This window comes from Ursus americanus, chromosome 30 (genome assembly GCF_024610735.1).
Source record: "Ursus americanus isolate L20-20 chromosome 30, mUrsAme1.1.p, whole genome shotgun sequence".
NCBI lineage: Eukaryota > Metazoa > Chordata > Mammalia > Carnivora > Ursidae > Ursus > Ursus americanus.
This window is the reverse complement of record NC_142156.1, coordinates 10,382,144-10,442,697: the sequence shown is the minus strand read 5'-3', so window position 1 is coordinate 10,442,697 and position 60,554 is coordinate 10,382,144. Positions and strand designations below refer to the sequence as shown.

General features: G+C 44.2%; 1 protein-coding gene across 3 annotated transcripts; it reads left to right on the top strand.

Moving 5' to 3' along the window:
- Positions 1-15,110: 15,110 nt before the first annotated feature.
- On the top strand, positions 15,111-57,598 carry TMEM233 (transmembrane protein 233). Of its 3 annotated transcripts, none has more exons than XM_087857293.1 (3): positions 15,111-15,405; positions 47,934-48,070; positions 48,471-49,648. In XM_087857293.1, exons 1-3 carry the CDS (start codon positions 15,145-15,147, stop codon positions 48,490-48,492), a joined length of 420 nt encoding a protein of 139 aa, XP_087713419.1. In that variant the 5' UTR covers positions 15,111-15,144; the 3' UTR covers positions 48,493-49,648. The 3 variants fall into 3 exon arrangements, with proteins under 3 accessions (XP_087713419.1, XP_087713420.1, XP_045647552.2); XM_045791596.2 differs by lacking the exon at positions 48,471-49,648 and adding an exon at positions 55,551-57,598 and having other exon boundaries at positions 15,113-15,405; XM_087857294.1 differs by lacking the exon at positions 48,471-49,648 and having other exon boundaries at positions 15,112-15,405; positions 47,934-48,074.
- Positions 57,599-60,554: the final 2,956 nt, after the last annotated feature.

Below are 60,554 nucleotides of genomic sequence, written 5' to 3'. Positions count from 1 at the left end.
GGACACTTAACTGACTGAGCTACCCAGGTGCCCTGAAATGGGATGTCACTTCTGAGATTGGGTTGCAAAAAAGCTGTCTCCTCCTCCCTCCCCTTTCTCTCTCTCTCTCACTGCCCCCCATCTCTCTCCCTCCCTCCCTTCCTCTCTCTCTCTCTCTCCTTTTCTGGAGAAACAAGCTGCCATGTCAACAGCCAGCAAGGATATGAGGCCAACCAACAGTCCTGTAAGCAACCTTGGAAGTGAATCTCCCCCATGTCAAGCCTTGACATGACTGCAGCCCCAGCTCAGGAGACACCAAGTCAGAGGGATCTATCGAAACTATACCCAGATTCCTGATCCACAGAAACCATGAGCCAATACATACTTGTGAGATAATACATATTTGTTGTTTAAACTGCTAAACTTGGCGATAATTTGTTATGCAGCAATAGAAAACTAATACAGTTACTATGAGGGTTATAGAAGATAATGGCCTTTCATTCACGGAAGTCCCACTGAGGTGGAAGAAATCCACACTAGCTTCTAATATTAGTCAACCAATTCCATTATAAATATAAATGGATGACCAAAGGTCCCCAGACATTTGAGAACGGAGATGAACAAACAGCACAACTGACTTAACAGTAAAAAGAAAGTATTCTTTAAAATCTCTAAAATCATAATTAGTATCTTCATAGAGATTCAAGAAGATATTCATTTTTAAATAATATTAATTAATAATGATAACTGCAGGCTCTAATTATACTGAAGTTTTCAGTAAATAGGAAGGAGCGCTTAGAAAGCAAAACTTTATTGCCTAAAATTTTTGATTTAGTAGACATCCCAGAAAAAAATCTGAGAAAATCTTCCAGAGCATAAAGAGGGAAAAAAAGATGCAAAAAATGGTATGAAAGACATAAAGGTATAACCCAGGAGATTCAAAGTTCATCTAATAAAAGATCCCAGAAATTAGAACAGAAAATGGAAATGAGAAAATAATTTTAAAAAACAGTAGAATCTTTTCAGTTCCAAAGCCCCCTTTCAGAGAGGGAAGTCTCCCGACAGCAGATTTCTAAGGGTTCCAACTTTGCCCTCTGGTGTTATACCACTTTCTAGGTGCCACATCAAAAACTAATGATGTACTATATGCTGGCTAATGAACATAATAAAAAAATAACAGAATCATCATTTTGATCCATATAAGAAAGGCATTCGATAAAATCCAACATCTATTAATGATTTAAAAATTAATACACTAATGAACACTTTCTTAAACCAATAAAGGATATCTAAGAAAAAACAAACCTAGAGTAACTGATTATAAGACATCACTCTGAATTATTGAATTCTATTCCACTCAAACCTGAATGATATGCATGTAAAGTTAAACTTTAAAGTTGTAATAAAACATAACTTTCATAAAAAGAGAACTGATTAACATTTTCTTTAAGTCTACCACAAACAGATTTATGGGTGAAACCTTAGAAGCATTCCCATTAATGTCAGGAATAAAAATATAATACTTGTTAGTTATTGCCAAAATTGTAATTGACATTTTAGCCACTCCAACAAGACAAGAAAAATAAATGATGTTTAAGAGAAGGAAGGTTGACAACCAATATAATTGGCTGAAAACATAAGATAACCTATGGATGAACTATTAGAACCAATAAGAGAGCTCAGCAAGGTTACTGCATAATAACAACATACAGATATCTATAAAGCTCCTATATTTCAACAACTACCAGTTAGAAAATGTAATAGGAAAACTACATATCCTATTCAGATAGCAACAAAAACTATAATATACCTGGGGGAGGGGAGACGAACCATGAGAGACTATGGACTCTGGGAAACAATCTGAGAGTTTCAGAGGGAGAGGGTGGGGGGATGGGTTTGCCTGGTGGTGGGTATTAAGGAGGGCACGTGTTGTAATGAGCACTGGGTGTCATACGCAAATAATGAATCGTGGAACACTACATCAAAAACTAATGATGTACTGTACGGTGACTAACATAACATATTAAAAAATATATATATACCTAGGAAGGGAAGATCTTTCTGAAGAAAATCATAAAACACTGAAATACCTACAAGAAGTTCTAAATAAATATACATAAATTTGGGAAGACCTGAAAATGTTACAAACTTTGTCCCTATCCATGAAATATGTATGTTTCAGAAAAATTACTTAAAGTGAATGTGAATTGGCTATGCCACTTTTGCAAATAAAAGCAATGAGGAAGTTTCACCCTCTCAAATTTTACCATGTCGTACAGAGTCATAGCAATAAAAACCATGAAATACTGACGTAGGAATTGGTTACCAAAAAAATCCATAACTAAATGATTTGGTGAAACTAGCTCATTATTTGGACAAAAATGAAGTTGGATCCCTACCTCAGTCCTTTACAAAGGTGGACACCAAATTCCCTGAGGACCTAATTGTCAAACGTGAAACCAGAAATCTAGCATAAGAAATTGTCAGAGAGGGGTGCCTGGGTGGCACAGCGGTTAAGCGTCTGCCTTCGGCTCAGGGCGTGATCCCGGCGTTATGGGATCGAGCCCCACATCAGGCTCCTCTGCTATGAGCCTGCTTCTTCCTCTCCCACTTCCCCTGCTTGTGCTCCCTCTCTCGCTGGCTGTGTCTATCTCTGTCAAATAAATAAATAAAATCTTAAAAAAAAAAAAAAAGAAATTGCCAGAGAATTTTTGTGGTCTCTAAATGGAGAAGGACCTGTTACATAAAATCCCAAATCTCATACCATAAATGGAAAACTGGTAGTTCCGAGTACATCAAAATTAAGGATTCCCATTTAAAAAACAGATCACATAGTTAACTGGTAGAAGCGCCTGAGAGAGGAGGGTGCTTGCTAACATACAAAACTGACGAGGGATTAACATCTAGAAAATAAAAGAAACTCAAAATCAACAAGAAAATATGTAAACTCCAACAGAAAAATTCAGAAAAGGATAGTGACAATTTGCAAGTGGAGAAAACTGAATGGCTAACAAGGTAAACGAAGAAATGCCCAATCTCACCAGTAATCAAAGAAACACACATTAAAGCAGTAAAATATCACTTTACTCCTATGAGACTGGCAAAATCTGAAAAGTAAGGTCATAACTGGAATCTCCATGCATTGCTGATGGGTTCCATCATTCTCGAGAACAACCTGGCAGTATTTTGTGAAAGTAATATCAGTGTATGCCCTAGGACCTAGCAGCCTCCTCCCCTGAACATATGTTCTTCACGGGAACTCTCACACAGAACCACACAGTGCCAAGTATGAGGACGTGTATTGCAAAACTGTGTAGTAGGGAGCTAAAGATCACTAGAGGTCCGTCACTGGTGGAAATGTAATAGGAAACTGTAACCGATGTGTGCAACAGTCCAAAAGAATCAACTAGAAGTACACACAGCGCATAATACATCTGAAAACACGTGATATTGCTTTTAAGAATTAAGAAGCAATTGTATCTGTTGTCTAATATTGTTTGCATCACTTGTACACATATACACCCAAAATATCAACATCCACTTTACAATGATACACAGGTATTCAGGCACATATATCAAACACATCTGAGTGGGTGCCTATGGCAGGGTCAGGTGGGCAAGATGTGGAAGGGGATAAAGAATAGGAAAATGGGGGGCTCCTGAGTGGCTCAGTCGATTAAGTGACTGACTCTTGGTTTCGGCTCAGGCCGTGATCTTGGGGTCGTGAGATCGAGCCCCATGCTGGCTCCGTGCTCTGCCTGGAGTCTGCTTGAGATTCTCTCTCCCTCTCCCTCTGCCCCTTTCCTGGCTGTCTCTCTCTCTCTCTCTCTCTCAAAAATAAATATTTTTTTTAAAAAAAGAATATGAAAATGAAAGCATCAAAAAATAGAACAAGGGGCGCCTGGGTGGCACAGCGTTAAGCTTAAGCATCTGCCTTTGGCTCAGGGCGTGATCCCGGCGTTGTGGGATCGAGCCCCACATCAGGCTCCTCTGCTATGAGCCTGCCTCTTCCTCTCCCACTCCCCCTGCTTGTGTTCCCTCTCTCACTGGCTGTCTCTCTCTGTCAAATAAATAAATAAAATCTTAAAAAAAAAAAAAAGAACAAGGGCAGAACCTTGAATGGGCCAACGATAACACATTAAATGAACTGAGGAGTATGATTAACTCAGCTCTCTGCACTTGAGATCAAAAAACACTTTTCACAGGTGGGGGAATGGGATAGGCTGGTGATGGGTAGTAAGGAGGGCACGTATTGCATGGTGCACTGGGTGTTATACGCAACTAATGAATCACCGAACTTTATATCAAAAACCAGGGATGTACTGTATGGTGACTAACATAATAAAAAAAAAATTAAAAAAAAAAAAACACGTTTCACAAGGAAGAACAAAGGGCCAAGAACAGCCAAGAGAATTTTGAAGAAGGGAAGCAAGATAGTTGGATTTGTCCTATCAAATATCAAGACTTTTTATAAAAGTATAACAATTAAGGCAGGAGTTGAATAAAAACAAATCCCACGAATCACAGCTGTACAGTGGGCATGAAAACCAATGACCCAAATTATAACAGGAAGTCAGAAAGCTCCAAAAACCAATAGATAAATCATCTAATATATTGACACAGAATCTAGATGAAATCCGATGGCAAATAATAAAATAACAACGGTGATATGGTTACAATATGTTGTATCCTTTTCCCTTTCCACCATCCCTCCTCCCAGGTTTTACTAACTATATCTCCTTTAAAGGATACAACTGTAATGACATCTAAGTCCGGTAAGTCCAATTACACAAATTCATGCTTCAGTAAATGATATTTATGTAACACTTTGAAACTGTCAGTTGATGGTTTCAGTTTAACCTTTGGACAAAGCCCAAAAGAATTAATTTTTCTATATAATAAAGAACAAAATGTAAATGTTATAAACCTTGAGAATGTACAAATAATGACAAAAAGAGATAAAGTCATTTGGGCCTTGCTCTTTAGAAGATCAGAATGACAGGTGCACAACCCCGGGGGCGGGGAGGGGGGAGCTGGTGCTTTAGGGAAAGTGTTCATCATCACTCCAACCAGTGGAATATGATCAAGGAGTTCAGAGGTAAAAGCCAAGAGGGAAGGGAAGAGAGGCTTCAGAGATCCCAAGAGCAAAATCAGCCAGAAACAATGAAAAAGCATGCTCTCCACTGAGGTTACAATGTAGCAGAGACCCAGCCCAAAAGCGTTCCTAGAACTCATGTGACCCTAAGTTTTGCTTCAAAGTATTTCAGAAACCACAAGAATGAATGTGGTAAGAAAAAAAGTTCTGCCCTCTTCAAACTCTGAAGCATTTAAAATCAGTCATGAATGGCACCATTTTTAGAGTTGCTGAGATATGGTGACTCACAAAGCAACTCAAGTACTTTACAGTTAGTCCACTTGAAGCCCTGAAGAAGAGATGCCACAGCCATTCCCTGACATGTTTGTTGAATCATATCCCTTTGGAGGGGGTATGTCCAGTTCACATCAATTCCCCCTTTCTTTAAGGTGTGTGTGTGTGTGTGTGTGTGTGTGTGTGTGTGTGTGTGTGTGTGTCTAAGTACTTTCTCGGGCCCCTGGGTGGCGCAGTCGTTAAGCGTCTGCCTTCGGCTCAGGGCGTGACCCCAGCATTCTGGGATCGAGCCCCACATCAGGCTACTCTGCTGGGAGCCTGCTTCTTCCTCTCCCACTCCCCCTGCTTGTGTTCCCTCTCTCGCTGCTGTCTGTCAAATAAATAAATAAAATCTTTAAAAAAAAATAAGCACTTTCTCATTTCAAGGCCTCTGCTAGTGCTATTCCTTCTACTTAGTGGGCTTATACCCTACTCCTCACATGGCTTCTCCTCATGCTACTCATCTCAACTTACATGCCAACTTCTTAGTGAGGCCTTCCTTGACCTTCCTACCTAAGTAAGTCCCTTGCTATTATCTGTCAATCCATTAATATTTATTAAATCTTTTGTGCCAGGCTCTGTTCATTCTCTGGTCATAGAACTATGACCAGATAAAAGCCCCACCCACAAGGAGCATTTTGAAATAGACTGTTTACCTTTTTTTATCTAGAAGGAGGGGCTCTCTTCCCTTGAAATAAAGGTTCCACGGACAGGTCTGTTTAGCTCATCATTATATGCAACCCCAGCACCTAGGACGGTACAAGGCATACATTTGGCATGATATTTGTGAATGAATCAAGGAATAGATGACTTCTTCATTTCGCCACACTGGCCATCAATTACCTGGAGCCCAAGGGACACTAGGCCTGAGTTAAGCCAGATTCTCTCTCACAAGAGTTTGGAATTTGATCCACAGACACTGATGGGTTGGGAGTCAGATGAGAAGACAGTAACTCCTACAGTCCTCAGATCTGCCCTGGGTCCTGTCTGCCCCAAAGCCACATTGCCTAACTCTTCTTGGAGCTCCTGAAATAAATCTTCCTTTCAATAAATTTCTCAAGGTCAATTTTAGTCACTCTCTGCATCTGGCAACTCACTAATTCAACTGATTAGCATGAAAGAACATTAATGGGCTTACATCAAAATCTGGTTTAAAATGCTTCAGTGGGGGTGCCTGGGTGGCTCAGTCGTTAAGTGTCTGCCTTTGGCTCAGGGCGTGATCCCAGAGTCCTGGGATCGAGCCCCACATCGGGCTCCTTCGCTGGGAAGCCTGCGTCTTCCTCTCCCACTCCCCCTGCTTGTGTTCCCTCTCTCGCTGGCTGTCTCTCTCTGTCAAATAAATAAATAAAATCTTTTAAAAATAAAATAAAATAAAATAAAATAAAATAAAATAAAATAAAATAAAATAAAATAAAATAAAATAAAATAAAATAAAATAAAATAAAATAAAATAAAATAAAATAAAAAATAAAATAATAGGGGCGCCTGGGTAGCGCAGTCGTTAAAGCGTCTGCCTTCGACTCAGGGCGTGATCCCGGCGTTCCGGGATCGAGTCCCACATCGGGCTCCTCTGCTGGGAGCCTGCTTCTTCCTCTCTCACTCGCTTGCTGTGTTCCCTCTCTCGCTGGCTGTCTCTCTGTCACATAAATAAATAAAATCTTAAAAAAAAATAAATAAATAAAATAAAATAAAATAATAAAATAAAATAAAATAAAATAAAACACTTCAGTGGTCCCCATTGTTCTTAGAATAAAACCCAGACTCCTTACCAGTGGTGGAAAGGTCCTGCATGGTCTGGCCCTGCTCACCTCTCCTACCTCATCTCCTACCCTCACTGGCCTTCTTTCTATTTCTTAAGTGTCCTGGGTTCTTTTCCACCTCAGAGCCTTTCCACATGCCATTCCCATTGCCTGGAATGTTCTTTTCTCAGCTCTTCAGATGCCTGGCTTCTCTTTAGCCCTCAGATCTCCACTCAAATGTCACCCCACCCCCCAAGGAGACCTTCTAAGTCAGTCATGGGTCCAGCAGGACTCAACTGGCACATTCCCATTAGAACTTTAGGACTACATACCAAATTCTGGGAGCTACAAGGGATAGAACAGTACCCCAAGAGCAACAGAGGGCCCACTATCACTCCTAGGCCTCAAGGAAAGAGGGTAAGGGGCTCTCTCGAGCCCAAAATGAGAGCTCCTCGGAGAGACTGCCTTGGAGGAGTTGTGACCTTCAATCCAGTGATTTACCAGCCCAAGGAAACTCAACAAGGAGAGAACCAGGGAGGAAAATGGACTGACATCACTCTCCTCCCTCCTTCTGTTCTCCTGCCAGGATTCCCTGTTGGTTAAACCTATTTGAAACCCGAAGGAAAAGAAGCCTATTAAAACAGAAAAGGGTTTGGCAAACATTTTCTGTAAAGGACCGGACCGTAAATATTTTCAGCTTTCTGGACCATACAATCTCTGTCACAATGACTCAACTCTGACATCGTAACATGAGAAAAGCCATAGACAAGACACAAATGAGTGTGGCTGTGTTCCAATAAAACTTTATTTACAAAAACAGGCAGTGGGCCAGACCATGTTGGGCCTGGATGTAGAACATTCAAGATAGTCTGCTGGGTCAGAAGATGGGGTGAAGAAAGGTGGAGAGTGGCTCTCAGGTTCAACACGTTTTAGCTAGCATACCTTCTCCAGCCACCCCATCTAAGTGCCCCACCCCCCAAGTCACTATCGCATTACCCTGGTTTGGTTTTTTTCACCACAAATCATAAGCATCTTATTTGTTTGTCCATAAGAGTAGGGATCATGGCTTTCTTGCTTGCCACCCCATCCCCAGAACCCAAAATAGTGCCTGGCACCTGGCAGCTTCTCAAATATTTTTGAAGGAATGGGAAGACATTAACTAATACAGCATGACACAGGTTGACAAGACCAAAACATCTGGTCTCCTTAACTCTGGCGCACCAAATGATACCCTCCAAACGTAGGAAACCCAGCTCTCCCCTCCAGCCCATCTGTAACTGCAACTCTTGTCTATCCTGTTTCTCAGTCTTCCTAACTCCCTCTCCAGACCAGGCCTGCTCATCAATCACCCAGTACCTCCACCACCATACCTCCAGGTTGCAATTCCACACATCAACGTCCAGGCTTGCAGACCCTAAGTGGTTTGCAGTCCACATTCTTTGGAAATGATTCTGCTTTAGACCTCTCCCCCACCTCCAGCACAGTCAGCTGCTTTGAATCTCCGTTTCATCCTACTTTCCTGGGTAGGGCAGTGAGAGGAGGAAGGACAGGTTTGGGAGCATCTCTAAAATAAATTCCCTTCTTCCTTATTCTTAACACAAAAGATAGCAGAGCTCCAAAATTATCCAACAAGAGAAAAAAGCAACTAAATTATCATAAAATTATGAAAGTCATCAAAGACCATTCAGCAGAGGATCACAGTGTGGGAAGGGTTTAGTACGGGGCATTCGGTTTCAAAAAAATCGAGATACAAAATGGTGCATACACTTTCACTGCAAGTGTGTGGAAATGAATATACACAAGGACTGGGAGGTTGCGTGGGAAACATCAATGGCTAGGATCCTGGGGTGTGGGTGACTTCTTTCTGATTTCTAGGATCACTGTTATAATATTTGCTAATTATTTGGTTCATCCAGGAGTTGCACGGTATAGTCCAAATAACAGCATCATCATTACTATATAGTATCTATTATATATATAATATATAATGATGTAATATATAATGAGAATATATTCTCAATTACATATGTAATAATGGTGTGTGTGTGTATGTGTGTGTGTGTGTGTGTGTGTGTGTGTGTGTGTATACCATTCAACCGGCAAGAAAAATGATAGGATAGATACTGTTCTCTGGTACAACGGAGGACAGGTGAATGGGGGAAAGGATTGCGTTTTAAGCTTGAGAGAGTTTGTGTTTTGTGCCCCTCTATCTGGAAATGGTTTCATTAAAAGGCATGGTTTGAAACAATTAACAGTACAGAATCTGTTTCGCCCTCATACTCCCTCTCTCCAGTTTTGCTCCCCCACCACCACCACCACTTGTGATCCTTGTGAGAATATCAAAATTGTTGGAAACTGGAAAGTAAATGGTTTTCTAATAATATTAGCCAAAAAGACAGTGTTCTTCTGTAGCAAACCCCTGAGACCACAGCAGCTACTTTACGACTGCCAAAGGCTGGTACTTGAGACTAATGCAAAATTTGGCAACAGATGCATTCAACTTTTTACCATTCCTAAAGATCTGGAACCTTACTCTTGTATTTTCACAGATCAGCAGAACCTCTCTCCCCCTCTCCCTCTTCTCTCTCCCCCTCTCCCTCTTCTCTCTCCCCCTCTCTCTCTTCTCTCTCCCTTCCTCCCCCTCCTCTCCTCTCTCTCCCTTTCTCCCACTCTACCCCCTCCTCTCTCTCTCCTCCCTCTCCTCCCTCCCCCTTTCCTCTCTCTCTCTCTCTCCCCCTCTTCTCTCTCTCCCTTTCCTTCCTCTCTCTCTCTTCCCCCTCCTTCTCCTCTCCCTCTCTTCTCCCCACTCCTCTGTCTCTCTCCCTCTCCCCTCTCAATCCTCTCTCTTTCTCTCTCCCTCCCTCCATCTCTCCCTCTCCCCATTCCTACCTCCCTCCTTCTATTTCGGAATCCTAGACATAGCTAAGATCAAAAAGCATAGATTCAGAATCACCCCATTAAATATCATAGATCTGGGGATCCATTTGGCATTGAGAAGCTGTTCTTTGAATCCATCTCATTTCATCTCGTTTGAATCACTTCATTTCTGTAGGCCATTGAATCTATGATTGTTCCCCTTGGCCTACATTTTAATTTTACACTTGGTAGATATGATATAATTTCTCAACCAGCCAATCTGAAGTTTTTTTCTGCCCTTTTCGAAGACAGACATCTCCCCTGTAAGATCACGAGTCACAAAGAAATGATCACAAATGCTGATAATTGGGTACAAAGTCACAGCATTTTTCATGTTTTGTTTAACCATGAAAACCCACCAAAAATAACCTAAACACCTAATGACCAAGGAACGGTTACATGAATAATAATCCATCGAATCAATGGAAAACTATGCAGACCATAAAAATATCTGCAAGGAAGGTTAATGGTGATAGAACACTGAGTGAGAAAAACACAAAACTGTCTATAATCCCACTTTATTGGAGAAAAATATACATATGTAGAAAGGGAACAAGAAGGAAATATTCTCTTATTTTTGTGGTGGTTACCACTGGATGGTGGGATACAGGTGAGCTCTCCTCTTATTTATGCTTTTATTCATTTTCCAACTTCTGCAGAATGAATATACATTATATTGACATTTGGAAATAAACTTTTTTCAAATGCCAAAAAAAAATGTAAGTTGTTATATTAGGATCCAGAAAGCCCCAGTAAGTCCTTCTCCCCTCTCCTAGTTGGGCTGTTCCCTCTCATCTGAAAAGAGGGAAGGTATCGCCACACTATTAAGCAATCAGCCAGCAGGCTTCATTCAAGAGCAATAAACTGACCTCTCAAGAGAGAATTAGTGACGCTCAGGAAATTAGAGCTGGAACCCTGAGTGGTCTAATGCATCCCTCAAGTATTAGCACCATATACATTACACTTTCTGGTGTGGGCACTTTCTTTTCAATTTAATTGTAAATATTTCAAGTGATTGCAATTTCACGGCTACGTTTCACAGACAAGTCAACAGCTATTAATCCACCTTCTTTGGGCGGATATCATAACATCAGCAAACTTCAGAGATGTCCATTTAACTCTCTGGCCTGGACCTGTTAGCTGAACAAGGATCTTAGACCTGGTTCAAATCCTGGCACCTCCACTTGGCTGTGAGACTTTACACAAGTCCCTTTACCTATCTGGTCATAGGTTCCCTCATTTGCAAAAAGGAAACCTCTCTATCTACCTCCCAAATAGTGCCGTAGGAATTTTTTTCTCTTTTCAGCGATTTTATTTATTTATTTGAGAGAGAGCACGCATGAGTGAGAACACAAGCAGGGGGAGGAGGAGAGGGAGAGGGAAAAGCAAACTCCCCACTGAGGACCCAGGGCTGAATCCTGGGACCCTGGGATCATGACCTGAGCCCAAGGCAGACTCTTAACCGACTGAGCCACCCAGACGCCCCAACGTGCTGTAGGAACTAAATGAGATCATGCATCTAGGGAATGCAGACAGTAGGTACGCAGTAAATTTTGGTGATTCTGGAGTTTTGGACCTGTGTTGAAAGGTTGTTTTCCTGGCAGAGGAGATGGGCCATGCTGAGTCAACACCCCTTTTTTTTGTATTTCCCTGGATGGTACAAGCGGGTTGGCATGAGCAGTACAATTCATGACCTTGAATCAGCAAAATTCCATTTGGTACCCAAACCTTGGGCTTAGCCACGCCAACGAAATTCACCAGGCCCAGACCACAAACACGGTTCAGGCAGCACCCACTGAGCCTCTGCACTGTTGATAAGAGCCGCAATCGTAACACTAGCCTTGGGGAAGGAAAAGAGAAGACAGAGTGGAGAGTCTTATATGCCATGTAATCAGTAGAGTTTGATGAATCGCTGATGTAGGGCTGAAGGACAGAGAACAGTTTCCAACTTAGATGACTGAATACACAAGTTTATTAATCCAATGAATATCTACAGAGCACCTACCAAGGGCCAGAAACTGCTCTAGGCGCAGAAGACACTGCAGTGAACCAGAGGGGGGAGAAATCTCTGCTTCTGTGAATTTACCTTCTAGTGGGGAAGACAGACAACAAACAGTAAACAAATACACAAAGACAGTTTCTGGTTGTGATAACCATGAGGAAGGAAATAAAGAAGGTAATGGGATGGAGAATAAGAGGACCATACTTTAGGACACCTGGGTGGCTCAGTCAGTTAAGAGTCTGCCTTTGAAAGGGGGGGTAATCAGAAGGGGGAATGAAACATGAGAGACTATGGACTATGAGAAACAAACTGAGGGCCTCAGAGGGGAGGGTGTGGGGGAATGGGATAGACTGGTGATGGGTAGTAAGGAGGGCACGTATTGCATGGTGCACTGGGTGTTACACACAACTAATGAATCATCGAGCCTTACGTCGGAAACCGGGGATGTACTGTATGGTGACTAACATAATATAATAAAAAATCATTAAAAAAAAAAAATCCAAAAAAAAAAAGAGTCTGCCTTTGGCTCAGGTCATGATCCCAGGGTCTTGGGATGGAGTCCCATGTCAAGCTCCCTGCTCAGCATGGAGTCTGCTTCTTCCTCTGCCTGCCATTCTCTCTCTCTGACAAATAAATAAAATCTTAAAAAAAAAAAAAGAGGATCATACTTTAGATGGTCAGGGAAGGACCTCTCAGGAGGTAACACATGAGATGATGGGTCCTGAAAGATGAGAAGGACCCACCAGCTGGAGAAGAGGGGAAGTGTTCCAGGAAGAAGGAAGGGCACACACAAGAACTTGAGGTGGGAAAAGGCTAAGTGCATTTGAGAATAGAGGGGAAAACACCTTTGTAACCAAAGACTAGTGAGAGGAGAGAATTGATAGGACAGAAGGTTGAAAGTGTGGACAGGACGTAGTTAAGGACCAAGCCTTGAGAAGCAGGTTCTTGGAGGAAAATGTTTTACTTTTGGCATACTGAGTTCAAAGTGCCAGAGGGGCTCTCCAAACTAAGGATCCAGGACTTTGTCCTAAGAACTAGGGATAGTAGTGAGATTCGAGAAAATGTCCAGTTGTGCCAGAATCACTGGGGAATGTTCTAAAAATACAAATTTCTCAGGCATTGAAAATACAGATTTCTGGGATATCACCCTGGGAAATTCTAATTCATGTAGGTCTTGGTTAAGATCTGAAAATCGTTTTTGCAGTACGCACAGGTAATTCTGATTCATTCATCCAACAAATATTTCTTGCATTCCTATTATGTGCCAGAAAAATTCCAAGTGCTAGAGATACAGCTCTGAACAGGTTACAAAGCTTAAGGTGTAGAGAAAGAACCCATGGCGAACACATAAGCAAATAAATTACAATAATGATACAGGTCATTAAAAAAAAAAAGCTGCCGAAATGTAATTACTATGGGGACCTACACTAAATAAATCTAAAGAGAAGATCTCTCTCTGAGGAAGTGACTCTGAGTTGATAGCTGAGAAATAAGAAGGAACAGCCATGTGGCAGTCCAGGGGAACAGCATCCTAGGCAGAGGGAACAGCCAAGGCAAAGGCTTGGTTGAGAACTCAGCAGATCTATTCTTTGATTTATTCCCACTTGATTAACCAACGAAAATGGGGAGAAGGCACTATCTCATCTTTATGTGTTCACATACTAAGCACAGACTTTGTTCCAAGCACTGTGCCCGGTGCTGATACAAAGATGAGCAAGATGGTCCCCTTCTCAGAGAGTCTGAGGGAGTCCAGGGAGGGAGGCAGGTAAGAGAATCAGTATGGCCCCTGAGAAGTGAGAGCATCCCAGATAATCAGTTCATGTGCTGAGAAAGTCCAGCAGATGATTAATACTTCTGTTGTATGATGATGTGAGCAACTATTTCTGAAACTATGCATAATAAAATGACTTGTATTTCTCTGCAGCCCCGCCAGCTCAGAATATCTGGATTTTGGGTGACATATTTGCACCAAGGGATATTGGGTCTGAGATACTGCATAATGACTATGTTTTGGGGGAAATCGCTTCCTAATAAAAACTAACATGTACAGAGCACTTAGATTCACCTGGTTTGACCTGCAATTTTATAATGTTCACAACGTCCCTATGAGGAAGGGATTCCTATTATCCACTTTTTTTCAGATGAAGGAATTGGAGCTCAGTGAGGTGAAGGGACTTTCCTGGGGTCATTCAACTCAAATGTGACAACTGCCCATCTCTGCCTGGGTTTGGAGCCTCCGTTCTGGACCATACCCCCTCTCATAAATTGCTTAGATAGTGACGCAATTGCTCTCCTCGTGCTGGCTGCCAAGTAGACCCCTCTCTCTTCTTCCCATCGCAATTATCCACTTGGGTTGTCTACACTAGCCAGATCTACCTGCTTCTCCCTCCAGGGGCCCTGTAGGTGGAAAGGTGGAGAGGAGAGGGCTCGTTGTTTGTACACTTGGGAAAAAGCGGACCACACCCAGACTGGCCCCTACTGGCCCGTGCCCAGCAGCTGTCGATACTCAGGTGCGGTCTCCAGAGGACCCCTGTGCAGTGCCGGAAGGGTTGGGCCCAAAGTGTAGCACCCTGCTCCCTGCCCACCTGTCTGGGAAGAGAAATTACCGGGGCTCAGTGTTCAAAGTTTGAGAAGGGACTGGATCAGGAAAAAAGTACACTGTTAGTCCAGAGGAAGTAGTCAGTCTGTGGCCACCTGCATAGAGCTGGGGGGCCCTCTTTACACCTAATGTACTGAAATTCAGCGGCTTGAAAAGATGAGCTGGTCATCTTTGGACAGCAGGCTGACTGGTTTGCAAAGTAGAGGACCCTGGATCTCTCCTGCCCTAAGCCTCCTTTTATTTCGGACTTAGAGCCAGTCTGTGCGCCAGTCTGATGGTCTCTGGGTGTGTCCTTCAAGGAGTGCCTTTCCCCTGTTTCTCAGGCCGGCTGGCTCCCTCTTCTCCCCGCCGCCTCCCCTCACTCTCTTGTTCCCTCCCTCCCGTTTGTGCGGAGGCTCTTGGCCCAGGTCCCTCAGGCCGGGAGGGTGGAAACGGAGGACGCAGGAGAGGTGAGGTCACGCCTCCCTTGAGCCCCGCGCCGCTGGCTTTTCAGAGCCTCGCCATGAGCGGGCGGCCTCAGTCCCAGACCGCGCCGACCCTGCGCTCCTCCGCCCACCCTGCGCAGCCGGCCTCGCCCATGTCTCAGTACGACCCCAGCTCGGACTTCAAGACGGCTTTGGACAGCAGTCCGGAGGCCAACACCGAGGATGACAAGACCGAGGAGGACGTGCCCATGCCCAAGAACTACTTGTGGCTTGCCATCGTCTCATGCTTTTGCCCCGCGTACCCCATCAACATCGTGGCTTTCGTCTTCTCCATCATGGTGAGTGAATGGGGACCTGGAGCAACCAGGGGGGTAAGACCTGGGAGGCGCTGCCACCGCTCGGGACCCAGCGTACTCTCCACAGCTCCCTTATACCCTTACGCACTGCCCCCGCGCACCCTGGGTTTTCGGTCCTTTGCGTCGCCGCCTCACTTTTCTCAGGCAGCACTCAGCCCTCAACCACCAGCTCCTCCTCTGCGCTGCCTGCGGCGCTCAGAGCCCTGATCCAGCCTCTCCCAGGCTGGCTTTCCACCTCCTTCCAGCGCCCATGATGCACTCTGTCCAACCCGGGGAGTTTCTCCGTGGACTCTGCGGCTTCTTTCGCGGCCTTCCTCCTCTGACATTTGTAGGCACCGGTCCCGTTCTTCTCAACCTGCTTTTCTAGGACCTCAAAGTGCGCCACCCTTGCAGGGCAAAAGCACGCCCCGTTCTGAGTGCACGGGTTCTACCGCCCCCTCCGTGCCCCACGCGGGGCTCCCCCTCTCCAGCCCGTGGCACTCCTAGCATACGGTCTTTGCTGAGCCCAGGGCGCCGCCCCGGCCACTTTCTAGGGGTCCCCAAGCGATTTCCAACGCCCTCTCCTTAACCCTGGTCCCATGCTTTCTTAGGCACCCCCTCTTGGGGCAACAGCACCAGCTCCCTCTCCTTGGCACTCTCCGGCACCCCTTTGTCCCCCCTCTTTCCAGCGCTCCCGCTGCTCTCCAGGCTTTTCTTGAGCGCCCCTTATGTCCCTCTCACCTGCAACGTGCACCCTGGCCTCTCTTTTACTCTTTCTGCCCCAGCACGTCAGAGTTCTTCCCTCATATGCTGCGTGCGCGCGGACCCTATCTCCGCCTCTCTTGGCGTCCCCCAAGGGCTCCCAGGCTCCCCTCCACCGCTCAGTCCCGTGCCCGGGGCGCTCCCGGTAAAGCACAACACGGCGACACGGAGCGTCCTTTGCGTGTCCCAGTCTGCCCTCCGGGAGCTCCGCTCCATGGCCCCCTTCAGCCTGGGTAGGAACTCCCAGGAGAATCCCACCAGGAGCTCGGTGAGCGCCCGCGAGGCCCTCGCCTTATTGACTGGAGCAGCTGGCCCAGGGGTGGCGGCGGGTTAAGGTTCCGACCGGCACTGTCCCGGGACAACCCTTACAGCGATCTCACGATCTCACAAACCGAGAGAGTCCGATTCAGCTCATGGAAGATCCAGAGTCACCGCCCCCTTCCCCCATTCAAGTCCGCCCACACTTGCCCACGGGTGGCACCATATTGGCTCCGTGGGTACACACAAAGACTTCATTTGCACACGCAACCCGCTCTTCCCCAAACCCCGTTGTCCGCTCTCCGCACCAACATTCAAGCGTGCCGCCGCTTCCGTTCCGACTGCCTGGGTTCAAACCCTAGCTAAGACCACAGACTCGTTGAATGATCTCTGGAAATCACTGCATCTCTCTTAACTTCAGTCTTTTTGTCTGTAAAATGGGAATAATCGTAGCCATCATTTCTTAAAGTTGTTGTATTAATGAGATTATTGTAAAAACGCTTGGAACAGTGTTCAGCATATTATTAGATCTTTAATCCAGTGTCACTTCCTGAGGCCTTCCCTGATCACAGTTTAAAATCAAAATCCCTACAAGCTCCACTCCCCTTTCCTTGCTGTTTTCTGCCCAGAGCACTCCTCTCCATCTGATAAATTGTTTTATATATTATTATGCTTAGGGCTTAGAGTATAAGCCCTATGAGGGCAGCAGTCTTTGTGGGTGTTGTTTGTTGCTGTATCTTCAGCACGTAGGAGAGAATCTGGCTGGTGGCAGATGCTCCAGAAATACACGAAATGAATGCATGTGTGAATGAATGAACGGTGCTAATGGATCATGATGTCTGCTTCACTCCTGCTGCCTTTGCCCCCAGACTGGAGCCAGGAAAACCATGGTATCAGGTTCCTTAGGACCAGCCAGGCAGTTTCCTCTCTTCCTTCCTCCCCAGAGATATCCGGTCTTGGGTTTTCTGCAGCGAAGCTGGGGAGGATGCTGCAGCCAAATTCTCCAGGCAGCAGCAGACACTCTGGCTGGAATTGGTGCCCACACTCTATCCTGATTTATTAATGAATCAGCAGCCAGTTCGCCCCTTTTCCAGTGCCAATTATAAAACTGCCTGCAAAGGCTTTTTCCTTCATTGATCTGAGATGAGCTAACACTCCAGCTGGTGGTGACAGGCTGGATACTAATGATGCCACTTGGTGTGTCTTGAGGGATAAGACGGGTATATGCTTTGAGTGGAAACCTCTTTTTCTGATCCCTCTCTTCCCCATTTCCTCCCTCAAGACTTTTCCAACAGTTTTATAGCAAGACACCACTCTTACGCCAGAACACAGACACTGGACTTATAAGTTGACTAGAGGCAAATTTCACACCTTAAAGTTAAAGCCTTGGTTTCTTCATCTAGAAAATGGGAATGTGAAAAGCATTTTAAGTTGAGCAAAACTGTTGTAAGGATGGAAAAGGAGAAAGCCTGTCCAGCTCCCAGCACTGTGCTAGGGATGTGCAATAATCGTTGCACAGATGGAGAGATTTGGAGCCTGGACAACACATGTCACATACGAAACCAAACAGAACATCAAAGACGTGAAACCCCAATTTTGAAGAGCTTCCCACACCCTCCCCATCGCACACCCTCTAAGGTGTTTTCCCACTGAAACCGTGCAGATCTGGGCTTGACAAGTTTCATGATCAAGATTCCAAAGTCCAAAGAATAAAGAGGAAGAGGAAGGGTGTGTAGGAGGAAGGTGGCTGACCAACTGTGTCAGTTGTGTGCCTTGCCTACGGTGTCTTTTTTTTTTTTTTAAGATTTTATTTATTTATTTGACAGAGAGAGAGAGACAGCGAGAGAGGGAACACAAGCAGGGGGAGCGGGAGAGGGAGAAGGAGGCTTCCCGCTGAGCAGGGAGCCCAGAGATGGAGATGGGAGACGCGAGATGCAGGGCTGGATTCCAGGACCCCGGGATCATGACCTGAGCTGAAGCAGACGCTTAACGACTGAGCCACCCAGGTGCCCCTTGCCTATGGTGTCTTGTGGAGTCTGGCTCTTTTCAAGTCTGACTTACCTATAATTTGTGGTAAAGTCAGGCACACCGTTGCTGGGTGTAGTGCCATTCCCCGGGGAGGCATTAAAAAACGTTGGGGAGCATCTGTGGTGTCGCCGTGATTTGGGGCCCTACTGGCATTTGTTGGAAAAGGCGAAGAGTACCAACGTCCTGCAATGCTGGAGTCTGTCCCCCAGTGAAGAACTGACCTGCCCCAAACATCAGCAACACGGCAATCAAGAAACACTGTAAGGTAATGCAAAGTGATATAAATGTGACTGCATGGGAAATATTGATAAGGCTCAAAACAACCAGTTCCCAGAACTGTAAAAAGAACCAGCTATCTCAAAACAATGAGATTTTTATTAAATCAAGCCTGAGAAGACGTCTATAAATTACCAACTTGGAGGAGATCCCAGGGAATAAGAAAACTACTTTGAAAAATATACATTTGAGAAGAACGTTCTTCAAGCCATGGGCGTCTGTGATCTTTCCACCACCCCATGGGGAGGTAGGGAAGTCCTGGGGGTTGTGATGCAGTCAGTGCCCTACAGACAAGAATCGGTACAACATGGCTTGTCGTACGGGAACTTTGCCAGTGGCAGAGACACAGAAATTTCCATATGGCTTTTGACTCCAGAGAATGAATGTTCATTCAACAAATATTTACTGAGCACCTATTATGTGCCAGGCTCTATTCCAGACGCTGATATACTCCCTTACCTCTATCAAGGGGTAAATAAGATCAACAAGGTTTCTGTGCTGTTAGGTGTAGAAGGAGAAAAGTTCTAGGCAAATTGTAGGTATATGGGCAATTTCAGGTTGAGTTCACCGTCTGCTGGTTGTGGAGCTGGAATTTGCTACCTGACTCAAGAGACTGGAGTTGAGTCCATACTGAGCCTCCCTTCTTAATGAGGTCGTGATATAATCATTTGCACAGCTGAACCAATCTGGTCACTCTAAGTGTGGATACGAAATAGCCAATGACTTTGGAATGGGTAATCTATAAGCCTTCTTTCATCAGAACAACTTCTCCTTTACACTCACAGAACCTGTCCTGACACCAACCGCTGAGGTTCAAATCCTTTTCTGACATTTGCTGTGGCTGTGATTTCATGTCACTGACTCAATCTTTCTGAGCCTTGGTTTCAACCCTGTAAAATGGGGGTCATGATAGTACCCACTCAAGTACTGCTTTGAAGACTGAATGATAAAAGTTCAATGTTTTCATCCCCTTGCCTAGGACACAGCTAGAACTCAGTAAGTGATGATGATGGTGGTGGTGGTGGTGATGACGGTGATGGAGATGATGATGGTGATGGTGATAGCGATGACGGAAATGATGATGACGTGTATATTTTAGGGATACAAGCCACTGCCTTTTCCAGTGGCAGTTTTCCTTTTTATTAGGACCAGAAAATTCAGTAGGAACAAAAGCAATGACAAGAAAATATGTCACTGGAATAAATAAATGTTATAGCCTAAAAGTAAATATGAATGCTAAACGGGGATGCGTACAAATAGACAAGGAAGACTTATGGTTCAGCATGGAATATTGAACAGGCTTGTTTTTTCCACTCCCTTCTGAAACCGCTTAAAATGATAGTAAGTGAATCTAAAAGAGTAGGACAAATTAGAACAGGTGAAGAGAGGAGAGAAGTGACAAAATCTTGGAACATGGAAAATGGCTAGTTGAGCACTGAGTGACCTTACAGAGTAGATAATACCGAAATCTAAATCCTGCAGAAGAAGGAGCCAACAAGAATAAAGTCCACTTCCCCTGAGAAACTCTAAAAAGGCTCGGAAATTGGAGGTACCGATTGAAGATAATACCTTTGAAGGTAGGAATAAAGAGTAGGGCTGAAGAGTGGAATAGTCTTTGAAAGTCTGTTTAAGAAGTCGATACTACCGGAGATCATCTGCCAGCCCCTGCAGTAGGCACCTGACAGAAGATGGGAGATCTACTCTCTGGTGAGATTAAACAGAATGGCTCTAGACACCAGGCACAGCTGAGGGTGAAGTTAAGGTATCATCGCACAAGGAAGGCTCTAGCCCCTGTCCCCACCTTGTACCCCAACCCTGGCATCCAGGCAGGAGACTGGAGAATTTCTCTCCCAGAACGTGACCATACCAAAAGAAAAAAACTTACAGATACAAACATGTAGATGTTCTCCAGAGAAATGTTGAAAGCCCCACCCAATTGTACACGGTTGCCCATCTGTTAATAAGCCCCATCCTCATCCACAGAACTTCCAAGAAGTTTCTCAGTGTCTCACTTTCAAACAGGAACAGGCAGCGAAAGGTTACTGGACATTTGAGCAATTCTTCTGAATTACGAGACCTGTGGTTTACAGAAGAAATGAAGCGTAAGGAAATAAATAATGCCAAAAGCAGAAGAAAAGTTAAGGACAGATGATGAACATCCTCAGAGAAATAAGAATCTATGTGGTGTCTGCAAAACAAGAACAGGTTGGGAAAAAATAAAACGAGAAGCAAAACAGAGATCTTGGGAATTAAAAATGAGGGTAGATTAAAAAAAAAACACAGTGGAAGGATTAGAAGTCAAAGCTGAGGGAAGCTCAAAGAAGTTAATACAAAAATCAAAAAGATAGAAAATATGGAAGTAACTCAAACGTCTATCAACAGAAGAATGGATAAATAAAATATGGCATACACATACAATGGAGTATTATTCAGCCTTTCAAAAAAAGGAAATTCTGACACATGCTCCAACATAAACCTTGAAGACTTACGCCGAGTGAAAGAAACCAGCCACAAAAGGACAAATACTGTATGATTCCACTTTCGCGAGGCACCTAAAGTAGTCACATTCATAGAGACAGAAAGGAGATGATGGTTGTTAGGTTGTTAGTGGCTGGAGACAGAGGGGAATGTGGAGTTACTGTTTAATGGGTACAAAGTCTCAGTTTGGGAAGATGGGAAGTTCTGGAGACAGATAGTGGTGATGGTTGCACAACAGCGTGAATGTACTTAATGTCACCGAACTGGCACCCTTAAAAAATAGTTAAAATAGTAAATTTTATGATACATATATTTTATCAGAATAAAAAAATGAGGAAGGAAATTTTCCTCCCCAAAAAGATGGAAATAATCAAAAATATATAAGAAAATTTGAGAATTGTTCCCAGAAATCCAACATCTAATCAGAAAGTTCATAAAAAGGACACCTGGGTGATTCAGATGGTAAAGCATCTGCCTTCAGCTCAGGTCATGATCCTGGGGTCCTGGGATCGAGCCCCACATCAGGCTCCCAGCTCAATGGGGGAGTCTGCTTCGCCCTCTGCCTCTCCCCCTGCTCATGCTCTCCCTCTCTATCTTTCCGTCTCAAATGAATAAATAAAATCTTTTTTTAAAAAAAGAAAGAAAGTTCAAAAAAATTCAAACAAAGAAAATTGACGGGAGGAAATTATTAAATAAATAATACAGGAAAAATGTCTAGAACTGAATGCTTGAGTTTCCAGATTGCAAGAGTACCTTGACACCCAATAAAATGAATGAAATTATATATGTACCAAGGCACATCATGGTGAAATTTCAGATATTTAAGGGTAAAATTTCTCTCCAATCCTACAAACTTATTAGAAGAAAAAAACATGCCATGGATGCATTCATAGTGGTTTTGGAATTCTCATCAGTAATGCTGAAAGCTAAACAGTAGAACAGTGATTTTGAAGTCTAAAAGGAAAATGATTTCCAACCTCAATTTAGACCCACCCAAGCAATCAGTCAAGGGAGAGAAAAGAATAAAGACATTTTCAGACATTCAAGATCTCAAAAAAAGATCCAAACAACAACAGCAACAAAAAACTACCTGCCATACACCTTTTCTCAGAAAGTTATGGAAGGATGTGCTCCCTCAAAACAAAGCAGTAAATCAAGAAAGAGAAAGACATAGGACCCAGCCAAAAAAAAAAAAAAAGTCCAACACAGCAAAGAAGCAAAGAGAAATCCTCCTCAAAACAAGGCAAGGGGTCTCATAAACCCACAGAGAATACACTGATAATGGATTGGTGGTCTGAAAGCTATTGTCAAAATCCATTATCTGGTCATAGGCTGGCACAGTCAGCTACAGCCCTGCCCTGTGCCTGACCACACTTGCTCTAGAAGACAAGGTCTGTGGTCAAAAAGAAAGTAAATACCCAAAGGATGAAAGACAAACCAAACTGAGTGTTCTTGCCATCTGACCCAGGCTCTACTGGGGACTGCTCATCCATCAAAACTATGTCTCAAGTGGACTTCAATTAAGTTTAGAGGGGAGTTTGGGGGTTTTGTTTGTTTGTGGGTTTTTTGTGACCAAGCAGAACTTGGACATAACAGATGTAACATCCAGGCAGCTAACCCAGGAGATTTCACACTGCTCACAAGTTAGAACTCTAAATGTTGTAGCTCACTGGGTCTCTCAGTGTGACTTCTGTCAACCCTCTCCAGCTCTTCCCACATGATTGTCAGCTGAGAAATGGGGTATTAATGCTATGGACTCTTGTGATTTATCTCTTACAATTCCTGCACATGAAGCTCTGAAGAGTATTAAAATGGTTCCAGATGATAAAGACCTTACCTGAAGTGTGTCACTGTTGGAAATTTCTATTATAGATACCCGCAGATTTTCTAGATATGTGTGTCATCCAAGCAGCCGCTGCTTTGTTGGCTACCACGTGGCAGAGGGTGGCCACTGATGTTTGTTACTTGGGAATCTAGAATTTAAACTGCTGTTGGAGTCCTTTTGGTCCTCGGTACAGACTACATCTATTTCAAGATGTTAATCTGTGTGTTTCTATACAAGAAAATACTTTCTTTCAAGTTCCTATTTTTTTTTTCTTTCAAGTTCCTATTTAAAGTCTAGTTCATTAACATATAAGGTATGGAATCTAGTGATTCAACACTTCCATACAATACCTGGTGCTCATCACAACAAGCGCCCTCCTTCATCCCCATCACCTAGTCCTCCATCCCTCACCCACCTCCCTTCTGGTCACCATCAGTGTGTTCTCTATAGTTAAGAGTCTCTTTCTTGGTTTACCTCTCTGAAAGAAAATACATTTTCTTTTATTTAATTTTTATTTTTTGAGAGAGAGCAAGCACGCATGTGCGCACAAGCATGGGGGGAGGGGCAGAGGGAGAGGGAGAGAGAATCTTAAGCAGGCTCCACGCTCAGTGCCTCAGTAGAGACAGACCCCAACACGGGGCTCAATCACATGACCCTGCGATCATAACCTGAGCCAAATTGAGGGTCAGACACTTAACTGGCTGAGTCCCCCCAGGTGCCCCAGAAAATACATTTTTTAAAAATATTTTATTTATTTATTTGACAGAGAGAGAGAGAGAGCACAAGCAGGGGGAGAGGCAGAGGGAGAGAGAGAAGCAGGCTCCCTGCTGAGCAGGGAGCCCAACATGGAACTCGATCCCAGGACCCCGGGATCATGACCTGAGCCAAAAAGCAGATGCTTAACCGACTGACCCATCCAGGCACCCCAAAAATACATTTCAAATACCAATTTACTGATTAAATGATATAATGGCTGTGTCATAATATGGGAAATGTAGATAAAACAAGATTGGCTGCTAATAGATAGTAAATCTGGGCTATGGGAACATGGGGATTCATTATATTAAATGAATTGTTTTTTTTAAAAAAAAAAAAAAAAGGAAAAAAGAAGTCCAGCCAGAGCCTGTCTCCCAAACACTGACAGTGGCATCAAACACTGCCCAGATAACAACGGCAGCTATTAAATGAGTCGGCAAAACGGGGCAATGGGTGAGGTGCAGTCTGTCATTAATTAGTAAGCAAATTATTTCTCACTTATAATGTATGAATTTTAATGATGACTTTGGAGGAAACCTGAAAATAATTATCAAGGGGAGACCAGGTAGGAGTACTCATCTCCCAGAATAATGTTTCACAAACTTGAACCACTTGAGGATCTTGTCAAATGCAAATATCACTCCTCTTTCAAAACTCAGCTGGAAAATCAGCTCCTCCAGGAGGCCTTTCTTGATTGCCCTCTCTCCCCGACCCTGGGTTGTTCCCATTATACTCTGAACAGATTTCTCTCAGGGAACCTTCACTTCCTCGCACCAATCTGTGTATGTGAAACCCCTGAGGTGGCACTGTGGGCCCCAGAGCCTAGCACAATGCTGAATACAGAGTCAATAAGGAACATACGTTGAATGAATGAATGAATGCATGCATGAATGAATGAATGGCTACAGAGGCCTAAGTTTGTTCCTACCTTTATCTCTGAGGATTCCCCTCCCTTCCCAGCTATGTTCTGCATTTCTGCCAAAACATTTTTGAAAAATATCCAGGAGACCCAGGCGAACGCCATGGGTGGTTGAGAGGTTGGCCAAGGCTTGGTTCCTGATGATAACTTTCTTGGCTGGTCTCTAGCTCACCAACATCCTCACACTGCAGCCCAACGGGTCCATGTTTGGAAATTGGTCTCTCTTCCCAATGTGCTACTCCATGGGAAGACGCACTCCACTCATACAGAAATGTGATGCCTTCAGAGTGTGAGCCTGAATGTACCTGAAAACCTCTAGTTACTGCAAGTTTAAGAAGTAAGCAGACTTCCCAAAACCATGCTTCTCGGACAACTGGTTCTGCCCAATGTCAAAAAATTTTGCCGAAAAAGGGATGGGGAGGAGGGTGATGAAACTGAGAAATCAAATGCTAAGTTAAGCAAAAGTAAACGTTTCCTTTCCTTTGGGGTTTAACACTGTGCCTTGTGGTTCTTCAGTCGAACAGTGTTAACACAAACCATTTACTAAGCACATTGTCCAGGATCCTTTGATCTAAGGCTAATACACCACAAAGCACACTTTGGTTAATACCATTCTTAATGATGGTGGTTCTCCCTGTGAATGGATTGAGCCGTTGTTGACATGGAGGTAAAGCAGGGTACCCCATCCCTAACATTCTTGCCTTAAAGACCCACCTCTCCCTGCTTTCTTCCAACAGAAGTATTTTTAATAGGTCTCCCTAACCAAACTTTGACTGATGTTCTTCCTCTCTCATTCTCTTTTTCTATAGGTAAAATTCAGAAATTCACCTGTTTCCTTTACTTTTTATAGTATATGTTCTTTTTTTTTTTTTTAATGATTTGTTATTATATTATGTTAGTCACCATACAGTACATCCCCGGTTTCCGATGTAAGGCTCGATGATTCATTAGTTGTGTATAACACCCAGTGCACCATGCAATACGTGCCCTCCTTACTACCCATCACCGGTCTATCCCATTCCCCCACCCCCCTCCCCTCTGAAGTCCTCAGTTTGTTTCTCATAGTCCATAGTCTCTCATGTTTCATTCCCCCTTCTGATTACCCCCCCTTTCTTTATCCCTTTCTTCCCCTACTGATCATCCTAGTTCTTATGTTCCATAGATGAGAGAAATCATATGACAGTTGTCTTTCTCTGCTTGACTTATTTCACTTAGCATTATCTCCTCCAGTGCCGTCCATGTTGTAGCAAATGTTGAGAACTCGTTCTTTCTGATAGCTGAGTAATATTCCATTGTATATATGGACCACAACTTCTTAATCCAGTCATCTGTTGAAGGGCATCTCGGCTCCTTCCACGATTTAGCTATTGTGGACATTGCTGCTATGAACATTGGGGTGCATATGGCCCTTCTCTTCACTACGTCTGTATCCTTGGGGTAAATACCCAGTAGTGCAATGGCTGGATCATAGGGTAGCTCAATTTTTAACTTTTTAAGGGACCTCCACACTGTTTTCCAGAGTGGCTGTACCAACTTGCATTCCCACCAACAATGTAGGAGGGATCCCCTTTCTCCACATCCTCTCCAACAATTGTTGTTTCTTGCCTTGTCTATTTTTGCCATTCTAACTGGCGTAAGGTGGTATCTCAGTGTGGTTTTGATTTGAATTTCCTTGATGGCTAATGATTTTGAACATTTTTTCATGTGTCTGTTAGCCATTTGTATGTCTTCATTGGAAAAGTGTCTGTTCATATCTTCTGCCCATTTTTTGATTTGTTTATTTGTTTCTCGTGTATTGAGTTTGAGAAGTTCTTTGTAGATCTTGGATACCAGTCCTTTATCTGTAGTGTCATTTGCAAATATATTCTCCCATTCCGTGGGCTGCCTCTTAGTTTTTCTGACTGTTTCCTTGGCTGTGCAGAAACTTTTAATCTTGATGAAGTCCCATAAATTCATTTTATCTTTTGTTTCTCTTGCCTTTGGGGATGTGTCATGAAAAAGGTTGCTTTGGCCGATGTCGTAGAGGTTGTTGCCTATGTTCTCCTCTAGAATTTTGATAGATTCCTGTCTCACATTGAGGTCTTTCATCCATTTGGAGTTTATTTTTGTGTATGGTGTGAGATAGTGGTCAAGTTTCATTCTTTTGCATGTAGCTGTCCAATTTTCCCAGCACCATTTATTGAAGAGACTGTCTTTTTCCCACTGGATGTTTTTTCCTGCTTTATCAAATATTAGTTGCCCAAAGAGCCGAGGGTCCATTTCTGGGCTCTCTATTCTGTTCCACTGGTCTATGTGTCTGTTTTTGTGCCAGTACCACGCTGTGTTTGTGATCACAGCTTTGTAGTACAGCTCGAAATCCGGCATTGTGATGCCCCCAGCTTTGTTTTTCCTTTTCAACAGTTCCTTGGAGATTCGGGGCCTTTTCTGTTTCCATACAAATTTAAGGACTGTTTGTTCCAGTTCTTTGAAAAATGTCCTTGGTATTTTGATTGGGATAGCATTGAAAGTGTAGATTGCTCTGGGTAGCATGGACATTTTAACTATGTTAATTCTTCCGATCCATGAGCATGGAATATCTTTCCATCTTTTTATGTCTTCCTCAATGTCTTTCAAGAGTGATTTATAGTTTCTAGAATATAGGTCCTTTACGTCTCTGGTTAAGTTAATTCCAAGGTAACGTATGGTTTTTGGTGCTATTGTAAATGGGATGGATTCCCTAATTTCTCTTTCTTTGGTCTCGTTATTCGTGTATAGAAATGCAACTGATTTCTGAGCATTTATTTTGTATCCTGCCACGTTACTGAATTGCTCTATAACTTCTAATAATTTGGGAGTGGCTTCTTTTGGGTTTTCCATATAGAGTATCATGTCATCTGCAAAGAGAGACATTTTGACTTCTTCTTTGCCAATTTGAATACCTTTGATCCCTTTTTGTCGTCTGATTGCTGTTGCAAGGACTTCTAGTACTATGTTGAATAATAGTGGCGAGAGTGGGCATCCTTGTCGAGTTCCTGATCTTAAGGGAAAGGCTTCCAGCTTTTCTCCATTGAGAATAATATTTGCAGTAGGCTTTTCATAGATGGCTTTATGAGATTGAGAAATGTACCTTCTATTCCTACACTCTGAAGGGTTTTAATCAGGAAAGGATGCTGTATTTTGTCAAATGCTTTTTCGGCATCGATTGAGAGGATCATATGGTTCCTGAGTCTTTTCTTGTTGATATGATGTATCACACTGATTGATTTGAGAATATTGAACCACGCTTGCATCCCAGGTATGAATCCCACTTGATCGTGATGGATAATCCTTTTAATGTACTGTTGGATTCTATTAGCAAGTATCTTGTTGAGGATTTTGGCGTCCATATTCATTAGGGAAATCGGTCTGTAATTCTCCTTTTTGAGGGGGTCTTTGCCTGGTTTGGGGATCAAGGTAATATTGGCCTCATAGAATGAGTTTGGTAGCTTTCCTTCTGTTTCTATTTTTTGAAATAGCTTTAGGAGAATAGGTATTATTTCTTCTTTGAATGTTTGGTAGAATTCCCCAGGAAAACCGTCCGGGCCTGGAGTTTTGTTATTTGGAAGGTTGTTTATCACTGACTCAATTTCTTCATAATTAATTGGCCTGTTTAAGGAATCAATTTCTTCCGGTTTCAATCTTGGTAGTTTATAGGTTTCCAGGAAGGATTCCATGTCTTCCAGATTGCTTAGTTTATTGGCATATAGCTGTTGATAAAAATTTCTAATAATCCTTCCAATTTCAATGGTGCTCGTCGTGACCTCTCCTTTTTCATTCATAATTTTAATAATCTGGGTCCTTTCTCTTTTCTTTTGGATAAGTCTTGCCAGTGGTCTGTCAATTTTATTGATTCTCTCAAAGAACCAGCTTCTAGTCCTGTTGATCTGCTCTACTGTACTTCTGGTTTCTGCTTGATTGATTTCAGCTCTAATTTTGGTCAACTGCTTCCTCGTGCGTGGATTAGGCCTGTCCCTCTGTTGCTGTTCCAGCTTCTTGAGGTGAGAATATAAAAACTGCATTTTAGATTTTTCTATTCTTTTGAGTGTGGCTTGGATGGCTATGTATTTCCCCCTTAGGACTGCCTTTGCAGTATCCCATAGGTTTTGGACTGTTGTATTTTCATTCTCATTGGTCTCCATAAATTGTTTAATTTGATTTTTGATTTCCTGGTTTATCGAGTCATTCCTGAGCAGGATGGTTCTTAGTCTCCAAGTGTTTGAGTTTCTTCCAAATTTTTCCTTGTGGTTGAGTTCCAATTTCAGAGCGTTGTGGTCTGAGAATATGCAGGGGATAATTTCAATCTTTTGGTATCGGTTGAGACCTGTTTTGTGTCCCAGAACATGGTCTATTCTTGAGAATGTTCCATGGGCATTAGAATAGAATGAGTATTCTTTGGTTCTGGGGTGTAGTGTTCTATATATATCTATGAGGTCCAACTCGTCGAGTATGGCATTCAAAGCCTTTGATTCTTTGCTTAGTTTTTGCCAGGGTGTTCTGTCTATTTCTGATAGTGGAGTGTTGAGGTCCCCTACTATTAATGTATTTTCATTTATATGTCTCTTTATTCTGGATAAGAGTTGGCTTGTGTATCTTGCTGCTCCCCTGTTGGGGGCATATATATTTATAATTGTCATATCCACTTGTTGAATACTTCCCTTAAGAATAATATAGTGCCCTTCTGCGTCTCTAACTATAGTCTGTAGTTTAAAATCCAATTTATCTGATATGAGAATTGCTACCCCAGCTTTCTTTTGAGGACCATTTGCGTGAAAGATGGTACTCCATCCCCTTACTCTCAGTCTGAATGCATCTTTGGGTTTGAAATGAGTCTCTTGTAGACAGCAAATGGATGGGTCATTTCTTTTTATCCAATCTGCAACCCTGTGGCGTTTTATGGGATGGTTCAAACCATTTACATTAAGACTGATTACTGATAGATATGATTTTAATGTTGCCATGTTGCCAGTAAAGTCTTTTTTTGTATTGGCTGTGACTTTCTGTTCTGTATCACTCTTGGGGCCTTTTTACTTTTATAGAACCCCCCGTAATATCTCCTGTAGGGCTGGTTTCGTAGTTACAAAATTGGTTAGTGACTGGCGATTCTGAAATGTCTTTATTTCTCCATCAATTCTGAATGACAGTCTTGCTGGATAAAGGATCCTTGGCTGCATGTTTTTCTCTGAAAGAGCTTTAAATATGCTCCCCCAACCCTTTCTCTCATTCCAGGTCTGTGTAGACAGGTCTGACGTAATTCTGATGCTTTTGCCTTGGTACGTGAGAAATTTCTTTGCCCTGGCCGCTTTCAATACTGTATCCTTGCATCTAATATTTGCGAAATGCACTATGATGTGACGTGGCGTAGGTTTGTCGTGGTTGAGCTTGGGAGGGGTCCTCTCTGCCTCTTGGACACGAATGTTTGTTTCCCTTGCTAGATTAGGGAAGTTTTCAGCTACAATTTGTTCAAATATCTCTTCTAGACCTCTGTTTTTCTCCACCCCCTCGGGGATGCCGATGATTCTAACATTGGATCGTTTCATTGAGTCAGTAATCTCCCGTAACCTACATTCGTGGGCGTGGATTTTTTTAAGACCATCTTCTATTTTCATTTTTTCCTCTATTAACCCATCCTCCAATTCACTAACCCGTTCCTCTGCTTCTGTGACCCTGGCTGTCAGAGCCTCTAGTTTTGCCTGCATTTGGCTCATAGAATTTTTAATTTCTGTCAGATTCGCTCTCATTTCTGTCCTTAGGGATTCTATATTCTCAGTAACCTTTTCGTTTATACTTTTTTCAATTCTACTCATCATTTTGACCATCGTTACTCTGAATTCCATTTCTGATAATTTGGTTACATCCATATCCATTATTTCTGTGGCAGAGGCCACAGTCTCACTGTCTTTTCTTTGCTGGGGGGGGCTTCTCCTTCTTGTCATTCTGATGAAGAGAGGTTGCGGGGTTTCCAGAGCCCAAATTATTGACTGGGTCCCAGGCCGTGCCCCTTGTTTTATAGGGATCTTAGGGATGTGGGCTTTTTCTTTAAAGATTTTATTTATTTATGTGGCAGCCAACCAGCGAGAGAGGGAACAGAAGCAGGGGAGTGGGAGAGGAAGAAGCAGGCTCCCAGCGGAGGAGCCCGATGAGGGACTCCTTTCCGGAACGCCGGGATCACGCCCTAAGCCGAAGGCAGGCGCTCAATGACTGCGCCACCCAGGCGCCCGGGTTGTGGGCTTCTTGATTTTTCAGCCTGCCTTCTGGGGGAGGGGCCTGCCGCGCCGATACTCAGGCAGCCCTGTTTGGGTAGAGTCTCCGTGTCCCCTGCGAGGGGGGATGGGGATGGGCACTCCCTGAGCCGGTATTTCCAGGCTTTTGTTCTCTGGCGGCTTTCCCTGGCGGTTTGCTGTGCCTCTTCTGAGAGTCAGAGCAGCAGCGGCCAAATTTCAGCCTCTGTCACGGAACAGAAGGATTGCGGCCCGTTCTCCACTGATGTTCTGGCCACTTTAACTCTGTTTCTGTTGGTGCTGCTCAACCCTGCAGCGTCCCGGGATGTGCGCCCACACCCAGCGTCCCAGCCCTCACTTCCAGGGCTGGCGCGTCTCTGTCCTTTGTGTTTCTAACGCCGCCAGCCGCCCCGCGCGCGCTCCCGGATCTCCCGGTCTCAGTCTGGATCCAGTGAGCGCACTGGGATTCCGGGGTTCCGCGAGATGCCTGGTGGCGCGCGCACCCGGCTCACGGTCTCAGTCTGCTGTTTTGCGGGTGCCGACCACGAGCCCGCCCGCTCTCCCGTGCAAGTGGCTGCCGCTTCCCGGCGCCCGAACGCGGCGGCTCCCTCCCCCTTCCGTTTATCTTCCGATATCTGTGCACAGTTTCATGGCTCCCCGCTTCGTACCTCAATACTCAGCGCTGGAGATGTTCATTTGTAGAGATCCAGATGCGTCTTCCTGCGTCTCAGGCTGGTTCCGTGGTTGTTTAGGCTGGTCTGGTACCTATCCAGCTCGACTCGGAGGACCGGCTGAAAACGGTGTCTCCTACTCCTCCACCATCTTAACTCCTCCTCTATAGTATATGTTCTATTCCCCCAAACTGAAGGAGACTTTCCCTATTTAACTCCCTCTTCTGATCTCTTCATTTGTTCTTTGTTCTGGATAATTTTGGCAGTGTGGTACTGCCATTATCAACATCATCATCATCATTATCATCATCATATTTGTCCATATGTCTTCACCCATTTATCCATGAGGAAGCACGTCTTGGAAAGGTGACAGAGTAATCTATAGAATTGTCGAATCACTATATTGTACACCCGACACTAATGTAACTCTGTATGTAAGTTGTACTGGAATTTTTTTAAAAAGGAAAGAAAGAAAGGTGACCCTAGTGGACAAAATCAAACATGATAGTCCTTGCCCCCATGGAGTTTACAGTCTAGGCTCTTGAACGATTATGTGGCCATGCCTCATCCTTTGATAGGAATACAGCTTTGATGTTCTGAAAGCTTTCCCTTTTAATAGATCTGCCCCAACAACAGAAGCAGCATCATATAATACTCTCAATCAAGCCTGGCAGAATTCCTCTCTAGCTTTTTGGTTTTGATGATAGACAGGCAAAAGGACAATTCCTACTTGTCCTTGAAGATATTAATGGAGAGAAACAGCCCGGAAGCACGAGAAGGAGATAGACAAGCATGAATGAATAAAAGGTAATGGCAAGGAAATGTGCCTTGTGATCTGCAAGCCCCATCCCGGAATCCCCAGCACCACCTTTAGGCACAGGAACTTATGAGCCAGCAAAATCTAAATGAGAAATCCCAAAGTCATCTGAAAACTCAGACATTATTACTAAAGTGCCCACGTCCATCAAGCTATTTTGATGGAATCTTGCTATCAAGGAGTTAGGGATCTAAGACAATGTTGATCTATATAGAAAGAGTTCTTATACCTGAACAAAAGTATCTGAGGCTGTGTTCAGGAACTGATGTAAGTCTGTATAGTTATGTGAGTCTGTGTGTGCATGAGACAGAGAGACAAACAGAGACAGAGAGAGACAGAAAAAGAGAGGCAGGGGCGCCTGGGTGGCACAGCAGTTAAGCGTCTGCCTTCGGCTCAGGGCGTGATCCCAGCATTACGGGATCGAGCCCCACATCAGGCTCCTCTGCTCGGAGCCTGCTTCTTCCTCTCCCACTCCCCCTGCTTGTGTTCCCTCTCTCGCTGGCTGTCTCTATCTCTGTCAAATAAATAAAATCTTTTAAAAAAAAAAGAAAGAAAGAAAAAGAGAGGCAAAGAGAAATACACACAGAGAGACAGAGAGGTAACCTCACTTCCCACTGAAGAAGTGAGAAGGGGAGTGGGGGGCAGAGGAAAAGGGAGAAGCAGACTCCCCACTAAGCAGGGACTCGATCCCAGGACCCTGAGCCGAAGGCAGACGCTTAACTGACTGAGCCACCCAGGCACACCAAGAGAAGAGGTGCCTTAAAGAAAAGGGAACATGTTCTAAAATTAGGATTTCTGTATTGGCAATTCAATAGATCAAACAATAGCAAACAAAAATTTTAAATACCATACTGTTTTCCATAGCAAAGCCCACTTTTTTGTTCTGTCAACACATAGAGGGCATCTGAATTTCCTGAGGTTAAGTTCTTCATGCTTTTGAAGGACATGTGGCTCATAATATCTCCCCTTGAGTCACGCTCTCTCCTAGCGATCTACCAACAAAAAGAAATGGACTCTGGCAAGAATGTCTCCAACACTTCAACATCCCATGAGCCCCCCAAAAGTCCTTTCCACATTAGTGCTTGATTGTGATAAAGTCCAAAACCCATTTTCATCAAGAAAGAAAACAGAAGAGGCAGGGCATGTGGCAAATAGGCATCCATATGGCCAAAGACAGAGAAAGCCTGGGTCACCAGCCTTTTCTTCCAATTACGGCGTCCTTGGCCCTGGCTGCCATAGTAAGAAGCTGGTTGGGCAGCACTTAGCTCTGAGCTCCAAAGAGAAAAGCTGGGAAAAGGAATTCAGATGAGGGACGAGAGCTTTAAGCCAACACAAAGAAACATCACTAGAATATGCTTGGTCCCCCTCGGAGAAGATGCCACAGCACTCGGGAAACCACTGGCCACTTTTCAAGGGTAGGAAGTAAGGAGGGGGGTTCTCTCACATTTACTCACTCATTCAACAATGTTTGAACACTTACCATGTGCCAGATATTATGGTGACCCTTTATACAGCTGACATTTGGGGCATCTGTGAGCTAGCTGGTTCTCTAACTAGAAGAGACCTACATGTTGGGTCAGTGAATTAACCTCTCTTCTTCCCCTCAAGATTTCTGAACTGGTTAAGAGGTAAGACACTAAAACAAACAGATGATCTGTTTGCAGAGTGTGGTTTCAGATCCACAGCCAAATGGATCCACTCTGCCCCAAATTGGGCAGACTTGCCTGCATAGGACAACCACAGTCCTCCCCTGCTTGTTGAGTGAGACAGTCAAGGTCTCGGCTCTCTAGGAACCTGTCTTAGTGGGAGAAGACAGACCATACACAGGTTAGCACGTAAACAAGATAATTTCAGAGAATGGTAAGTGCTGTGAAGAAGATAAACAGGGAAATAGGACAGAGAAGGACTAGTGGGGGCAGGTGGTGGAGAAGAGATTCTACTTTAGAAAGGGTGGTTGGCTGAAGGATGAAATCAGGCCAGCCATGGGAAGATCTGGGCAGAGCCAGGAAGTGCAAAGGCCCCGGGGTAGAATAAGCGTGGTGTATCCCAGGGACGTATGTGATGATATCTATGTCATCCACTTAAAATGGACCTAACTCCCCCAGGAAGAAATCCCAGAATAGGCCACAGAATAGAGAGCTAGGGCTTCTGTTATCCAGGGGGGCGGGGTGTCACACAAGAGCTCTTCACAGGTCATTACTTTGCCCTGGCCTCAAGCCAAACTACTCCCACACATAGGGACCAAATTCTTGGCTTACTTTTATTTCAACCTTCATTCCAAACTAGAACAATCACTCAGAACTAATTTGGTCGCTGAAGAAGCAATATCCATTTTCCCCTGGGTCCCAGTTTCCCCGAGGCATTCATGACCCGTGAGTGCAAATACAGCTGACATTGATAAACAACAGGCTGGGCTTCACTGGTTCTTGGCCCTCCCTGCTACGTCAACTCCCACACAATTCCGTTCTGTGTTTCTGAGAGGTGTCTCTCACATGCACTGTTAATACCAGCAGGGCCTGGAAGCTGCTTCCAGTGGGCACTGGGGTAACCATCAAATACCACCCGGGGCTGCTTCTAAGCCCTGACAGCATCTCTTGCCTGACACCGCCAACTTCTCTGGCCTCCACCATTGGCGCACTAGAGCCCTCAAGGTGCAAAAGCTCTGTCACCAGGTCTTGCTTCTTCAAAAAAAAAAAAAAAAGTGTACAACTCAAGTGATTTTTAGTATACTCACAAGGTTGTGCAATCGTTACTAGTACTCAATTCCAATAAATTTTCATCACCCCAGAAAAAAATTCCATATGCATTAGCAATCATTTGCCATGCCTCTTTCCCCCCAACCCCAGCAACTGCTAATCGACTTTCTCTATCTATGGATTTACCTATTCTAAACATTGCATATAAACGGAATCATACATTATATGATCTTTTAGGTCTGGCTTCTTCCACTAAGCAGAATGTTTTCTAGGTCCATCCATGCTCATGCACAGGTGGGTATCTCTTTTTGAAGCGAAGTACTATTCCACTGCATGAAAAGACTGGTTGATGGACATTTGGGTTGATTCCATTTTTCGGCTATCATCAGTAATGCCCTATGAACATTCATGGATGAGTTCTTGTGTGTGTATGTTTTCACTTCTCTTGGGTATATACTTAGGAGTGGAATTGCTGCATCATACCGTAACTCTATGTTACCTTTTTTAGAAACTGCCAGACTGTTTGCAAACAGTTTCCAAACAGTTGGGCTATTTTACAGTTTCATGCTGGAGAGTTCCAATGCCCCCACCTCCTCAATAAAGCTTGCCTTTTTCTAAAAATATTTTTTATTTTATTTATTTTAGAGAGAGAGAAAGACAGTGCTCACGCAAGTGGGGAGAGGGGCAGAGGGAGAGGGACAAGCAGACTCCCCAGTGAGCGCACAGCCTGACACAGGGCTCATCCCAGGACCATGAGATCATAACCTGAGCCGAAACCCAGAGGTGGACACTTAACCAACTGAGCCCCCCAGGCACCCCTTGTCTGTCTTTTTTATTCTAGCCATCCCAGTGAGTATCTGTGGTTTAGATTTGCAGCTTTTTTTTTTTAAAGATTTTATTTATTTATTCGACAGAGATAGAGACAGCCAGCGAGAGAGGGAACACAAGCAGGGGGAGTGGGAGAGGAAGAAGCAGGCTCATAGCGGAGGAGCCTGATGTGGGGCTCGATCCCACAACGCCGGGATCACGCCCTGAGCCGAAGGCAGACGTCCAACCGCTGTGCCACCCAGGTGCCCCTAGATTTGCAGCTCCTTAATGATTAGTGATATCGAGGATCTTCTCATGTGCTTGTTGGCTGGTGGTGTATCTTGTTTGGTGAAATGTCTATTCAGATCCTTTGCCGTTTTTAATTGAGTTGTTTTTTTTGTTGTTGATTTGTAAGGGTTCTTCATATATTCTGGGTATAAGTCCCTTATCTGATATGTAATCAGCATATCTTCTCCTCTGTAATAGGCTGTCTGGCCCTTGCTTCTTTCACTTGCTTTGTGACCCTTGGTGGGGGATCTATGTGTTGCAGAGTTTCCAATAAAACAACATTTTTTTCTTTTCTTTTCTTTTCTTTTTTTTTTTTTTTTTTTTTTGCTTGTAGCCTCTCTCTCCAGCCCCCAACAAGAACTGGCAACAGAGTGAAAGGCAGATACTGATGATTCAGGTTCTGCCCTCAACTCAAGTTCGAATCCCAGCCTCACCCCTTCACCTAATTTCTCTGAGTCTTGGTTTTCCCACCTATACACTGGGAATGTTAGTGCAGATCTCTCTGCATTGTTTTCAGGATTAAACGAGGTAATGCTTGGCCCTTCACATGCACTATCTCAATTAAGTCCCACAGCCAGTCTGTGCTGTAGACATTATTATTACCCCCATTTTACAAATGAGGAAAACTGAGACTCAGAGCCATCCCTGCAAGCCCTTATTTTCCTTTGAGGTTGGCTACCACCATATTAAAGATCCAAATATCTATCGTATAATACTGTCTGTAGTAAAATGAGGCATAGCACAATTCACATACACATAGACAAGTATTGGGGGAGTTCCATTTAAGTGAAAAACTGTCAGTGACTCTGGCTTATGAAGTGAAAGCAGCTGAAATTCCTTCATGAGAGCTTGACCTCAAACCAAAAATTCCTTACTCTGGTCATTCACACAGTAAACCCGTGTCTGCCATTCTAAGGCAGAAGCCCACCCTTCAGAACTCTGACACAAACATTAGATGACTCAGTTTACCCTCTGTTCTGCCAGTACGAAGATGACTGGTCAGTCGCCTTGGTCAGAAAGTTAAGTTGGCCAACTGCTTCATTTCAGTGTTTGTTCGCATCCTTTGTGTTACTGGCTTGCTTTTCTGTCAATTTAACCTCATATAAGGGAACTAAAGGAATACTAAGTGTCAGACCCTCCATCGGGCACTGGAAAAAGGCTGATGAGTAAAAAGAGACATGGCGCCCACCCTCATGGAGTTCACGGCCAGGTGGTGGAGTCCAACACTTAATGAGTCAATCAGCAACAGAGTAAAATAACTGAGTGGCATTGAGAGGAGGCCATGAAGGAAACAGATGAAGACTGAGTCAGCACATAGGTCAGGGGACCTACTGAAGACAGGGTGACCTGAGAAGGCTGCCCTGAGGAAGTAGACATGAAAGTCGAGACCGGAAGAATGAGCAGGCACTGGCCACATGAGACATCAAGGGAGGAGAGCTTCCAGCAGAGGAAATGACCAGGACAAAGATGGGGAGGGGGTTGGAAAGAGGGAGATAGGGAGCAAGGACCAAGGCTCCAAATGGGGCTGGAGAGGCAGGCAGAGGTCAGATCCTACAGGGCTTGGAAAGCCATGATTAAGAACATGCGTCTCTCTCTTCCAGGGCAATGGGGAGCCAAGGACAGGTTTCCAGCCAAGGCCACTCGAGGCTCCCATCCCATCCCCCCACACAGGTGACTTATGCTTTCTTCTCTTATGGCATTATCAGACATCAAGAGCTTTCCAGAAAAGCTACTTCCCACTGTGGTGTCACTGGCTACTAAGGCTTCACTGCTTACCTGTCCCAGGTAACAGAAATGTGCCTTCTATGCCCTACCAAAGGGGAAGAGGACTCTTGGTTTCTACTAAGGTCTTTTTTTCTTAACAGTAGACATAATCCTAAGGAAGCGCAACTGGGCAAGGGGAATGTGGAGCATACCAAAGTACATTTAATAGCTCATTTGTTTTCATCTTCGTCAATCAGCATATGGCATAATAATAATAATGTCGATGTAATAATAGCTAATGCTTACTGGCGCTATTTCCCAAGCACGGCTCAAAGCACTTTACGTGTATTACCTCATTTAATCCATAATGACCAGGAAACCAAACTATAAAAACAACAACAATAACTGACAATGTCTTCCATTGTTATTATTTGGGGGGGGCTAATTTTGTTCGAGGGCGAATGTGGGATTTCTGAGGACATTTGGTGGCAGACAAGAACAAAGAAAAAATAAACAAATTTTTGACAGGGAGACTAGTAGCACAGATTAGAGACATATTTGCCCTATTTTTCACATCAGTGGCCAAGTTTTTATTAAATTGGAATTAAGTCAGCTACGTGACGCTGGGTTATCAACCGTGTATTAACTCTAGCTCTTAGGTTCTTGTGGACATAAAGATGTAGTTATTGTAAGAGCTTTGTCAATTAACTTATTATCATTTGCTGATGTTTATAGCCCCCTTAGAAAGTTGCCTTTGAAAGCACACACATTATTTCTTCCCTCTCTCTGAGTCTCGGTTTTCTCAGCAGATACAATTTTTTAACTTCCATGAGGGTCATGGTGAAGATTCAGTTACATGATGGCATAAATGGTTAGTCCAAGACCTGGCACAGAGTAGGTACCTCGTGAATATTAACTATTATTTTGCCATAATTCATTATTATTGTAACTAACACAGCCCCTAGTTTACCTCCATCCTCTTCTCATCTCTCTCTCCCCTCCCTCCTTCACTTCTACATTTCCTCCTGGGTTTTCTTAAGTAACTTCAGTAAGAAAGTTATTTCCTCCCCCTAGACCTTCACACGTGCTGTTTTCCCTGCCAGCCTTCCACTCCCCCGCAACTCTTTGCAGGCCTGGCCCCTTCTCAAGTTTTCACGTGTCAGTCTACTTACCGCCACCACAGCGAGAGCTCCCTCCCTGCCCCATTTTTCTTGCCTTAATAATGTTCTGCCATCGTCTTGTTTATTAACACATTTACTTATCTTCAGTCTTCACCAGAATGTAAGCTCCATGTGGGTAGTAGGGAGCACTGGCTGGCACATAGTTGGTGCTCAACAAATAATTTTTGGATGGATGGATGGATGGATGGATGGATGGATGGATGGATGGATGGACGGACAGCTGTCCATCTAGGACAATGGTTCTCGACTCTTCTTCTGATCCATAGTCAGATGCGTTATCCATTGCACCCCTGGCCCACACCTTCAACTCTTCTTGAAATAATCTGAGAAGCTTACAAAGAAAAGCACTGATACTGGAATCCCAGCACCAGAGATCTTGATTCGATTGGTCTTGGAGGGGGCTTGGGCATAGGAATTTGCAAAGTCCCTCCAGGTAATTCCAAGGTCGGCTGGGGCTGAGAACCACCAACACAGGGGAATAAAAAAAGTACAACCTGGAAGAGTTGCATCTCAGGCCAGCACCTGGTGGCCACTCCATAGGTGATGCTGTCCCATCTGGTACCATGTGGGATGTGGCAAGAGTTCTGCTCTAAGGGGCACCTGGGTGGCGCAGTCGTTAAGCGTCTGCCTTCGGCTCAGGGCGTGATCCTGGCGTTCTGGGATCGAGCCCCACCTCAGGCTCCTCCGCTGGGAGCCTGCTTCTTCCTCTCCCACTCCCCCTGCTTGTGTTCCCTCTCTCGCTGGCTGTCTCTCTCTCTGTCATATAAATAAATAAAATCTTTAAAAAAAAAAAAAAAAGAGAGTTCTGCTCTAAGACCAGAGGGAAAGGACAAAGTATTTTCCATATTTTTCGGGCTCAGGACAGTGGTATAGCTTTACTATTTGTTGTAAAGTGTCACAAATTTCTAGAACTCTGGGTCCCCTGGTATTTAACTCCAGTTAGTGAAATTTATGGAGTTACATGGAGTCTCTCCTTCTTGGACATGTGCAGGCCAGGAGTTGCCTGAACCTTCTATAGGCAGCCAGGACCAAGCCTCATGACCCAGTCTTGCTGCTCCCTGCTGCAGTTTTGATTTTGGTTGGTTTGTGGGTTTTCTGTTTTTGTTTTTGGGGTTTTTTTTGAGGTTGGGCATAGAAATAGTCACCCTCATTGCCGGTTCCTGACCAACTTCCCTTCTGTGGGTATTTGAGTATCATGTGTCCATTCAGGGAAGGGATGTATAAATAAGCTTGAAATAACTTGTTGCAGTGACCATGACATCATTAGTATTCACTACAGGAGAAAGGAACTTGTCCACATTTCTGTCAGGGTGTGACCTTTGCTGGCTCGAGGCAGCTGACCAAGACCTGGACGCTCTCCTTAGGTTCTGTAATGACTATTATGTTTTGCCATCCTAAGCCCAAGCTTGGAGAAAAGCGAAACGGCACTGCTGGGGACTCCTGAGTGCCTTACAAAATGTGTGATGAGGCCTCATTTGTTCCACATCCTGAAAAAGGTCCATTTGCCTCACAGAGGCAAAGAAAAACTGGAAGCAAACTAAAGGTCCCTCTTTTTAACATACTTTGCATGGTAAACAGAGAAACTTGCTACCCAGCACCTTAAGATAAGTGTAGTTGGGTTGGGAAATTATGAGGTCTGCAGCTCAGAAAGGAACTCCAGGCGACATCCGAGCACCACGTATATGAGTTAGAAGACAATAAACACAGACACGGGGGAAGGATGTAACATGAGAGAATTTCTGTGTGGACACTCCAATCTAGATGAGACAAAATTTCATGGAATTATACACATACCCCCCCAAAAAGAGTATATGTAAAAACTGGTGAAATCTGAATAAGGTCTATGCCTGAGGTAACGGTGTCATACCAATGTCAGCTTCCTAGTTTTGATAAGGTACTATGGTGACATAAGGTATCATTAGGGGAAGCTTGGTGAAGTGTTTGTGAGAACTCCTGGTACCATGTCTATAGTTTACAACTCCTCATGAGCCTCAATCTATGTCAAAATAGAAGTTATAATATGGAAAGAAAACGGACTGGGAGAAACCAGGAGAAAATTTTGCAATATATGTAAAACATTAAGGCGTATTATTTGCTGTGCTATTCAGTATCGTAGCCCCTAGCCATATGTGACTATGGAGTATTTGAAATATGGGTAGTGCCACAGGTTTTAATGATATTATTTTTGGACATGTTGGGTTAAATCAAATATATAGGGGCGCCTGGGTGGCGCAGTCGTTAAGCGTCTGCCTTCAGCTCAGGGCGTGATCCCGGCGTTCTGGGATCGAGCCCCACATCAGGCTCCTTCGCTGGGAGCCTGCTTCTTCCTCTTCCACTCCCCCTGCTTGTGTTCTCTCTCACTGGCTGTCTGTCTCTGTCAAATAGATAAAAATCTTTAAAAAAAATTTTTTTAATTAAAAAAATAAAAAACTAGGTTTAAAAAAATCAAATATATATTATTAATTTCCCCTATATATTTTTACTTTTTTTTATGAGGTTACTGGAAAATTTTAAATTACATTTGTGGCTCCTGTTATATTTCTGTTGCACAGTAGTTATCTATAATACATAAAAAGTTCTCACAAATCAATAAAAAAAGACAAACTGATAGAAAACTGGACAAAGGATAAGTACAAAATTCATCAAGAAGAAACGCAACTGACCAATAAACATTCATCCATATAACAAGTATTTACTGATCTCCTATGTTTCAGGTACTGTATTGGTCACTAGAGAGAATTTTAAATTCACTGTTCTTAGAAAGTTTCTCTAACAGGTGGACATTTGAGCAAAGGTCTGAAGGACATAAAGATAGCTCAATCTCACCACTGACTCAAAGAAATGTCCTTTTGAGATTCTTTGTCACCTGTCAGAATGGCAAAAAACAAAAACAAAAAAACGATTGATAATACACAGTTTTGGCAAGGATGTGGGGGGAAGGGCACTTAAATACTGTTAGTGGCAGTATAAATCTGTCTGGCTTTTCGGCAGGGCAAGCTGACTCTGTCTCTCCAAATGTAACTACATCTACCTTTTGATTCAGCAGTTCCATTCCTATGACCCCATCCCAAGTAGAGGCTCAAACATGTGCAAAAATATATGAATAAGGATGTCTACTGAAGCATATTGTGTAATTGCAACAAACTTTAAATGACTGAAATGTCTACTGGTGAGGTGCAGCCACGTGAGTAACTATCACAGAGCCATTAAAAAGGAGACAACTATGCTCACCACTTTTCTGTAAGTTTGAAGCTATTTACGAACAAAAAGCTACCTAAAAACAATAACAACAAGCACCATGACAATTTAAGATTTTCCCCCAAGGATGCAAGAATTAGGAATTCTATCAATATAACTCGTTATTTTAAGCCATGCCTGGAGGGGGAGAAAAAAAAAACAAGTAAGAGACAGACCTAGAAGGACTAGCCTGAAAAGGCACACACCCTGTAACAGCAGAAAAACACAGGTTGCAGAACAGATACAATATAATACTATTCATATCTTTGGAACAAAGAGAAAACAAACAAAAAACTGAGTGTGTGTGTGTGTGTGTGTGCACGCACGCACATTTTTATGTACAATATTAAAGTTAATTTCACCTATTTATTTTTATTTTTTAATGGGGCGACCAGAAAATTTAAAATCACATACATGCCTCCCATTATATTTCTATTGTACGATGCTGATCTACAATAGATAAAAAGTTCCCACAAATCAATAAGAAAAAGACAAACTAACAGAAAACTGAACAAAGGAAATAAGTATGTCAAGAAGAACTACATTTAACCAATAAACATTTGTGGGGCGCCTGGGTGACTCAGTTGTTAAGCGTCTGCCTTCGGCTCAGGGCATGATCCCAGCATTCTGGGATCGAGCCCCACATCGGGCTCCTCCACTGGAAGCCTGCTTTTTCCCCTCCCACTCCCCCTGCTTGTGTTCCCTCTCTCGCTGGCTGTCTCTCTCTGTCAAATAAATAAATAAAATTAAAAAAAAAACAATAAACATTTGTATACGTGCATACACACTTTACCAAACTAGCTATGTGACTCTGGGCAAATCACTTTAACTTCTCTGTACCTCAATTTTCCCACCAGTAATATGGAAACAATAAAGCATCTACCTCACAGGCTTGTTATGAGGACTACCAAGATAATCCTTGAAAAGCATTTAACAGAGTGCCTGGCACATATAAACGCTCAATAAATGTTACCTGTTATCATTATTAATTTTGTCCAAGAAAGACTCAGAGACCAAAACATTAAGAAAAGGAAAAATTTCACTTGGAAAGAAATGCAAGGAAGTCCACCTTCAAAAGGACCGGCTAGCCAAATCAAAAGCACACCACAAGTATTTAAAGGAAACAAATGCAAAATTGCCAAGGTTACCAAGTTTTATGGTAGTCTGTTCAGGATTTAAAAACTTAGAGCAAAACAGTATCTTTCTCAAAAGATTATAATATTCCCAAAGGAAGTGACCTACATTTGGGCACCAACATTGCACAAGGCAGAGATGAAGCTGTCTTTGCCAAGATTGAGGGGAAATACTCAAGGTTTTAATACTGGAGGGATGTGGGCTCAACAGACTGACTCTGTATTCTTGGTTTATCCCAGGGTGCAAATTGCTGTTTCTTTATCTTGACTGAGATACATGTGCGCTTAGCCATAACGGACACAAGAGAAAGTATCAGTTTTCCTTTCATATTATTTGTGGGGGGAAAAAAATCTAGAAGCAAATGTACCAAACTGTGAACAATGGTTATCTCTGGGAAATAGGATGGGGAGAAAAGCTTACTATTTACTGGATGTTTCTGTAGCATTCGAATGCTTTACGTGTTCACAAATTACATTTGTAATCTGTAAAAGAACTAATAAGATCATATGAATGTTAAATATCTAAGCCATCCCCTGTTTCTTTCTAGTTCTTGCACAGCAGATGGGATAGTTTGCTTTCTAAGCTCTTCAGAAAAAGATTTATAAACCATGCGTTTTCTCTACAACCCATTTCCACCACTTCAGTTTGTAGCATCTGCCAGGAGATCCTTAGCATGCAATTCCAATTGGGAATGGAAAAGAGTGACAGCCCAGGAATGCCGGAGGGGAGCATTAATTCCTTCTCGCTTCTTTGTTAGATCTCCACCCCAAACCCGGAGATTCCCCAACCAATGAAGTTCTTCAGAGTGAAATCGGGGTGTTCTGAAGTCTCCCACACTCATCTCTCCAGATCCTTACATTAACCCAGCAGAGTTGCCCCTGGGCAGCCCCTTCGCCAAGGACCAGTGGAGGAAACGGAGTCACAAGAGAACTCATAGTGGCAGGGGGAGAGTGCACAGTGGATACTGAAAGAGGCTTTCATCTGGTTTTCAAGCCAACCATGGCCTCATTCCTAGACGACTCAGCATCTCCCTTAGGAGCCCCAGCGAGAGGGTGGTTTGCAGAGAGAAGGGTCACATACAAGATGCCAGACAGGCAGCAAGTGATGAAGGTTGAGCAAGACTCACTCATGGTTTGCACCCAAATCCCCCTCGGCCAGGGCACCGGTAGGGCTCTGCTGACCTGTAGCAAAAGAGTCACTCAAGAAACCCCCATCTCACCTGTGCTCATGGGCACAGAGGTGTACCCCTCATCATGGCACAGACTTGTTGATATTCCCACTGGAGAACATGAAATTCTTTTTTCATCCAAACAGCCAGGAGTGGACAGTACTTGGGGACGGGAGGGGTCTCGTTATTTTCCCTGGTTACAGCAACATGAGCGCATTGCCATGACGACGCGCATCTCAGAACTGGCTTTTCCAAAGCAGCACACCAGGAGGGTGATCATTTTAGGAGCATCTGGGTCTATATGATTTTAAACTGGATCGTGGAAAATAGAAAAATTAAAAAAGAAATAAACTGGATTGTGAGCTCAGAATTTGGGGGTCTAAGACTCTACGCAGTGACACCAAGGCTTAGAAAGCTTGATGGAGGACCCTTAAAAAGTTAAAAATAGAGCTACCCTATGACCCAGCCACTGTACTACTGGGTATTTACCCCAAAGATACAGAGGTAGTGAAGAGAAGGGCCGTATGCACCCCAATGTTTATGAACATTGTCCACGATAGCTAAATCGTGGAAGGAGCCGAGATGCCCTTCAACAGATGACTGGATTAAGAAGATGTGGTCCATATATACCATGGAATATTACTCAGCCAGCAAAAAGAATGATCACCCAACATTTGCTGCAACATGGACGGGACTGGGGGAGATTATGCTAAGTGAAATAAGTCAAGCAGAGAAAGAAAATTATCATATGGTTTCACTCATTTATGGAACATAAGAAATAGGAAGATCGGTAGGAGAAGGAAGGGAAGAATGAAGGGGGGGTAAACAGAAGGGGGAATGAAGCATGAGAGACTGTGGACTCTGGGAAACAAACTGAGGGATAGGCCGGTGATGGGTAGTAAGGAGGGCACATATTGCATGGAGCACCGGGTGTTATACGCAAATAATGAATCATGGAACACTACATCAAAAACTAAGGATATATTGTATGGTGACTAACATAACATAATAAAAATTATTATAAAAAAAAAAGAAAGCTTGATAACCTGCTCTCATCCTCATAGCAGCTAACACGTGGAACTTGAACTCAGCTCTCTCTGAGCTTAGAACCCGTGCTCTGTTGTGCACTTCCTCGGAATTAATCTTAAGGTGGTGGGCATCCTGACCGGTCAGGGCATTAAAGACAGCTGTCTAAACCAAAGGTTTTCAATGCTAAGAAGCTTAAAAAAAATACCATGACAAAAACCCAAGTGTCCCTCGACGGATGAATGAATAAACAAAATGTGATATTACACAGACAGTGGGATATCATTCAGCCTCAAAAAGGAAGGAGAGTCTCACCCGCGCCACAACTGGGATGAACCTTGAGGACACTGCTAAACAAAACAAGCCAGACACAAAAGGACAAAGAGTGTCTGATTCCACTTATATCAGTACCTAGAGTGGTCCAGTCTGTAAAGACAGAAAATAGAATGGCAGTTGCAAGGGGCTGGAGATGGAAGAATGGGGAGTTAGGGTTTAATGGGAAAAGAGTTTCACTTTGGGACAACAGGTGGTGGGGATGGTTAAACCGCAATGTGACTGCCACTTAATGCCACTGAACTACTCACTTAAAAATAGTAAAAATGGTAAATTTTATGTATATTTTACCACTTTTTTTTTTAAAGACAACTGGTATCTGATCTCCACACCAATTAAATTAGAATCTCTCCAGGACAACTATTTATATTTAAAACAAACAAACAAGCCCTAGCCGGGTGTTTCTAATAAATACTCAGGGTTGAGCACTCCAGAATTCAGGACTCAGAATTCCGGAATTCTTCCTCATGGAAGTTCTGGACGTCACAGCAGGTCCCTGTCTTCCCATTCACAGCAGACGCCTGCACACAAGCCCCCTTCACTGCTGAGGCCCCCGGCTTGTTGCAAAGGTGGCCAGAATCCAAGAGTTAATGGAAGGTTCTGGAAGGGGGAAAGCTCAGTGGTATACTGGGTGTTTCCTTGGCCTGTAATTGTCTGCATGTGCTTCATCCCCCTTAATAGTCCAGGAAGAGGAGCAATTATTACCGACACACTGTGATTTCAGGATCAAGAATAGAGGTTCCCACTGAAATCTAAAATTCACCCACACTGATCAACCTCTGTCCATAACTCATGAATACGTATTTCCAGTCTTCTTTTTGGAGGAGCCTCGGCAGTGGGAATTATGATAAAGAGGGCTTATTATGAGATCGTTCGGCTGCCCTGGCCATCCGCTCAGCAGCAAACACTCTCTAAGCACCCCCACTTGCCCCAAACAAACTCACATCCTGTAGGGAAATAGATCTATTCATTCACCCACTCAGCCGATATGTATTTCTTGGGTTCCTACAATGTATCAGACACTGCTCAAAGTACAAGCAACAGAGGCGATATTTAAAATATTCAACAAATATTCAAATAGCCCACAAAATATTCAATCGGGAAGGATGTTCTGCTAGGCCAAGAGGTAACCCTTAAGTTGCCGGATCATGGGGAAGTCTGCGAGGATTCAGAGGTTGGGGGGGGGGGCCAGGATGGCGGGGATATTGGGGAGGGGTCGCTGCTCTTTAGCAGCCAGTACAGAAACAGTCCAATAGTTTACCAGCTGGGAAAGTCACAGGAGTAAATACCAGTTGTATGACAGCCTGGCTTAGGGATAGAGGGGAGCAGTTCAGCCAAGGTCCCTGACCTCGTGGATCGAACATCTAGTGCAGGAGAGGTGGACTTCTTCTGCAATGGGCCAAGTAGTAAATATTTCAGGCCTTGAGGGCCTCTGATTTAGCTACACAACTCTGTTGTAGCATAAAAGCAGCCACAGATGATAGTAAACAGACGAGTGTGGCTGTGTTCCAAACCAAGTTCATTTATAAAAACAGCAGGCTGGATTTGGCCCATGGGCTAGAGTTTGCAAACCTCATTCTGCTGGATGAGATGTGCACACGCGTTCATTATATCAGTATCTATCAAGCGCCTTCTGCATGACAAATATGACACTGGGCCCCAGTACACCTTACTAAACAAAAGATAAATGGTCCCACGTAGCACTTATACCCTAATGGGAGAGGACAAAGCAATCCTTTTAACGTGCTATGGTAAATACTAAGATGAAGGTAATCGGGAAATCCAGAAGGGGAATGAAGTCAGCCCAGGAGTCCAGGGAAGGCTTCCTGGAGGAGGTGATAACCATGTTGCCTGCTCAGATCAGCCTGAGAAGCACATGTCTTTCCCTGTGGGTTGTCTGTCATCACCAGCTCTTCCTTTGTGTCCCCCAGTCTCTGAACAGCTACAATGATGGAGACATCGAAGGATCCAAGCGGCTCGGGAGGAATGCCAAGTGGGTGGCCATCGCCTCCATCATTATTGGCCTTCTCATCATCGGTATTTCTTGTGCAGTTCACTTCACAAGGAAGTAAGTAGTCTGACCCCTCCCGATGTAGAATGCCTTCTCCTGAACTGAATGCCCGTCGGAATCTATGAGGACACATTAGGTTATGTTCCAGGAGCAAACAATTCCAAATGAAAGAGTTTTCATTTTCATTTCACTGGTGGTACACAAGCCAGGGAGGATCTCTCCTCTACCCAGTCCCTCAGGGTCCAGGCTATGCGAAGCTTTGCTGTCCTCCAGCAGCTCTATCTAGAACAGGGGTCAACAAACTTTTTCTACAAAGGGCCAAACAGTAAATATCGTAGGCCTCTATCACCATCTCATGTGACTACTTAACCTGCCATTTTAGCACAAAAGCAGCCATATACAATATGCAAATGAATGAGTACAGCTGTGTTCAATAAAACATTATTTACAAAAACAGGTATCTGGCCCAAGGGCCATAGTTCTCCAGTCTCTGAGAGAAGAGAGAGGAGGACCAGAGAATCCCACATGGATTTGCACTGCCTCGGCCCTGGAGTGACAAATGTCACTTAGGCTCACAATTTATTAGCTAAAACCAGTCACACAGTTCCACCTCTTTGTAAGACCGTGGGAAATGTGGGGAATCAACGGGATATTAGGATTATTGCTTGCTCGGCCCTACCATCTGATCCGTTAAATGATTTCACGATTTTGACGCAACTAGCCTACCTGTTCTTAGCATAAGAGCAGAAGGGTGACCACATATTTTTGGTATTGCCAACGTGCTCTCATCTCATAAAGAGACGGCTGCTGTTGCTATTTCTCTCCGGATGTGGACAAATTTATCCTGATTCCTCGAGCCCGCTGAGATGGGCTGAATCTGCTGGTATCACTGACACTTCCCATCAGAGGCCTGACAGAGGGCAAGGTCGTGTGATGGACGACCAAGACCCGGACACGACAAGCCCAGATCCATCTCTGTCTCACTGTGTCACTCCTGGCAAGGCAGATAAGGATTCTGGGACGTCTTTCAGCTCTTCTGCCAGAGCGGCACAGTGAGCCATACACCACCTCCCTCAAGCTGAGAAGGTTGGCCCCTCTGGCTTGGTTTCAGGAAAGGCTCCCCTGGTGGATGAGAGAGGAAGGGGACACCCCCGAGCCTGCCAGAGTGGCCAAGCCAAACCTGGCAGTTAAGAGGGTAGTATAAGGTCACAGGAAGTCAACTTCCTATCAGACAAGCCAGACCCAGGAGCAATCAGGACAGCTGGATGGAGGGGCCGATGTATAGACAGCAAGTGTCGCAAAGGGAAAAACAGATGGCTTTGACCAAAGAGAGGAGAAAAGGACACTGGAACTTCAAAGGAAGCTCAAGGTGTCTTGCCTACAAGACAGAATATGGATGATGTTGGCCTATGAAGAAGATGGTCAGAGAACAGATATGAACACCCCCAACTTTATTCTTGGAGGAAGGCTTCACATGCTGGCGTGTGAGCATGGGGCTATGGAGTGTGGGGTTAAAGGTATTATAATGCAGGTTTGGCCCCAGACTTCCTGGGCGCACCTTCTCCCTCTGCCACTTACTGACTGTGAGACTCTCAGCCAAGTGCTAAACCTCAGTTTCGTCTTCTGTAAAATGGGTTATAGTAGCACCCATTGAATAAAGCTATCGGGAAGGTTAGATGACCTGCGTGCGTGTCTGTTCCTTAGTTGGTACACAAAACATGCAAACCATTTACTAACCCTGTTATTACTACTGTTACCAATTATCAACCTGGCTGGGAGAGGACCTCAGAACTTAAGATGCTGCCAAACAGAGTTCAAGGCTTTGTGCTCGTGAGCTAAGTTCAAAGGAAGGTGTTCCAGGGGAACAAGGCCAAGTCTTGGCCTCGCTCCTGGGGACATGTGAAAAGACATACTGCCCAGATCAGTGTTGAACTGGGTTATAATAATAGCAGCTGACACCGACACAGAATTTATCACAGGAGACTATCTAAGCTCTTATGTGAATTAATCCCCACTGAATTACCACAGCAACCCCATGAGGCAGGTTATTATTATGCTCACTTTGCAGACAAGGAAACTGAGACTCGGAGAAGAGAAATAACTTGCCTGATGTCTCCCAGCTAGTTAGCAATAATGGCAGGGTTTAACCTAGGGTCATCTGGCTCTGAAAGCTATGTAAGCTGTGTTCTTCACCACAATGCCACGCTGCCTCTAAGCCAGTAACTAGCATACCCCATAACAAAAACCAGTGGATAGCACTCGCCTTGCGGCTACCTCCAAAACTGATTTATATGGGGGTGGTATGGGGAGGTTTCAACCTAAAAAAAAAAAAAAAAAAAAGTGTGATGAGACAGCACCAACGGTAACAAAAATCAAAACACTGCAGTAGGTACGCAAGGAACATGCATGAATGGAGCAGCCTGGTTGTGGGACTATAGGGAGTGGCGGGGACTGTGGTGTTCGAAGCATCGACGTGGATATGCTTGGGATTGAGGTTTTGTTAGCAGTCATAAATGATACAAGAGGGACTCACCCCCTCCATCCCTTCTTCCTAAGAACCAGTGTTCCACAGTGGTTAGAGCCTGGACTTCAGCTCTCGCTCTACCAGAATTCAAATCCTAGTTCCACCACACAGACCACCCTGGCAAGTTACTAAACTCTCTCAGCCTCATTTTCCCTATCTGTAAAGTGAGGCTAGAATTACTTCCCCACCTGTACGGTCAGGTTCCTTTTAGATACCTTTCCCTCCATGTTATCAAAGAAAAAAAAAACATTTTCCAGAGTTAGAATCCCATGGAGAAACTCAAATTTAAAGGCTTTGTTGTGTGTGTGTGTGTGTGTGTGTGTGTGTCTAAGAGAGAGCAAGAAACTAGCCCTTAGAGAATGAAATCAATTCTATCTTCCGTTAAGACCAATAACAGGCCAATTTCTCAGTAATCCTTTGAAATAAAATTTCCCAGCCCTGCGAGGAATTGAGCCGCAATGTGGCATTACTAAGGCAGAGGTTCCCTAACTTTGAGCTGCATGCGAGTTACCTGGGGAGGTTTAAAAGAAGTTGACATCGGGGCCCCATCTCAAAGGATTCCAAGTCCTTAAATCAGTCCTTAAATCAAGAATCTGCATTTTCCAGCTCCCCGTTCCCACCCAGGGGTTTGGTTACAGATGGTCACCACCATACTCTCTGCCCAACATCCTCCTTCCTAAATCCAAAAGGAAGAACACACTAACAGAAGGAAGCCTTTAACAGAGTGGCCAGTCTTCATTTCCATCAGCAAACTCATCACCCGAAGCGTGTTATGTCTCACTCGTTGCCAAGGAGGGGAGTCAAGTTACCACCAAGGAGCCGGACCTACCCTCATGGAGGCTCTTTTGCAACAATCCTCAAGGCAGTCAGGGTTTCCACGGAGGGGGCCTGGCGAAGACTGACCTTAGAGGAGCCCAAGCCTGGACGAGAGACAAAAAGTCTTGAATAGGTGACTTTTCTGAATTTCATTCGAAAAAGTGTTTGAAGTAAATGCCAGCCTTTTAAAAACTATGAGGTCCTGACTTTAAAAAAAAAAAAAATCCTTTTTCCTTATCGGCAGCACTGTAACTAATCCTGAAGTCCCTGCCTTTAAAAAAAAATTACTCTACAACCTTATCGAGAAAACAGTAACCCATCTCTTCTCCCCCAGATGATGGAAATTCCAGGTGGACAGACTGAGGTCATCAGAGTCTTTACCCAAACTCAGAAAAAGGTCTCACTCATTCTAATTTCACAGATATCTCTGCAAGTCAGGTGGCGGTTGGAGGAAAGAAAGAGTTCTGTGACATTAAATCCACAAGGACTGGGAATCACTGACCCCAAAACATTCAACGGCTTGGGATAGAATGCGGTGCTCTCAGAAGAGAAGTATTCTGGTGCCGACAGAATCAGAAACTTGCAGGCTCTCAAAGCCAGAAAATTCCCTGCTCTCCAGCTGCTAGGGAAAGTGGAGAAATGACTCGCACAGAGGCCCAAACATATAAATATTGCTGCAGTCTGTTTCTTGATCGAATCATTCACATCCCCAGCATAAATCAACCTGTCTGCAGGCTTTTACTTTCAGCTGGTGCCCTGAGGATTGGAGCAAAGCGAGGTTATTCCTACCATGTTTCTCAAAGTCTCAGAGCCACCTGACAGATTGAGCTGCGATGTTTGTAAAAATGCAGATTCCTGGCCTCCAATCAAGACCCCAAGGGGCCCTGAAATATGCATTATCGCAAGCAACTCCCCCCCCCAAAATAGTTCTAGGTGTTCTGAAGTTATGGAACCACTGTTCTAGGGCTTTGCATTTAATGGGGAACGTTCTTGCCTGTATGAACACATGCCACAAAACAGGACTTTTATACATCCTCAGGATGCCCGGTAGAGAAGCTTCAGCTACTGCTGCTTCCCCCCCTACTCCCTAGAAACTTTACACACCTCCCAAGTTTGTTCTTCCCTCTCTCCGCATGATCAAGCTCATGGTCACGTATCTGATGCCTTGCAGAATTCAGTGGGACTTCCTCAGCAGCAAAAACAGTCAACAATGACAAAGCTTGGATGTAAGACCAGTGTTGTCTACCACAAACAGGACAAACGACATTCAGTGCACTTTCATCTTCCTCGGGGGTGAGCTTCTAATGTCAGGGCATCATGTGAACTTTGCGGACAATAAAAATTCATCTTGGACGCATCTAGAGGGGGATGCCCTATTAGAGATTCATACCCTGGATCCTGGTCAGCCCAATAGAGCCAGTGCTCCCACCAGTGTTGGAAGAGATGACGGTCCTTGGCTTGATCACTGGCTGAAATAGTTAGCTGTTTAGGGATCATGGCATATGTTCAACACTGGAACCATGCTCTAAGCTCACACAGAAGGAACAGGAATCACATACCCATCCGTGCTCATAAGCATTGGACATGATGGTGGCCAGAATCTCCAGCTCCATTGAAACAATTGTTTTTTTTTTTCTTTTTGAGAAACATGAATGGTTCATTCACCATAAGGCAAATGCACGTACAATGCAACTCCACTGAACTTACGTCTCTGGACGGCCTTGTAGGCATCTAAATAGCCAGGCACACCCCTCCCATGTATCGAAAATGCTTGTCATTCTTAGCAATAAAAGCCTTCATGCTCCAAAGTTTCCATTAAGGAAGAACGTGACCCCCCTAACTGGATTAAGGATCCCATGACTGTCTCCCATTAGCCGACACAAAGTTAGCAAATATGAACCCCTTATGCACTGGTAAAGCTTATGTCTTACAAACAAACCGGCATGAGTCCTTTGCCGGCCTCAAAATATCCTTCAATTGCATTAGGTTTGGAAGTAAGCGTATGTACCAAGGCGGGCAAGAAGCTGGTCTTTTTGCAAAAACGTAAAAGCAAATCCCTCTTCTTTCCAACGTGATTGGTTGGACTAAAACTTCCTGGGGATTGTTGTGCATCGATGTGCCTTCAGGGAATTCTTGTGATTCCGTGATGGAAACATGGGGAACATTACCTACTTCCAGAAGTCACACCTAAGTCGTCATCAACAATGGAAAGATTCTGGCTTTGAAAAGGATATAAACCGGTGGACTTTGACAAAGAAATCAAAATAACCATGAAAAAAATGTTCAACCTTATCAGTAATGAGAGCAACACAAATTAAAGCAACCATGATATACTTTTTTTTTTTTTTTTGTCTGCCAGACTGCAACAATTAAAAAGATGGATAAAATCAAGGTTGGAAAGAATGTGAAGAATGAGAGACAACACTGTTGGTGGAAGAGTAAATTGGGACAGTCTTTGGGAGGTCAAGTTGGACACATCTATTAAGCTTTAAAATCCATTGGCCCCCACTTAGCAATTCTACTTCCAGGTATCCTCCCTAGATACAGGTGCACAGAAAGGATGTAAAACAGTGGCTCTCTTCCCTAGCTACACATTGGAATCACCTGGGGAGTTTTAAAAAACAACAACAACAACAACAACAACAACAACAATGCCCAGGACCCACCCTGGATCAGTTAAATGAGAATGTCCAGTGATCAGGCCAGGCATTAGAAGGTTTTAGGGCTCTCCAGAGGATTCTAATGCAGCCAGGGTGGAGAACCCAGGATGTGCAGTGATGTTCATTGCAGCTGTTTGAAATAGGGGAAACCATGAAACGACCTAAATGGCCATTGGTGGGAAAATGATTAAATACACAGCAGTTTATTATAGGATGGAATATCACGCTGCAGCTTAAACACAGATAATCTCCCATAATACAGCTTTATAAGGCCCCACATGATCGGGTTCCTGCCTCTCTGTCTCCATCTTCCAGCACACTGCCCCTCACTCCTCCACTTCAGCTACACTGAATTCTCTCTCTTCTTTGAGTAACTCAAGTATGCTCCTGCCACAGGGCCTTTGCACTTGCTGGTCCCTCTACATAGAATTTTCTTCCTCCTAATATCCACGTGGCTCGTTCCCATCTCTCCTTGAGATGCTTGCTCGTATGTTAGCAGAGAGGCTACCCCCGACCCACTTCTCTAAAATAGCACCCACAGCCCCGCCCTTTCCCTTGGTCCCCTTATCCCAACTTCACTTTTCTTCCTAGTACTTATCACTCCCTGAGAAACCAAAAACATAAATTATACATAATTTATATAGTATATTGATATGCAATTGTATGTTGTATATATTAATATACATATAATCATATACACTTTTATGGTCTATCTCCTCCTATTGGGATGAAAACTCCAAAAACATTCTCTTTTCTGTCACTACCTATAGTAACAGAGCATAACACCTCAGAGTGCTCACTTTGAAGCTAAACTGTTGGGGTTTAAATGCAGGTTCTATGTCTAAGTAACTGTGTGCTCTTGGGCATATTTTTTAACCAGTCTGTGCCTTAGTTTTCTCATCCGTAAAATGGGGATGAAACAGTACCTAGCCCACAGGGTATGAAGGTTAAATTGTGTAAAGCACAGTGCCCGACGCGTGGTACTCACCACGCAACTGTGGGACACCTGTCATCACCAGCACCTAGAGCACTGCCTGGCATGTAAGTAGCACTGAATAAATTAATGAATGAATGTTTATATGTCATATATACCTTCTATTATATAAAGATACATACACACCATATATGGATATAGCATTATCCCGTTTATATAAACACACGCAAGACGAATTTCTAAGCACATAGTTATGGATTATGCAGAGAAAAAGGCCTGGAGGATACACACCAAACCCTAACGCTGCTGCTAGCCCTTGAGGAGAATGAGGTCCAGAAATGCTCACAAAGGATTTTGCTGCATCTGTAGCAGTTGTGGGTTTTTTTGGGTTTTTTTTTCGCATGCGCCAAGTGTAAAAGCAAATACATTTCCAGATACAACATTTCTCAAAAGGAAGCCAGTGCTTAGACTCCAAAGTACGCAGATGCGCTGGTCCAGGTCAGTGCCGGACTTCTCCTATGGAGAATGGAAGTCCTTGGGCCAAGAAGCTCAGGCCTGCGCGTGCTCTCTCTCTCTCTCTCACTGTCTGTTTGTCTCACACAGCGCCTGAGCGGCCAGCAGTCCACCGCAAGCACGGAGGACAGACCTCATGGCCTCATACCCCACAGGAGTTTCTGAGGAATGGACCCCTGACTTCAGACTGTGAGATCTCTTCCTCCAGGACTCTCCAGAGGCAGGTCCCTGGCAAATGAACTTAAAAAAAAGAAAAAGAAAAGAAAAGGAAAAAAAGTCCAAAATTAAGGAAAACCAAGCAGCACAGCCAGATCAGCCAGTCATTGATTTAAAAAAAAGAAAAAAAAGAAAGAAAGAAAAGAAAAAGAAAACCTCAAGTCTCACTGCCTGAGTTTAGTGAAAGCCTCTGTGTCCATTCCTCTTCTGCAGAGATGAGCCTCGGGAAATCTCAGTACTTCCAATGCATGGGGAGGGAGGTTCCGGATCTGGCGGGGAGAGGGAGGTCCTAGGAAGAGCAATGGATGCTGGCGTCTGCAAAGTCGAACACGGACATTTGCAGCATGTTTCAAGTTGTCCGAGAGAGTGGCATTGGTGCATTTTTTTTCCTTCTATTTTTACACGTCGGAGCTCAGGTCCTCCTCTGTCAGCTGCTCCCTGGCCACAACCCCCAGAGTTCAATCAGTCCCCAAAGAAATCAAGAAAGGGACCTTCTGGACTTTTGTCCTGACCTCAATCTTCCAATGGTCCCCTCCTTTGCTTGTATCCACCGCTGGTCACCTCACTTCACTTAAAGACTCTGGGAATGTACTTCACGGTCAATTCTAGGTATAGGAGCACCTCCCCCATCCCAGTTTTGGGAATAAACTGGCTGTGTTTTAGGAATGTGCTTTTTTCAAACTCTCTCTCTCTCTTTTTTTTTTTTTTTTAGCAAGTCTTTGATTTTCCTGGATGCTAACCTGGAAATGCCACCCACTGTATTTCTTTTCGGTCAAACGTAACCCCTTTAGGTGTGATCGCACTGGTTTAATGATGCCATTACTCTGCCTGCCAGAATGCGCCAACCCAGGCTTTCACAGAACACAAGGCGTACCGCTGGTGGTACTCAAGATAATTTTTAAGTTGTTTATAGACACAACATTAAGTGATTCCAATCACAAAGTATGCTTCCCCTTTTCTAGTCTCTTCCAATGCTGATTACAGCAGAGAGAAAGCCTCCATTTAGTGCTCATGGGTCCTCAACACCTTTCCGTTACTTTAGCTCTTTTCCCTTCTTCAAAAAGAAAGAGCAGGCCTCAGGTTCAAAGTCGAGGTAGAACTTAATAGCGTAGTCCTGTTTTCGTTGTATTTCTTTTATTAATTACCTTCCATTTACAGCTTTCCCCATAGGGATGTGATCTCTTGTTTCTATTCAAATAAATTTACTTAATAATTGGACTCAAAGAAAATATCAAGGGGTGAACACAACAGGTGATATGTATATATGGCAAACATAACGTCAAGAACTCATATTAGAAACACAGTGATAATGAACTTTCCTAAGCAAGAGAAAAGGCAGCTTATTCTAAGTGAATAAACATGAGGCCGAGAACGCGTCCTGCATCCCAATGCCTTTTTCGCCACTAACTCGCTACGCAAGCTGATTTTAGGCAAGTTTCTTAGCCTCTCTGTGCCTCGAATTTCTTCATCTGGAATATGGACATAAGAACACCTGCCTACATACCTCAGAGCGTTGTTACGAGAATTATTGGCCGTAATAGATGGGAATGCCCCTGGAGGGAGATTCTAAGTGCTAGACAAATACAAAGCATTGTTCTTACATTACTATGAATCTCAGGCTTTTTGTTAAAATCCTGGACCCTAGCAAAACAATCAATAAACGTTGATGGACATCGTTGCCACCTGTCCTTTCACCTGGATGTCTGCCATGAGCCAGCACTTGTCCCAGGAGGAAACAGAATCAGGGCCATGAGTTCTCAGCACGCGGGGATCCTAGCGTCATTCCAGTGTATTGGGTCCTGATTTCTGTTTCAGACATCTTGTTTCTTGTTTGTTTGCATTTGGGTCCCCGATCTTTTACCCGAATCAAATGAGAAGTGTTGCTGAGAGGCAGAATAAAAATGGTTTTAAGTAAGCCTGTTTACCATGGTGTGTAAGTTGTGTTTTCTTGGCATTCCCACCCTTCTAGAGACTCCCAACACCACAGTGGGCTCCTGGATCCCAGCCTAAGCCTGTAGGGAGGAACACAAAGAAGCTGGGGGTAGGGCTAGAGAGGTATCGACTCAGAAATGCCCTCCCAGGAGGCATTGAAAATGTTCCTCCCACTGAAGTCACTAAATGAGATTCCCTGAGACCCAGAAGGGGCCCTGATTTTCGCTGGGCCCTCAGGACCTGGCAGAGAGCCTTCATATTGATAAAGTCTTATTTATCAATATGATGATCTTCTCCAGGGCTTCCTGCAAGGCTGAGATCATCCTTGCTCCACTCCAAAAAGCAGTTAGAAAAAAGACTGACCAAGGGCCTCAGCCAGGGGACACTTTCAGCAGCCAATGACCAAAAAAAAAAAAAAAAAAAAAAAAAAAAAAGCACAAAAACTGGAGTTTACTGGTTCCTCTAACTGAAAATTCCAGAAAAAGCTTCAGCCATGGCTGGATCTTGGTGTTCAGCAGCATTAAGAACTTCTCCATATCTACTTCTCAGCTTCAACTTCCTGAGTTCATTTGGGTTTCATGGTGGTGTGATGGCTACCAGCAGCTTCCAGCTTCTCCCACCGACTTAGCGATGCTGGCGGAAATGAAGTATCTTTCTCCTAATAGCTACGGGGGAGGGAGGGGCAGCTTTGATTCAAAACAATGCAAACTGATTTGCATTTGATTCGGACAGAGAACCCATCCATCAGTCGGGATACCAGCCATTAGTGAACAGGTGTGGCACCCTCACTGGCCAGGTCCGGCTCACGATTCAGCCAGGGGAACTGAGGGTGAGGTCGGCTCCACCCAAACTTTATGGATTGAGGGAGTGGGAAGGATGGTTTCCCGAAGGGAAACCAAAGTGCTTTTACCAGAAGGAGAGACAGGAGCGCAGCGGAAGAAACCACCGCTTTCCGCATCAGGCAAGCTGCTGCTGCACGATGCCTGCTCCGAGCAGGGCAAGACGACTATGGAATCGGTTCAAACCATCTCCCCAGTCTGTTGTCACTCTCACCCACTCCCTCACTTGATCGTTATTTCCAGAGCGCCTCTTCAACCCTGGGCTAGGCTTTGCAGCTTCCAATATGATCGAGAGAGACCCTGGGAAGAGTCCGCAGTGAGGAGCGGACACACAGTCAACAATGAGGAGAAAACGTGAGAATGCTAAGACAGGCATGCGCGCTGTTCTCAGTCACTTTGCAGGAGGTGCCGGGGCTGCACCTAAGGGGCGGGGCGCGGGGAGCCTCAGGGAGTAACTGTCCCTGTCCCACTGCTCTGTGCATTGCGAAGGCCGATACGGCTACAGTCCTTGAAGTTGCCCTATCTTTACCCAAGAGTTATGGGCAGAAGCAGATGCAGACATAAATTCGCTGGCCTCAGCTCCTGGATCAGCAAATTATCTTTGGCCTAGGCTAGGACAGCTGCATTCAGCAAAACAGCATTATGCATGTATCTTGATATGTAATCCTAGATCCAGGCTTCTAAATATAAGAGACAGTTTTGGGCCACTGATTACAAAAAAAAAAAAAAAAAAATTCTAAGACAGCATCCACATTCATGGGCTACTACCAATCTGTAAAAACTGCTCGTGAATGTTGGATATTGGAGCCTGGGGACTTACCCTATAAAAACAGGTCCCTGAACCAACACACTTTGAATTCCGGTTTTGACACAGGCAGAAAGAGGCATAAAGGGGCGCCTGGGTGGCTCAGTCGTTAAGCGTCTGCCTTCAGCTCCGAGCGTGATCCCGGCGTTCTGGGATCGAGCCCCACGTCGGGCTCCTCCGCTGGGAGCCTGCTTCTTCCTCTCCCACTCCCCCTGCTTGTGTTCCCTCTCTCGCTGGCTGTCTCTATCTCTGTCAAATAAATAAATAAAATCTTTAAAAAAAAAAAAAAAAAGAAAGAAAGAAAGAGGCATAAAGACTACCCAGGCATCACTCATTATTCCTGGAGAAGCCACGGAAAGAAGGAGAATTCCCTTTCCAATACAGATTTATGTATTACTTGTTCCAACAGAGATTTCTTTATCAGGGGTCAGGAGAGGGAAGTCCAGAGGTGCCTTTGTGTGTTCTCCTGGGATAAGCAGCTGCGCTTCATCTGTGTACCCGGCTGGGCAGCCAAACCTTGGCTGGGCAGCCAGGTCAAACCTGGGACAGTCACCACTTTCGTCCCTCTTCCGGTCTCAGTGCCCCCTGCCCATTTCGCCGTCACACGCTGGTTCATGGAGGTGCCCTGCCATTTTAATTTTCCGAAGCTGTCTGCTCCTGGCACTGCCACCGAGTGTCGATTCCTCCGGGTGACACGGAATCCCACGTATGAGGACGGGGTGTACCGCAGAGTGAATATACTGAGAGGAACTCGGGAGAGGCCAAATCCTGCCTGATGACCAACATGACGGAGGGCCTAGCACAAATCACAACACCTAGTAGCGAAGGTAAATATTTCTAAGCCACTCCCAAAGTTCACCCAAACAATTACAGTAGCCTTCTTACAGGTCTCGCGTGTGCATTCGTTGTGGATTGGCACTATAACAAATACCACAAACTTCGTGACTTGAAAACAACCCACATTTATTGCTCCACACTTTTGGAGGTCAAAAGTCTGAATCAGGTCTCACTGGGCCAAAACCAAGATGCCGGCAAAGCTGCAATCCTTCCCACGGCTTCTCGGGGAGAATCCGCTTCCTTGCCTCTTCCACCTTGCAGACGGTGCGGGCGTTCCTTGGGTCCCGGCCTCCTTCCATCTTCAAAGTGAGCAATGGCCCCTGGATTCTTTCTCACTTGGCATCTTTCTGGTTCTGACCTCTCAGCCTTCCTCTCTGTGTAAAGACCCTTGTGGTTGCACAGGGCCCACCCGAGTCATCCAGGCTAATCTCCTCATTTTAAAAGCAGCAGATTAGTACGTTTAAT

Excerpts from the sequence above, each read along its gene's own strand:
- TMEM233 (XM_087857293.1), top strand. The coding sequence starts at position 15,145 with ATGAGCGGGCGGCCTCAGTCCCAGACCGCGCCGACCCTGCGCTCCTCC. Across the intron at positions 15,406-47,933 it reads CTTTCGTCTTCTCCATCATG|TCTCTGAACAGCTACAATGA; the intron begins GTGAGTGAATGG and ends TGTGTCCCCCAG. Across the intron at positions 48,071-48,470 it reads GCAGTTCACTTCACAAGGAA|GTATCTGGCCCAAGGGCCAT; the intron begins GTAAGTAGTCTG and ends TTACAAAAACAG.